Source organism: Myotis lucifugus, unplaced genomic scaffold (genome assembly GCF_000147115.1).
Source record: "Myotis lucifugus unplaced genomic scaffold, Myoluc2.0 scaffold_243, whole genome shotgun sequence".
NCBI lineage: Eukaryota > Metazoa > Chordata > Mammalia > Chiroptera > Vespertilionidae > Myotis > Myotis lucifugus.
Genome location: NW_005871291.1, coordinates 1,104,631 through 1,176,719, shown reverse-complemented (window position 1 = coordinate 1,176,719; position 72,089 = coordinate 1,104,631).

The window sequence follows — 72,089 nt, the reverse complement described above, 5'->3', positions numbered from 1 at the left end:
AGCTGACAGATCAATGCTTCATAACTGACATAATTCCCCTCTTTGGTTATTCTGTGCCACATATACACTTCTGTATTTATACTTTTTCTCAATAATAAGGTGAAGCTATCCTTCATACAAACAAAAATGCTCTCATCATTTGTCCAAAAAAGGAGATACAAGATACCAACAGTCATTATATCCATCTCTAAGCAACAATCACAGTATCCATTTCTGGGTGATGATATTTAATCTTCAACAAAATTACAGTGCCACCTGAATATTTTGTTTCCCCAAACTCAATTATAAACCTATTCATGATGAAAGCACCTTTATATAAAATAGTAAGGGGAGAGGGAAGGAGGTCCAAAGAAAGTATTCAATATATACAAGTATCAATATGTCTAAATATCCATGTGATTTTTATGGATAGATAGAGCTGTATTTTTCCTCATGAAAATAGTAGCAAACAAGGAATAAAATATGCATAGCTTGTATAGTCCCCATTTCTATAATTATTTGCATGACTGTAGTTGATATAAATAACTTTCTTTTGCTATGCTTTTTGTCAGTCAGCATCTCACCTAGTTGATTTGGAGTTTACCTGGCAAAATAACTAAGACTTATAGGATAATCCAGGAAGGTCAATTGCTTCCATTACTAAGAAAGACTTAGAAAGCCTTAGGGTTCTCAAATTCTCAGCATTGTTCAAGTTCACTCAGATGTCACCATACACGGTTCAGCCTCACTCTCCTTCTCAATTAATGTCCTTTCTCATGAGAGTCACGGCTAGTGTAAGATGCTGACTTATAACTCTACAATCTGCATAAATAAAATATGCCTCTACTTTTTATGAGAAGTCAGCCCTCCATCTACAAGAAACAAGGGATTATTTTAAGACTCCCATAAAAGCTCTATTGTTATCTACTACTTGAACTGAGAATGAAAACCCTTGAACTTATACTTTTATGTCTGTACACTCTCCAGATATGTCAAGAGCGGCCATCTCACACAGCTCTTATAGACATCATAAGGACTATAAAAGTTAAGGTTTGAGGGCACTTGATTCTCAGGATATTTCATTGCAATCAACAAGAAGCAATCATTTTAATTACATGTGATGTGACTTCATATTATGAATTACTAATACTTCATTTCCCATTGGAAAGGACATCAGTGTTCATTAAAGGGCATGGGAATGACCAAATAAATCTCAGAATCTTCTGGTATCAAGTACAGTTCAGATAAAGAAAAAGCTACTCTTCTGAGGGGTAGAGAAGAAAAATAACATGATGGGGTTATCACCTTGGGGAAGATTCCCAAGGACATAGGACCCAGACATTCAGGAAGGGGACAATGCCTGGGGCATGATGAGGCTGGTCCTGGGAATGCAAGGAGAAGCTAGAGGCTGAACCACATGCTGCTTGTGGAGCTGAGGGTCTTTACCAGGACAGTCTTTATGCAAGGACAGCCTTGGAATGGAATGGGGAAGTCCCTTCGTTTTCCTTCTGCCTCGCCTTCCTGTAGCGCCTCCTATTCTCAGAACTGAATAGGAGGCATCTTAAAAAGAGAAATAAAAACTGCAGTTTAGCGCCAGTGCGATAAAGTATAGAAGGGTGGATTTGCAACTAAGAGACAGTGGCTCGGACAGGAACACAGATTGTAACCTAAATTATTCTGGTGTCCAGCTTCAGCCCTTTAAAATGCTTCCTTAATGGTTGATGTTGAGGAGATATACACTCTGGTGGGGAAGACATACAGGAGTAGGGAGGCTTGTCAGAAAGCACTTACTGGCTAAATCCCATTTCCATACGTTATCATCAAATGAGTTTATGTCTGTAAATTGCTGAGAACAGTGTCTGGCACATATAAGGTGCCATAGTAAATTATTGTCTACAGTATTAGTGTCATCATCATAGCATCTTACTATATGCTAGTATTAGGTGCTAATATACAATTGGTCAATTTAAGGTTAAAAGCATTCCCTGTCAGTTCTATGAAATATGCGATCGTGAACTTGCTTACAACAAATATTAGCTGGTCCAAAAGTAAAATGAGTGCTATCACACCAAAAATAAAACAAAAGAAAACCACCAATCACTATTGGACATTTGACTGATGTGTGGTGATAGTCACCCAGAGGGCACACTGTCGAAGAGCTTTGCATAAAGCTTGGTTATTTTATTACATGTTAGGATTTAATAATATCCTTACCCTATGATTTCGGCAGTCTGATGCTTTCTGTCCCAGAAAACTCAATGCTGACCATTGTTCAGTCCTCCAGAACCTGAGCTACATTCAGCTTTCTGGCTGCACGTGCTTGTGAGCGTGTGGGTAAATGCTGGGGGAAGTGGAAGATTGACGCAATGATAGCAGAATGTCCCTGTGAATGGGGATTCTTCCAGACTAGAGGCCTCAAGTACAGAGGCAGAAAGATAACAGTCGAATAGACTTTTCCTCCATTTCTAAAATTAATTTGCTTATTTCTCAATTGTATTGCAAGACTACCTCCTTTGTTCAACTTCTACATTTAGTTGTAATTGAACACATTAAAATCTCACAATTCAGTTAATTCTTGGAAATATATATAATTTTGGTGCTCATAGTAACTTATTCATTTTCAATGTCTGATTTTTGCATTATCCAAATGTTAATGGAACAATGCTTTACTTTTATCTGTATGTAGTTTCCTTTTCTAGGGATTTTAATTTTTCAGAAAACTAATAACCTGATGCTTAGCCTAGAATTCCCTCAGCTCCCACCATCATCCATGGCTGTAGAATAGTCAAAAATATACACCAAAATAAAGGTATTGTAGGGCAAGTATTTTACTCATAGCAAAGTCACTCCACCTTCACTCAAAGCCTACGTACTCATATTTTAAACCTAGTTCACACTAATTAATTTGTTTCTCAGCTCCAAGTGAACAAGAGGAGTGAAATGTGAAAAAATAAGGGGGCTTTAGAGTCAGACCAAAAATAGAAATGACAGTGATACGTAAGGGATATAAAAAGCAGCTTCAAAATCATGGGCTCACTGTGCATTGGGCATACCACCCTCATTATAGAAGGAAAGCATGCAGCCCAGGGTCTGATGCCATCCGTGCATCAGAATAGACTCCTGCAATAGATTAGGGGACCCATGGGCAAGTCACTTACTTCTCTGGGCCTCTAGTTCTACATCTTTATAATGGGAATTTGATAAGATGATTTACAAAATCATCAAACAATCTAAATTCCTATTATGTTATAATAATTTTTAAATGTTTTCATGATACAGAATAGTGAGCCCAGAAATAAACCCACATCTCTATGACAAAGGAGGCAAGAACATACAATGGGGTAAAGATGGTCTGTTCAATAAATGGCGTTAGAAGAATTAGAAACTTGCAAAGAAAAAAATAAAATCATACCGCCTACTTACACCATACATAAGAATAAACTCAAAATAGATTAAATATTTAAATGTAAGACTTGAAACCAAAAAAATCATAGGCAAAAACATAGGCAGTAAAATCTCTGACATTTCTCTCAGCAATATTTCTGACATATCTCCTCCAGCAAGAGAAACAAAATAAAAAGTAAACAATGGGACTACAGCAAACTAAAAAGTTTACACAGCAAAGGAAACCATCAACAAAACAAAAAGACAAACTACTAAATGGGAGGAGATATTCCCCAATGACACATCTGACAAGGGGTTAATAGCCAAAATTTATAAAGAACTCAGATAACTCAATGTCATACAAACAATCTACTTAAAAAGTGGAGCCCTGACCAGTTTGGCTCAGTGGATAGAGCGTCAGCCTGCAGACTAGGGGGTCCCGGGTTCGATTCCGGTCAAGGGCGTGTGCCTTGGTTGGGCACATGCCCAGTAGGGAGTGTGCGGGAGGCAGCAGATCGATGTTTCTCTCTCATCGATGTTTCTAACTCTCTATCTCTCTCCCTTCCTCTCTGTAAAAAATCAATAAAATATATATATATAAAAGTGGACAGAGGACCTGAATAGATATTTCTCCAAAGAGGAAATACAGATGTCCAGTAGACTTAGAAAAAGCTGCCCAATATCACTAATTATCAGAGATATGCACATTAAAACCACAATGAGATATCACCTCACATCTGTCAGAATGGCTACCATCAATAAACCAATAAACAACAAGTGCTGGTGAGAATGTGGAGAAAAGGGAACCCTATGAACTGCTGGTGGAAATGCAGATTGGTGCAGCCACTGTGGAAAGCAGTATGGAGTTACCTCAAAAAATAAAAATGGAACTTACATATCTGAAGAAACCCAAAACACTAATTCTAAAGACTATTGCACCCCTATCTTTATTGCCACATTATTTACAATAGTCAAGATATGGAAGTGACCCAAGTATCCATCAATAGACAAGTGGATAAAAAAAAATGGTAGTACATATATATAATGGAGTATTACTCAGCCATAAAACAAATGCAATCTTTACCATTGTGATAGCATGGATGGACCTAGAAGGTATTATGCTAAGCAAAATAAGCCAGACAGAGAAAGACAAATACCATATTAGTTCAGTTTTATGTGGAATCAAAACAACAAAATAAATGAAGAAACAAAATAGAAATAGGCTTTTAAGATAAAGAGAACAGACTGATGGATGCCAGAAGGGAGGGAGATGAGGGGGGTGGGTGAAAAAGGTGAAGGGATTAAAACGTACTAATTGGTAGCTACAAAACATTCACAAGCATGTAAAGTAAACCATAGGCAATTTAGTCATCAATATTGTAATAACTATGTATCATTCTAGTTGTGTACTTGAAATATCGGGAACACTGTAATGTGTATGATTGTCTAACCACTGTGCTGTACACCTGAAGCTAATACAAACAGTATTGAATGCAAACTGTTACTGAAAAATAAAGTTTAAAAGTAAAAAAAAATATCAGAAGAGTTTGACACCTTTCAAAATATTTCTACCAAGAGCAGTTAAAATGAGCAAAATGGTTTGGTCTTAATATTAGTAAACACTTGTTATTTAGCATTACTTAAGCATTTTGATAAGTGTCTACATATATTATTTAATATTTACATCAATTCAGTGAATTAGAGTCTATTTATTCCCATTGTGCAGAAGAAGAAACTGAGGCTCACACAGGTTAATTGCACAGTATCTCATGGTGAGACAAGGTCTGGAATCCATTTTTTTGTCTTCTGCAAAACTTTATACCGCCTCTCCAAGTAGCACAGATAAGCACCATACACTTGTATGGGAGCTTCTGTTTTATTCCTGGGTCACATGCAACCAGCAAGCTTCTGGTTTTCAAAGTTGGACACGTAACTGGTGCTGTTCCAACTACAGCTCATTGACTAGAAGCATGGCCCCTGCCCCTGGCTATATGCGGCCCTAGATTCTTGTGTTGTACCAGGTGGCCCAAGCTTCCACAAGAACCTACAAGTTGATGAAATAGGATTCCCACTGCTGTGCCATCATATGTTTGAAAACTAACTTACCACTGAGGGACTGCTGATACATGAAGAGGTGTGTTGTATTTTTCCCCCCGAATATGGCTAATTACCTATTTATTTTTAAAATTTTGACATTTCTGTGTATCTCACAGCAGAAAACACGGACTGTGAGGGCTGCCTGGTACAGCTAAATACTTTTAAAATACACCATCTTAGGCAAGTTACTTAATGTCATACAACCTTGGTTTTCTCATCTAAAAACTGGCATTAATAACAGTTCTTAGCTTATAAGGCTGTTATAAAGATCAAAGAAGTAAATACATGTAAGTATGCAAAATAGCATCTGGCCTACTGCTAAGTGTTTAAAAAAAGGTTACTATTAGCTGCCTCGGAACTATCCCTTAGGAGCCTCTGATAATTGGAGACACCTGCAGGCTATGTTTGAGATCTATTTCTCTTATTTCCCTCATGTCCATTGCAGTCAGTACCTGCTATTTTATAGATGTTCCACACATTTTTGAATGAATGCCATTTACTTCTCCAAAGTTGTACTTTTTCATCACTAATGGACCAAAAATACTAGCTTTGCCTACCTCAAAGGGTTATTATAGGTCAAATAATATACTAAGTATCATTTGCTTATTTATTAAATTTATAAGTTCTCTTAAGGAAGGTATTAGATGCCTTTCCTACATTTTATAGAGAAAGAACGAGCAGAGTCCATTTGAGTCCAGGCTTTCTTGTGTCTGAACCAGGATGCTTTGTCACTTCTCTCTGCTCGACAATATATCATGAGCTAGTTTACGAGAAAAGGCTTAGAATCCTGTGAAGCACTGTGCCAATCTAAGGCATTTGTTTATGCTAATAAGTTTGTAGCAATGGCTTCTTAACAATCAGTTCTCTTCAGTGAATCATGCCTCTCTTCCCGTGTTTAAAAGTGTATTCTAGATATTATGAGGCAATATTTAGTCTAGAATAAATGGGGGTGGAATGCTCTTGCCATTGCCACACAGAGAATCCAAGTGAGTCAGTTATTCAGTGTGTGCATTATTTTCACCCTTTTATCTTTCTAGTAATTGTCCAACTCTGTCTCTTTGCTCACTCTTAGCAGTAAAAACATATTTAGGTAAAGTCATTATGATCTTCATTAGCATGCTATCTGAAAGTCACTTGGACAAAGAGAGGAACACTGATACATGTGTAGAATTATCTATGAATTTAGTATCATCATTTTCATTTCCATGCTCCAACGTACTCATTTGAAAAATAAGGATTCCAAAATCCCTTCACTATATTCATGAGAATTAAAATTTAAATGTAGAGATCCCACTACAGTGCCTGGTATATTTTTGGAGACCAACATAGCAATTATGTTATAAATAGCAATTGGGAGGAAGGATGTTTGTTTTTTTGTTTGTTTTTTTTAATCCACAGAATAACCAATGACACAGAAAATGTGGCTCATTCTTCATCTATTATGCAAATATGTATTTATATCCAGTGAGGCCAGAAAGCTTAAGAGAGGGCCCACATAGACAGGACCAAATCTGTATACACACATTTAGCAGGCATGGTGACCAGTGACCATGAATTACATGTGTCAAAGTCTCTATTGTACATAGATTGAATTACACTTCAGTATACTCTCTGTTTCCAATTATTAATCTGAAATGTAAACCTCACTCATTCATACTGAGCACTTGTAATGTGCCAGAGCTATACTAAAATAATAATAAAAAGATAATATGTACCCTATGCCCTCACGGAACTCAGTCTACTGAAAAGAGGGCAACATCAACAGATAATTAGAGGCTAGGGAAGGCAGTGCTAATGGAGATATTTATAACACAACATGGCAGTAATGAAGACATGGCTAAGTGAGTGCCATGCTCTGCTAGGGGCATTAAGAATTACGAGAAGAGAAGTCTTTGCCAAATTGGCTCACTCCCCAAATTTGTTCATTTTGTTTCTCAGTGGAAACTGCTGTAATGGAAGATAAGAAATATGGAGGCAAAATAGAAATATCTATAGGTTGATGCCAATGTATTCTTTATCCATGGCCTAGTTCAAGGGAGGAGAAAGAGGAAGATGTCCAAAAAGAGAAACAAAGAGAATTCTTTCTGATAAAAAAAAAATCCATCTCGTAGCTCTTGGACAAAAATAAAGCATCTCTTTAGTCACGTCTATTCCTCCTTCTTTTATTTTCAATATATCAAGTGCTTTGTACCATTGCCTTACTTAACACTCATAGTTCAATGAATTAGAAATTAACAATTCAGTTACAAAACTGCAATAATAATAATAATAATAATAATAATAATAATAATAATGTCTAGGTTTTAGCCAGGTCTACAGAGCTGTTTAATGGTAGTCAGTATTCAAATTCAGATGTTTGTCTCTAAATACTTTCTCTTAAATCCCCCTCCTACATAGCTTCTATATACCGAGAAATGAGAGATAGGAGCACATTATTACAAGAATCAGGACCAATTCTGTAAGTCTATAAATACCAAATTTTTTTAAAAGTTCCTAATTTTATTTCTATCTTGCCTATGATTCACTTGTTCAATAAAAAGTAAGACAAGTGAGACCTAGTTCGATGTATGCTTCATGCACACATTGTGCACACACACAAATGTAACACTATCCATACATTTGTATAAATTTGAGAAAGTTTTAGAGCATTGGGGTTTGAAACAGCTAGTCATGATTCCATTGGCATTTTCAATTTCAATGGATAAATATAGGGTGTCCCCAGAAATGTATACCCACGTTAACAGCTGATAACTCAATTTTACCCACATTAACAGCTGATAACTCAATTTTTACTCCTTTTCAGGTTTAACTAATTTGAAATAATGGCTGAAGCCAGACTAAGTTTTGAACAAAGAAAATTTATACTAAAGTGCCACTAGACTTTTTTATGGGAATATATAAAAAATAAAGTTTACGCTATAAAACCAGCAACAGTCGACAAACTGAAAGCTCACAAATACCAACTGAAATGATTTTTGATGTTCGGGATTCCATTGCTTGGAGTTATCAGCAGTGCCTGGACCAGACGTTCATCATTTTGAAAACAGGCATTGACAAAAAAAAAAAAGTATTCAGTTCTGTAGATTCTTTTAAATTTTGGAAATTAACTGTAAGTTAATAAACACTGACTTTATAATCATTCAAAGTGTGTATACATTTTTGGGGGATACCCTGTACTGTTTGTTATCAGACATGACAACAATATTATCTTGATTTTTCACAACGCATCTAAGACATTTAAATACAGACAAAGCCTTTTATAGTGAAGAGCAGAAAAGTTAAATAACTTGGGCAAGAACATAGTAAAATAATAATAGAGTTGATCTGTTCATGAAGGCTGGTGAATTCAACTTAGTTATTAAATTCTTACTTGGAAAAATTAGGGGAAAAAAAACCTTGAAGTTCACTAGGCTGTGGAACATAATTGCTTTTCTTGAAATAACAAGTTCATGAAATAAATCTGTAAAATGTACTATTTCTGACTACATAAAAAGAACATATGTGGTATTATTGGAACACTTCATCAGACTCTGGTAAAGAGGCAATTAGTGTTAAAAATAAAGCTAGGGAAGTGCTTCTCAAAGTAAAATTAGGCATCTTTATTCATCTAGTAATACTAACTTCTTAACTCCCCTCAAGGGGATATTATTATGATTAATTGGACTGTGACTAGAGAGTAGTGTTTTTTTAAAAAAGGGAAAAAAACCCACCTGAGTACTCAAAATTATTAGCATGATTTCACCACAATTACCTAATTCTTACCCTTTCTTAACTTAAATTTCCACTTCATTGGTTCTTTGAGGAAAACAGAAAAAGTCCTCAATGCTAGAAGCATACTCTCTTTTGAGAGGTCATGGAAAGGATAAAAAGAGGCTAACTGTGCAACTTTACTCCTCAGAACCATCTTGTTCACTATTCTGCAGCTGCAGCTCAAAGGAGTCAGGAACATTTTAGACACGTTATAGAAATGTATGGCAAAGGGAATCATAGAGAACAATTAGTCCAACATCTGTATTTCATGGAAAAATACGAAAGCCAGAATGATTTCACCCATGTGACACTATTGCTTGGGACAGTCTTTAGTTCTTTCCATTTCTTTTCTGTTGCTCAATTGTTTCTCTCTTCAGTCTCTGGGCATTTGGGGTTTGGGCACTGAGAGAAGCGCTAGAATATATCTTCCTTTCCAAATATAAGAGGGCTGGCTCCTGAGACAGTGTTTCTGACATCTAGAAACAAACATCTATTGATTCCTAGTGAGATACCTGCAGCAGGTCCTTAGCCTGAGTGCTTATCTACAGCATGAAGATTGCTCTACTGATAACCCCTGACCAGATTATGTCCATAATTAGAATTACAACAGGAGACTGCCAATCTTGAGTCTACCCATAGTAATGTAAAACTACTCTGGGCTCTGGTAGGAAAGCGAGAGTAGATTTACTTGGTAAAAGTTGTCATTTGGTAAAAGCTACACTATAACTATTGTAGCTTTACCAGCTTATTAAGCTTAACAATTCAGTGACATTGTTTGTTAATGATGTAAGAAACTACTACCCACATTTCTTATTTACTACTAGATGCCCAGTGCACGGGATTTGCGCACTGGTGGGGGCATGGCCTGTGGGGATCAGCCTGCTGTGGGAGTGCACTGACCACCAGGGGACAGCTCCTGCATTGAATGTCTTCCCCCTGGTGGTCAGTGCGTGTCATAGCAACTGGTCGACCAGTCATTCTGGTCGTTCTGCTTTTCGGTCACTGGGCTGTTATTATATAGGATGATGCCTCCTCTAGAAAATAAATGTTTAAACTACATGTAATAGTATCAATCAATGGATGACATTTTTCATTTTTTTTGAGTAGCGAAATTATTTCCTATTTTGTTTAACAAATATTCTAGAATCATGTGAAAAACACTGTAATTGTGTTTCCTGGTTTCCTTTTTAAACCAATCAAGTATTTATCTGCCAGGTCAATTATTCAGAGGATAAGCCCAGAAAGTTAAAATAATTAAAAAATAATTAGTTGTAAAGACTAACATTTTAAGCTAATGGACAGAGCAAAGAAACTTAAATAATGCTGTATAGAACATTTCTTTCAAGCAATCATATCTATAAGCTCATATTTACTTAACTCAATTTATTTGCCTCTATCAGAACAGAAACAAATAATAAGACAAGATTTCCTGCAAGTTCTGTTAAAAGTTTCCTGTTAATTTATTTTACTTTTCTTTCTTCTTTTTTAATCAATGCAATTCTCAGATGACTTGAAAGGAATTTTGGAATGCAACATCAATAATTGCAATAGTGCATTACATACTTATTCATTTTTGCATGATATGTCCACAGTATGTCCTTTAGTGTGTGTGTGTGTGTGTACTCTAGTTTTATTTATTTTTTTACAGTTTTATTGGGGTATGATTTATGTACAAAAACACTGCACATGTTTAATGTGTACAATTTGATGAGCTTGGATATATGCATACATTGGTGATATCATCACCACACTCAAGATTGCAAACATTTTATCACTTCCAAAAGTTTTCTAGTGTCCCTTTCTTCCACCCTACTTGTGGGTTTATTCCGTCTATAAAATGTCACTTATCCTCATCATTTTATGAGTAATATTTTATTGCTTCCCTTATGTTTTAGACATTTCAGACACTTGAAATCTAGGCTCCGAATCTATCCTGTCAGAATCACAATGGAATCCACATGGGCAGGTACCATTATTCTCAGTTTCTGAGTAAGAAAAGAGGGGGCAGTGGTGGTCAAGTGATTCTGAAGTTCTCATTGCTAGTCATTTGCCATGAGATAAACAGAAATGAACTCCTTGTTTCTCAGAGTTCAGTTAACTTATGGCATTCCACCTCATGACATTATAATTAATACCAAACCTAGAAAAAACTCACATAAAAAGAAAATGCATAAAATATGATAATATGGTTCAGGCAAAGACTAAGAGCTTTAAGCAGTATGCTACAGCTCTTTCTTATAGATGTATATGGAGAGGGGGTATTGTTTTTCAAAATCAAACTGAAGATCTAGTCTGACAATCGGTTTTGCATAAATAGGAAGAAAATCTTTGCTGTTATATCTCTGCTTTAGTGACAATGACATGAAACTTGCTGGAAAGTCAAAGGCTTCAGAGAATTCCCTTTATACAGGTACTAGAGGCCCGATGCATGAAATTCGTGCAAGAGTAGGCCTTCCTTCCCCCGGCTGCCAGGGACCTGGGCTTCCCTCACAGCCCCAGCTTCATCTGGAAGGTTGTCCAGAAGGACGTCTGGTCTAATTAGCATATTGTGCTTTTATTATTATAGATTTTTCTTAGCTCTCAAATACTGCAAAATTGTTCAAAGTCCCTTTGAAGAAGGAAAAGGGAACACGTTATTTCCCCATTTCTTTGCATTTACTCCTTTGGAATTTTTCTCCAAAGCTAAAGATACACTGTGATAGTTTTTCAGTAGAAAGAGTACTGTGATTGACTAGTGATGCTTGCCATGGGTGCAGAAAGTGGAAATTATGGTGTCTGTCAGGTGTTTGACATTTGTTATCCAAATAAACTCTCTCATTTTATAAATGGTAAACCAGAAGCCCTTCGAAAGGAAGATATTTATTACTCAAGATCATAATATTGATCAAATTACAGGTCAATTATATTCACATCTACTTCAATGTAGAAAAAGATGTCTGTCTTGAAAAGTCTCACTCATATATTAAACAGACTTTCTGGTGAATTTGCAAATAACATGAGGATCCTTTAAAAATGCAAAATTAAAGAATGAATAAAAATTGTCTCCCTAAGTTGTCCTAATCACGGAATCATTTTCTCTATTCAGAATTCCACATCCTGAGCTAAGTCCACCTGACTCTGAGATCTCACATTTATTTTTAAATCCATAAACTAGCACGTCCAGTCACGAGGCCTCGTTTTCTCTAAATTAAATAACAATCAAGATTCTGTCACTTTCCTAATGAAGACTCGTGCACAGCACCAGGCCTTCTGAAGTGTATTCAGGTGAGGATGTATGATTTAAACAACTAAGGGACTCATTTAATGAAAAAGTATCCTAAAGGAGCTTTTGGGATTCAGCACATGATTAATCAGGGAAAAGCTGGCAGAACTCAAGGTTATCCCTTCTAGGTGAGATCTGCTACTGACTTATTTAACAATGATTGCACAAATTTCCACTGAAGGTGGATGTTTAGGAGCAAGGATGGCTGTTTTGGCACTATGTGGACCACATGGCCCGGAAGGCTTTTCCTCATAGGATTCAGAGCTGATCTTACACATAAGTCTCTAAATATCAATCTCTGTTTGCATCACTTACATGCCGAGGTACCTCCTATTTGTCCTTTAGCTCTTAAATGAATCGTGACATCAGTCAAAAAGTTTTCCTATTTCTCAAACTGATCTTGTGTCTTTCCTAAACATTCACTTAGTGTTCTTTATTCCTTGGGTGACAGCACATATCAGTGTACAGCAGTCTACCCTTAACCAAGGGGCACAGGATCCAAGACTCCCAGTGGATGCCTACAACCTGGGATAGTCCTGAACCTTATCTATACTATGTTTTCTCCTATACAAAAATACCTATGATAAAGTTTAATGTATAAATTAGGCACCGTAAGACATGAACAATGATAACAAATAATAACATAGAATAAATATAACAATATACTGTAATAAAAGTTAGGTGAATGTGATCTCTCTCTCTCACAATCTTATTGTACTGTACTCACCCTTTTTCTTGTGATGTGAGATGACACACTGCCAACTTGATGCGTGAATGACGTAGGCATTGTGATATAGCATTAGGCTATGATAAAGGTGATTTGAACACAAGCACCGCGATATCAGGACAGCAGATGTGATGACCAAGATGGCTACTAAATGACTAACAGCAGGGAGTGACTATAGGGGGAGACACTGGACAAAGAGGTGATTCATGTCCCTGGCAGGACAGAGTGGACCTCAGGAGATTTCATCACACTACTCATAATGGTGTGTTATTTAAAACTTATAAATTATTTATTTCTGGAAGTTTTCATTTAATACTTTCAGACCAAATTTGACTGCAGGTAACTGAAACAAATAAGAGGGAATTACTGTATTTACCTTATCTGTTTACCACAGTACAAGCTCTGTGTGGTCAGACAGCATCTTTTATCTCTATTGAGAATTCTATGCCTACCGTGATGTCTACTGTATAAAAAATGATTACTAAATGAACATAAGTAAAAGAACAAGTGAATGAATTAAAGACTTACCCATTATATTTTTAGTGAGGTGTTGAGAATGTAAATGTCCTAGGTTCATCTTGCCATTGGTTCTAAGTCTGTCATTAATTCACATAAGTCTGATCCGGATGTGGGAGTTGGGAGGACATTACTCCTGAGCAATCACAAAAATAATAAAAAATACTATGAGGGAGATAAACCCTTTCCACACTTACTCACCCTCAAGATCTAAAGAATCACCAATGTGGAAAAAAATGAGGCAATAAAACCTAGCCTCTTCCTCTGATGACCATCAGATCAAAGGGATCTGTATTGATTTTGGGTAAGAACGTTCACAGTTGGAGAAAGTAAAATGATAATTGTCAGTATATAAATTTCATTAACTTGCACATTTTGAAGTTGATAAAAACAAGTAAAACTGGCTTTGCTTCATTTCAGAGTAATTACTATACTCAAAACTTAGAGAGTCAATAAATGCATTTCAATGTATATGATACAACTAGAGGCCTGCTGCATGAAAATTTGTGTACTGGGGGGGAGGTGGAAGGAAGAGGGGAGGGTCCCTCAGCCTGGCCTGCACCCTCTAGCAGTCTGGGACCCCTCAGGGGATGTCCACCTGCCAGCTTAGGCCCGCTCCCCAGGGGATAGGGCCTGAGTAGGCCTAAGCTGGCAGTCAGACATTCCTCTGGCAGCCCTGGAGCTCTCAGGGGATGTCCAACTGTGGCTTAGGTCTTCTCCCCCAGGACATCCTTAGCGTTGCTGAGGAGGCGGGGGGCTCCTGCCACCGCCACTGCTCTCATAGCCATCAGCCTGGCTTGTGGATGAGCAGTGCTTCCCCTGTGGGAGTGCACTGACCACCAGGGGGCAGCTCCTGTGTTGAGCGTCTGCCCCCTGGTGGTCAGTGCATGTCATAGTGACCGGTCATTCCTGGTTGTTCCTCTGTTAGGGTCAATTTGCATATTATTTTTTTATTATATAGGATAATCATGCACTATGGTCCATTTTCAAACAAATCATAATTACTATCTGAATATGACTCAAATCACCAAGGGACTTTCAGAAATGCTAAGTTACTTGCAGTTTGAACATGCTAAAAATGCCATGCCATTTACCATGCAGAACAGATGAATGATGGGCCAAACTTAGAAAATGCAATTCAGTCTAAGTGATGTTACTAAAGTGATTAACAGATGGTAGCTCATTGAGGTTACACAAGGCCTGCTTATTTAAAAAAAAAAATCTCACTTTAGATATTTCCAGGGATTTTTAATTAAAGTCCTTTTAAATAGTACAAACCTCTGTTTGTGGAATATTCACTCAATCCAATCCAAAATCCTTTTTAATTTTTTTCACAAGATGCATAAATCTCTCCTCTGGCCATTTAAGCAATTTGAGTGCTTTAGAGTCTTTCTTTGGTATATGTTTTTTTTGTTTGTTTGTTTGCTTGTTTCATTTAGTTAACATATTCTAATTGAGAGTCTACTAAATGCAGGTCCTGTGCTAGGACTGAGTTAAGAGAGTTTAAAGACTCGATTCCTACTCTGAAGGATTCATGTTCTAGCACAAGAAAACAGACCATTGCTGACTAAAGGATGAAAATATTAGTCTTTTATCTCAATGACTGTAGGAAATGTATACTGGTATAGCCATTATAGAAAACAGTACGGTGGTTTTTCAAAACATTAATAATTGAACTAACATGTGATTCCGCAACCCTAGGACACATATATTGTTAGTACCAGGTTGGTTCCTGGGATGTTTAACCCATGACATCAAAGAAACTTTGGGGCAGAAAATGAGAAATATTTATTGGAAATGAGAAGAGTTGTTATCAGGTTACATCTTCAGAAATCTAGGTGGCAAAGCAATTAACAAAATTTAAGGAAAGTGAGAGGTTGTAGGTAGGAAAAAGGGAGTATCTGATACATCTTCTGTAAGATCAAAAATGACTTCAAGTCCTAGCTCTATACAGCGGTTCTCAACCTGTGGGTCACAACCCCTTTGGGGGTCGAACGACCCTTTCACAGGGGTCCTAAATACATCCTGCATATCACATATTTACATTACTATTCATAACAGTAGCAAAATTACAGTTATGAAGTAGCAACGAAAATAATTTTATGGTTGGGGGTCACCACATGAGGAACTGTATTAAAGGGTCGCAGCATTAGGAAGGTTGAGAACGATTGTTATAAGAATCCTTATAACGACTGGCTGAATTCTATAAAATTATGTTCCTGCATCTACTGAAATTACTATGATTTTCTAATTTTTGTTGTTAATTTTAGGAATTTTGGGTCTATATTTGCAAGTATCATTGGACTGTAATTGTATTCTTCATACTATTCCTGCCTTGCTTTGGCAACAATTATATGCTTGCTTCATAAGATAATTTGGGCATATTTCCAATTTTGATATTCTTCCTAATATTTTCTTTGAGATACAAATTATCTTTTCTTTTGAAGTTTGGAAGACTTTTCTGTAAATCTATCTTTATCTGGCATTAATATCATGGGTTGATTTTCAGCTATGGATTCATATTGTTTACTGGTTACAAGCTTAGTCAGATTTTTTTTCTTCTTTAGTGAGTTTTGATATTTGTTGTCTATTCAAATTATTAAATGTATTATATGTAAAAAATTATGTATCATTTTATGTCTTTTCTTTCCATTGTTTTTTAACACTCTAAAGAAATTATTCATTTTTTATTTTTCTAATGCTTTTACATATTGCTATTTGTTTTTATTGTTCTGAAGTTTCACTACATTGTGTCTTTGTGTGAATCTATTTTTATTAATTCATTTTTTGTTCCTCATAAATTTTGAATATTTATAACTATTATCTTCTTGAATATGGCTTTAGCTTATTATCTCTGTTCTTTCTTTTCAGAAATTCTATTAGAGATATGTTACAATATCTCATTTGTTTTTGCAAAAGTGTTTATTATATTTTGCTCATTATTTTCTTTATTTTGGCTCCTTTATTCACTAATATCTTCAATACCATTGATTGTGGATAAATCTTACTTTTTTAAGGGTATGCACTTATTTGACCATAAATACATACAGGGTCGGCAAAAGTAGGTTTTCAGGTGTGACAACACGAAACACAGAGCTTATTCTTATATCATTATTTATTAATCATTGTATGATTTTCCATACGAACAAGTATAAACCTACTTTTGCCCACTCTATATTAAATATATGTTGTCAGCTAAGTGTTTGTTAGGTACAATGTGATGTAATGGTAAACAAAACTGATACAGGTTCTGCAGTCATGGAAATTGAAGATCTCTAATTCTTGTTGCTAGATCTTTGCACACAACCATGCTGATTTCCTTAAGATACATTCTAGATATAGGTTTCTTGACTGAAAAAAGTGAAACATGCTAACATTTAAATCCTATTGCCAAATTTTCATGCTGAGAGTTTGTACTAATTTATTTACATTTGCCCATTTAAAGGACAAGAACCTTCTTCCAGAGTAATGTATATTTTGTGTGGTCATATACATTGCATATACATGCACATAGTCAGTAAAAGTTTTTTTTTCTGTTTTTTTTCCTCAAGCATTTTCTGAACTTGTTTTTAGAATAAGGAAAAGGAAATCGTATTAAATCAATCATAGTAGCTATTTGCTAGTAGTTAATATGAATTTATTGAGTAAAATGTGGCATAAGATTTCCTGGGGGTTCCATTAATCCATACTATTTTTTAAATTTTTCACTACAGAGGTAATTCATAGTTAATTCTACAACTACAACTTCTTAAATCCTAGGAGCTATTTCACTGATTTACTGGTTTGAGAAAAATCAAGATGACTATCCAGGGTATTTCATTTAAAAAATATTGCCTATCCATTATTTCAATTTAGAATTATTTCATATTAAAATTTTGATGTTTTTCAGTTAGTAAACACAGTCTCACTTTAAAATGGTAAGTGACAGTCCTTAAAAATCTGCCTGAACAACTAGATAAAAATGTTATGTAATGGGAGTATGAGTTGTTTGAACAAGGGCTAAGAAAATTCCTTAATGATCAGACTACACTTCTCTCTCAACACATTTCTAATATTTGGATTAAAGTTCTTTTTTGTTTATTAGCCTGGCCGGTGTGGCTTAGTGGTTGAGCATGGACCTATGAATCAGAAGGTCATGGTTCCATTCCCTGTAAGGGCACATGCCTGGGTTGCACTGGATCGCCGGTAGTGGGTGTGCAGGAGGTAGCTTCAGTTATTCTCTCTCATCATTGATGTTTCTCTCTCTCCCTCTCCCTCCCTCTCTGAAATCAATAAAAACATATTTAAAATACTTTTTTAGTGGTTTTATAAAAGATAAATATCAGGCTAAGCCCATACATTTCATATTAGTGGATTCCTAGTGCGTGAACCACAGTAAGCCAAGACCCCCTGCATGTCTGCAAGGTTGATAAAGTGATATGGAAAGGAAGTGGCATTAGCTTGTTTTGGTCTACTTGAACTGTACCCTAGACCTCCCATAGGTAATTTTATTTAAGACCAACTAAGTAATAAATCCGATAGGAGTACTAATGTCAGAAAATCTTGTGAATGACTGTGGACAGAAAGGAGTTTTTCCTAAAAGGAATGAAACGTTTCATTGTTAAGTATCTTGAGAAGAGGTCAGGCTTTTGGCAGAAAAGTGACAATCCAGGAGGCAGATCTCAGACCATAGTGAGAGAAAGCTGTCTCTTCTCTCTGAGTGAGAGGTTATACTCCGGAGTTATACTCAGGGTGCTGCCTATGGAGGGAGTGGGGTTGAGTGTCTTCTGGGTTTGGGGAGACAGCCCAGGGCAACAGAGAAGAGCTCAGCCAGGCAGGGCTTGGGGAGAAGCTGTAACAGTCTATGTGCTACACTTCCCTCCCGTTATCTCAAGCTTTCAGTCAATTGTCAGGAGAAAGGAGAATCTTGTTTTTTCAGCAATAGGATGAATGGACGGAAAGTAAGATCCTTTTTTTTATGCCTCCGATGGAGTTGAAAGTGGAAAGAGCTCTGAGGGGCAGAGTGGGGTGGTCGCTAAAGGCTGCAGATGCCTGCATCCCGGAGGGTCCTCACAGCAGCCAGACAGGGATAGGATCATGAGGTCATAGTGAATGACCTGCTCCAGAAGACAAGTGAGCCAACCCTGGATCTCTCTGAAATAGTAAATGACACTTAGAGGGGGACTCATTTTAGCCTGAAACCCCCTGGGAGCTCCTGGAGGGAGCTTCTGGTATAACAATGTGGGCTTTAGGAGATTTTTCTGTACTGGACTTTTCCCAATACTGACTTATTTTTGTCTAGAGGAAACCAGGTGTGAGTGAGGGTTTATCAGCTTCATCATTTCCTGAGTTTCTATCTTCTTTACAGAATTTTCACACTGTACCCTCCCAGTCTACACAGCTATTTCCTTTCTGCAGCTCCTAACAGCTCTTCAAGTGTGAGAGGCATCTTAACACACTGCTCAGTGACAGAGAGAGATTCCAAGGTTGGAAATGGAGATGAGGAAAGGAGGGAGGGAAGAAGGGACGAAGGGAGGGTGGAGGTAATCACAGGGATTAGTCTCTGTTACTGAAAAGCAGAGGCTTGAACTTCTGGATCCAAATTTCCAAGTGGAGTGTGCCTCTCCAGAACATCAGATGCTGCAAGAAAAATGACTACCAAATACCAAGGACCTATGGTACGTAGGTCCATTTTCTGTCAAATTCATAGTCCATAGGGAAGGTAATCATCTATCCTAATATGGATAGATAAGGGCTAGTCTCTATTTTCATTTGAAAATCCAGTGCTCACTCTTTTGTGAGAAAGTGCCACAGTTTTGGCCTTTGTCTCTCACTTGCCACTTTCTGAAGAAAATTGCTCTAGTGGTGGGTGTTGTGTTAAATTGTCACATTCTGAAATGTGATGATACGTGAAGTATGTTGGCCTGTAGACTAGGAACAAAATTACACTCTCATGTCACTTGCTGTTGGGGGGATGCCATTCCCTCATCAAGCACTTTGTGCTGAATTTACACACAGATTCTACTTAAAAGTAAATGCAAGAAAGGGGCAAATTCAAAGTGCAAAACGGTAGCCTATGACCATAATTAGGGTTTTTTGTTTCCACATGAACTCAATATTGCTATTCTAAATGAAACTATTATGTTAAAAGTCCCCTCCTTGTTAAAGTAGTGGTCTCTGGTATATCCCACAGTGGAGTTGAAGAAACAAAACCACAGTTTATTGGGAATCTGGACAAATGCATTATTCTCATTAAGTCAATTCTGTACAGAAGAGACCAATGTGACATCTTATACTGATCTCATAAAAGTACATTTTGAAACAGGCTTATAAAAATCTCCAGAAAAATGCTTCACTTTAGGAAATAAGAGGAAAGTGGATTGTGAAATTTATATTTGTCCTGAGTCATGTATACTTTAGAATATTCAAAACAGAGAGCATTCCCAACTGTTTGCTGATCATGGCAACATCTTGCTCCTTTATTTCCCAAGTTCTCTAACTTTGAAACTACAGGGGACAATCTATGTCCCTATCAGGACAATAAAAACTTTGAAGCAAGAGAGACATACACAATTAGAAGGGTATCTCCAACAAATCAGCTACATTAGTGGTTTTCCAACATTTCTCATGGAAATGCACTAAATAAATGCATATTTTGCATACATGTATATGTACCTAAATATTTAACTTTACTATACTGAATGTATTCATTTTTTAAAAATTTTATTCTAGTTTATTTTAAAATTGCTTTTGATATGTTAAGTTTCTATAATGACCATTTACGTTACACTAATCTTTGTTTTTTGAGAATGAAACATCATAAAATCCTTAAATTTTGAAGAAAGTATTCATTACAGGATCATTAGGCTATAATTTTTATGATAGAAATATGAACTTAAATTAATAGATATATTTTTGTGGGACAAAGGTATAGTGTAGAATTATGATTAAAATCCTTACTTTTGAATCAGTTTCATATGGTTTTAAATACCCACTTACTCACTAATTCTGTAATCTTGGGCAAGTTATATAATCACCATAACCCTCAATTCTTTCATCTTTCATTCTCTGATCTATAAAATGGAAACCGGTTTCTATCTCCTAATATAGTTGAGAAAATAAAATAAAAAATATATATATGTACAGTAATTAAAACATGGTAAGCAATAGTTAGTAGCTATGATTAATGTGATTACAAATTTCAATTTACTAATAAGTGTATTGCAAATTTTTAAAAAAGTTGTTTTACTGTTCCAGTAAACAGAGTTTTAAAATTCTCAGGTAATAAAAAAGTCATCAAGTTTTGTGCTACATTAAATTAGGTGGATTACTTTAATAAAGATTTTAATAATTTAGTCAGAAGGCATTGATTAAATGATGTAAAGGGGCCCAGTATTTAAAGGAAATTAGATTTGAAATATTAGGTGCTTTAAGAAATAAAATATTATTTGAAAGTACAAAATTGTAAACTCTGAAATCGTCATGTCAATGGGAACTAGGAATTCATTTATCAATCATAACACACACATTTTTCTGATAGACAATAACTATTTCAGGGTAAGACACCATGAGGGTTTGATTGTGGAGCCTCAGTTTTTATACTTCTAAGTGTGATAATAATATCTAATGTCTTCTCTCTCTCTCTCTCTCTCTCTCTCTCTCTCTGGTTAAATATGAGAGAGAGAGATTGACACAGCAACTAGAACAAGGTTTGGCACATCATTGACAACAATAATGGGTTTGACATAAGGCACTTCACAAACCTGTTTAGCCAATTAAGGCTAAAAAGTTCAGGAGAGTGTCCAGAGGAGACAGTTATAAATACCACAGGAAAACAACCACTGCATTTAGAAACTACCATTTATTATATTAATTCCTCTTCAGGGACTTAGTTTAATTTCAAGCTGATGATAACTGTTTCTCTGCCAGGGTGGGAGTTAGATCTTAGCATGTCCTCAGTTATGTCAACAGAAATGGATTTTAGGGAGTACCGATGCAGAGTTTTCTCTTGCCTTCTTTCCCTTTCTGTTAAAGAATTTTTTTGTGAGAAACTAATAATTATGTAAACTGATGTCATTACAATTTCTTTTCTTGCCAAACATGTGCCAGGCAGCAGGGAGGCGCACTCACAGAAAGCACCATTGTCACTATTTACACAATGTGAGCACTGGGACCAATAAACTAGCATGGGAATGTTTTAAAAGATATTTTGCCATTATGACTATATAATAGAATTTTTTTTGCTTTGGGTCTTCTTAAAGTAGAAACAGACAGAAAACAATGCATGATGAACTGGATGTGCGTAGACTTTGCTTTGCTTTCTGAATGTAAAGAAACACTATGATAGTTAATTTTATGTGTCAACTTGACTGAGCCACAGTATGCCCAGACATCTGGTCAAATGTTATTTTGATGTTTGTCTGTGAGGATTTTCTCTGAAAGAGATTAGCATTTGATTTGGTAGACTGAATAAAGTGTGTTGCTCTCCCCACTGTGGTTGGGCATCATCCAATCTGTTAATGGCCCGACTAGAACAAAAAAGTGAAGGCGCCGGGCCAGCGTGGCTCAGTGGTTGAGCATCGATCTATGAACCAGGAGGTCACAGTTCCATTCCCAGTCAGGGCACATGCCTGGGTTGGGGGCTTGGTCCCCATAGGGGGCATGTAGGAGGCAATGATTCTCTCTCATCACTGATGTTTATCTCTCCCTTCCTCTCTGAAATCAATAATATATATATTTAAAGTGGAGGTAGATTGAGTTTGCTCTCTGACTGCTGAACTGGGACATCCACGTTCACCTTTCCTCGCAGGCTGGTTCTCAGGCCTTCAGGCCTGACCTTGAATCTGCACCATCGGCTCTCTGCTCTCAGGCCCTCCAGGCACCACCAGCTTTCCTGGACTCCCAGCTCTGACAGGGCAGAGCCTGGGGCTTCCCAGCCTCCACAGCCGCAGGAGCTGGCTCCTTGAATCTCCTAGTGGGGTCTGTTTCTCTGGAGACCCCTAACTAATGCAAACAGGAGCTTACTCTATTGCAAGCCTACCACAGCAGGAGCCCGAAGAAAGAACAGCTGAAGGACCACTTCACCTTTTCCCATGCTGAGAAACACATTCCAGAATGTGAATCATTTCTGAAGAGACAAAGTCTCAGTCTGAAATTGCTGGAAATTTACTCAAGTCTGGATTTGCCCCAACAAAAAAGCGTTGACTTTAATTACACTGCACAGCTTATTGCTTTGTCAAAGTAGGACCTCTGACAGGTGGAACCTTAGTGTATATATTAATCTAGTTTGTGGCTTAGAGCAAAGAAAGAAATTTAAAGCAAATCTTTAATAAATGATGACATCCATTACATGCCGGCTGACCTGCTAAGACTTTGACCCAGGACATAGTATAATTGCAATGACACCATTTTCTTTCTTCATTCAACAAAGAAATTACTTATTTTGCTTGCTCCTTGCAACTTTTGATTTTTCTTTATTGTATACATTTAACAACATAAAAAGATCATTTTTTTAGTAAACTCCTTTAGGAAACTGTAAAGGCCATTGAGATCCTTGAAATGATGAAAAGTTTCTTTGCCAAGAAAAGTTTTGCCTGTAAGAAAAGTATGGGCCATCTGGGATCTTGGCAACAATTCTGGTTTTCTACTCTTGGAATAAGAAATTCTGTCATTGTAACCCATGGGCATCGAATGATATAAAATTTGCTGTCAGCAATCCTCAACTAATTCTTGCCCACTGGCGTAAAAGTCCCCAATTAAAGTTCTGTCAAGAGAGAATTTTCTACTATACAGACAATCTATGGCTTAATAGCCAAAAGTCCTAGAGATATTTGGATGAAATTCAGACATAAATTTCACTTTTTTTTGAGGAGAGAAGAAAAATGTTCAACTTGAATAGCTTGGCAATATGGAGTTTATAAATTGCTTGGATTAATTAGTAAATTACTTGACCCATATGAATAAAAGAAATTTCATTATTCAATGTTGTTCATTCAGCCACCTCAGTGTGCTATTAACATGTTTACTAAACCACAATGGAGTATCAACGGCAATGAGTAATTGGACTTACCTGTGCTGGAGGAAATGCTTCTTAGTGGCAAACCCTGTTGACTTCTCTGTAGGTAAAAAGTGGCATTCAGGAGCCGTGTCGAGCTTTGCTGAAGGTTAATTATTCTTAAATGACTTTTCTCTTCCATTACTACATCTCAGCTTATGAATGACCTGAAATTTGACAAAACAATCTTGTGACTAAAGGAAATGCTTCAAGACCAGTTCCCTCAATGAGCCCTGCAGAATCCCATTGATAGGTAATGTGTGAGTATCCATGTCCAACAATGGAAGCTTTTCCAATTTTTATTTCACTTGCTACCTGTGTAAACTAGTGTTTTTATCATGATTTTCATCAAAAAGAGCAATTAAAATCAAATGGATGTAAAAAATAAAACACATGTTGCCAGAAGAAACATCACCCCAAAATTTTAACCTCATCTTTAAAACAAACAGTAACTGAATGGAAGGCTAGTTGTCATTTTGTTTTCCCTAATTAGATTTATTTAAGCCCCATAAAAATGAAAGCAACAGAGAGGAAGCTCTTTGTAGTGATAGCTTTTAAGCCATGTGAAGAACATTAGTTTTTGTTCATTCTTTGCCTAATTCATTATTTTGTCCATTCTTTGCCCAATTCATTATTTATTCAGATTTCAAGTCAATCATTGATTTCTTGGAAAGGTATTTGCTGACTGTTCTTATTCGGGCAAATTTGCCTATTTTATATTCTCATATGACCAAGTCCCACCCCTTCATTGCCCTTATCACAGGTGCAACTTTATAGAGTTGTGCGAATTTTTAAAACTGATATGTTCTTTCCATGACCTCCATTTTCCATGAGAGCCAGGACTGTTTTTCTTTATCATTGTTTTCCTAGCACCTAGAAGACTGACTGCACATGGTGGGAAGTTGCCAAATCTTTATTAAAAAATAATAAAATTTTATCAAGTTGAAAGTTTCTTGAATCTAAGGGAAAGAAAGACATAGCTCTGTGGTATAGAAGACTAACAATACCTTGGGGGACAATGGCTTTCAAGCTTCTAGGCCATTGATGTGCTCAGGTTTTAGAGTTAAGAAGAAAGAGAAAGAGATGCAAATTGAGACACATTGAGAGACAGACACCGGACAACTGCAAGACATTTTAGACTAAATAATTTGGCTGGGCCCTTAAAATTAGATTCATATTTTAATTACAGTTGTGAGTACTGGAAACACAATTTATTCTTGTATTATTATTTATTATGTTATTTATATTTATTATAACTGTAAACCTACTTTCGCCCACATAAATACATATATTTCATAGTTCTATGTAAATGTAAAGATATATTATCTTATTTTTTTCCCATGCCAGTAGTACACACTTATTATTATTTATGAATGGTCAAAAGACTTACAGTAAAGATACATTATCTTCAGTGCATCATTATTTTTTCATGCACCTTATGAATTAAAGTGTTATGCAGTTATCTCAAAGTGATCATGCCATGAGCTCTGTTCTTCCTACATTTCCATTTCAATGACTTTTTATTTATTTTTTAATATATTTTTATTGATTTCAGAGAGGAAGGAAGAGGGTGAGATAGAAACATCAATGATGAGAGAGAATCATTGATCAGCCGCCTTCTGCAAGCCCTACACTGGGGACCGAGCCCACAACCCAGGCATGTGCCTTTGACTGGAATCAAACTTGGGACCCTTCATTCCGCAGGCCAAAGCTCTATCCACTGAGCCAAACCAGCTAGGGCCATTTCAATGTCTTTTAGAGACATGATGGTTTTCCATCTATTTATCAAAGGGGCACCAAAGTTAGAAAACTATCCTTTCAGGCAATAGAAAAATGTTTATTCCCCCCTCCTCCCCGAAATGTGAAGAATAAAAACTTGTTATCCAAGCTGGTTAACATGAACAGATTTTTCTAAGACATACTTTTCTGACAATATAAACAAGGTGTTGTTGTGTTGTTGTTTTTTTGCTTAAACTAAGTACACGAGACCACTAATACCTAAATTGGAAACATCATTAACAACTAATTACTTTGATAATTTGGTAAAAGCATTATTTCTACCATATTACAAACAGCAGGTGATTTTATCAGCTGGGCTTTTTATAGTGTAGATGCTCACTTGTTGGGGGAACGGTAATGAATCAGATGGGCCTGGACACACACCATGGTGTACCATGCACCCTGCACCTCCCAGAAAAGACCACATTAGGCGGCCTGTTTAATCTGCGGGTTAAAGTCACTGCCACCTTCTGAAACACCCACCTCACCCTGATTTGACTTAAACACAGCAGTTATTAAAAGCAACCTCAGATCATTACTGACTCTTGTGGCTGCTTAATCATGCAAGGGCAGTGCTGAGATGGAGAATTCAAGTGACAGACTATAGTCTACTTAATTGCTAATAATAGAAAATACACCTCAAGGAGAAAGCCTGGAGTTATAAGGAGAAATATGCATCACTCTGCTCACAGATCATCCGAGTTGATTCATAGTTACTTTCAATAGTTTCTTGATCGGCACAGAATTCTGGATTTTGGCTTCTAGAATCTAGATGACTGCTCTGGCCATACTGAGCACATAATAGTAAGTCTAGAGGCCTTCAGACCCCAGTGGCTAATGGCAACATTTATCTTATATCAGGCACAGCAAAGGATAGGATGGTTTTGATGAACCTATCCGTGGCAGCCTTAAAAGCTCCTATTTTTAATAAATTTTCCATTCAAAAGTAATTTAAAATGATGCAAGATAACTCAAGATCTTAAAATTTGTTGTGCATGTGCAGATAATACATTTGAGTGCAATTTTTATGTATTTGCTCTATGAAATATCTCCTATGTTGATGTGTATTTTAAATACCTATTATTTATATATGTATTTGCCGCTAAGCATTTAAGAAGGAACTGATGTTTTTTGGCTTGAGAATTCAGTCATGGTGCAAACCTTTTCTTCCAATGTCAGGTCAAGCTATGAAGAGCCTTAAGTATTTTCAATCTTAGTTTCACCCTGCCATAGGGTGGAGCGAAGTTGAGAATGGAAACTTTAGGGGCAATACTCGTGACATAAGCAAAGAAGCTTATGCACTAGGTACAGAATGGCTTGGGATGAAGAAAAGAGGCAATAAGAGAGGCTATGAAAGAGAAAAACAATCAAGAATTAAAGATATCTGTCAGTATAATACTGTGATTGGCTGGTAATGACCTAGAAATGAGGAGAGAGGGCTTTGAAATAACTTTCTCTAAATGTTCAGAAATCTGTAGCTCTTCTTTGACAGGTCAAGGTTTCTGAAAGCCTCAGGTTAGAGAAACTCGTGTAAGAATATGTAACTTTATTTATATTGAGATCATATTACTTCATTATATATTTTTGGAGAAATGTTTTTAGAATAAAATAATAAAGTTTCTAATAAAGCTTGAGCCACTTTAATACCACAAGTCTTCTGAAACTCACAGAAATGAAAACAGGTGAGGGTTAAAGGAGTTGAAGCAGAAAACTGCTATTAAAGTTCACTACGTATAAAGGTTCTAGATTTCTGGATAGGCCTATTCACGTGCTGCTAAAGAGCATGCACAGAACATTTATATCAATGCTTATACTTTTGAAAAAAATCAATTGGGTAATTTTCTTTGTATAAATATTGACAAAATGTAACCAAGTTTTTCTGAGACAAGCAATAAGGCAGACTTATTTCTACAGTTCTCTAAAAGTACTTTTTAATGAAGAAAAATCTATTTTTAATCTGAGAAAAGAAAACGATGTCTCCTAATAAATGAAAATACCACTTGTCATTAAGCCCATCGGTGGCAAGAGTAATTTTTTACTAATACGAGATCCATGACCAGGTCCTTCAGCAACGTGCTCCCTGAGGTCCCATGTGTCTCTGCAAGTGTTATTAAAAGTGTCCCCAGAGTCTAATGAGGATAATGTGTTAATGAATGTTTTGTTTGAATTTTATCCAAAGGCAAAAAAGGACATAATTGATTAGCATCTGAGTGTGAGGAACACAAGAGAGGTTCCTTTTAAAAAATGATGCTCTCATAGTACAAACAAAAGCCATGATTAATGTTTTGTCAAGCCCATAAGAGAAATGGAGAGGGCACTACCTCTCCCCATTAAGGACGGATGTCCAAGGATGGGAACCCGGCCTTGGCAGACCATTTGTGCATTCCCCTCAGATATGGCCCCAGCTCGCTCATTTTAGTCTGAGTTATAAACAACTGAATAGGCTATTAACATTTTAATCAATATTTTGTCCTGCCCTTGCAAGTCTCACATTTGTTTAAATTATTTTTTAGGCTCATGTCATTTGAAATAAAGAGGTAGTGTCATGATGCTTGGTATGAGATCAGATTACTTATATATTTTTTGGAGAAATGTTTTTAGAATAAAATAATAAAATTTCTAAAAGCACAGAGAGGCATAATGTAGAAATTTTCCTTGTGTTTTTTTACTACCCCCTGTGTCACTCTCCATACATACTAAGTTTCCTATCAACTAAAATATGAAGAAATACAAAAAATTAATTATAAGATGACAAAAATATCTTGTATGTAGGAATAACTCTCATATAATTTTATTTATGTAACCTTGAACAGAGGACGAAACTGAGACTTAGAAAGGAAGGTGACAAATGAGACTGCATAGCCAAGGACTGAGGTAGGACTTTGACGCAGATCTTCTGTCTGTAGGAATACCTAGCACACAGACAGACATGCGCAATCTGCAGAGGATACCACTGTGCCGTGGAAGAAGACAAAAACGAAATAGATTCCCCAAATAAGATAAGCTTTAGAAAAGCAATAACATAGTATCAAAATCTATAAATCTCAATTAACATAATGGGAGGAAATGGCCAAATAGGAAAGGGAGGGGTCAAAGGTCCTGCAATATACTGCCAAAGTTTTAAAAAAAGGAACAACCAAACATAAGTTAATATTGGACTTCTGTCCAAAAAATAAGAAATGGTCCTCTGTAATTGCTAATCATAAGATATACCTGAAATTTCTACTTCAGTGTTTCCAAAAGAGACCCGGGAAGGTGCACAGATCTTATAAGATGCTTTAAAAATTATGCTTACACAGATTTGGGTAAAGTGGTACACCATATTCTCTGCCCCACCCCTTCAGAAGTATGAGAATATTGAAGGCACTGTGAATTCCTACAAGGAAGAAGTCTGTTTAATGTTCTTCATGCTAGTTACTCTTAAATTCATTGGACCCTTGGTGCCATTATTGAAGTCACACTATTAACTTTGCTGGGCACTGTTTTCAGAAATGGCATCTTCTTCAATGTAGTCAGGTTAGGACTGGAAGTGTGGCAAGACAGTTAAAGAAATAAAGAATTTTCAGACAAAGGCAAATAAATCTGTGGACACTTTATTGAGACCTCTTACAACTGCTTCACAGACACTAATCTATCCAAGAAAATCTGATTAGGGAAGACAGTTTTAACTTCTATTATTCATGCTGCTGGACTTCCTTCATAGCTAAATGGATATAGTCAATCAATTAGATAATCAATCAGCACACATTTCCTGTTTGCAAAGTCTGTAGGACAGACTTCGAATCTGCCTTAAGGAGCTTGCAATTTAATTGAGGTGGCTGGGCATAGGTACATGATAAATTATATAATTACTAGAGGCCTGGTGCACAGGATTCGTGCACTGGTGGAGGGTGTGGCCTGCAGGGATCGGCCTGCTGTGGGAGCACTGCTCATCTGGGTAAGCTGAGCGGCTGTGAACCCGCCCTCTGAGCGGCTGCTCCTGGTGCGGCATCTTCCATGGAGCCAGAGCACTAGCCTCTCCAGGGGACCTGGTCAGGCTGGGCCTAGGGACAAAAGCACTGAGAGGCAGCAGCCACGAACCAGCCTTCCAGCCTCTGGAGTCAGCTCTGCGATCATGGTGGCAGCACTGCAGGGCCTGTGGGCATCCGGAGGAGGCAGCAGGGAGCAAGGAGGAGGAGCCTGGGTCAAGGAGGCGACAATCACAGCCTGGATTCCTACTCCTCAGCCCAGGGTTCACAGCGGGAGCAGCCGCTCATGCCGTCAGCCAATCGGCACTCCCACTGTGGTAGCACACTGACCACCAGGGGGCAGCTCCTGCATTGAGCATCTGCATGTCATAGCGATTGGTCGACTGGTCATTCTGGTTGTTCCACCGTTGGGTTGCTGGGCTTTTATTACATAGGATAGGTTATGATGGGGAGCATAACACATTTTTGGGGCTAGCAATCTGAATTTGTCCCAGTAACCTGCTTTCTACTGCACACTCTTGCTAGCCGATAATTAACTCCATTTATGAAAGAATGTAGGAGACTAGCAGCCGGACTCCGTACCTAAGTTAATCAATGTCCCTAATGCGCATCCCTGAAGTCACTGCCCCTTCCTTAATTATCTGGTCTTGCAAGAGCTATTTACCTAAGTACTTCCAATTTACAAGGGCCATAAACCAAGGATGTAACAGCTTAACTAGAGGGAGGTCACTGGCGCCATCCAGGATGGACATTAGATACAATCTAAATTAACCATTCTAACTGATTCTCGAGGCGGAGGGGCTGTAAGAGTCCACTACAGAAGCTTGGTAGTCAGGAAACAAAGAAACGCAGAAATATATGAAGAAAAAATCTCTTTGTCTAAGTTGTTCAGGATCTGGCTCTTAGAGTCCTCTGAACCAGCAGCGCTGCTTTGAATAAAGGCTTTTCCTGAAACCTCCGCGTGTCCAGCTGTCTTCTTCGCACCAATTCTGTAACAGTTACATATGCATCACTGAAACTGTCATGAGGCAGGCTTGATGAATTACGGACTGAGTCCCAGGGAGTCACCCGCTGTGGGTGCAGGAGGAGCGAAGTCACAGTTGGTGGTGACTAAGGTGGCGGTGGGGTTCCAGACTCACTTAGGCAGAAGCAGATATTTATGGCTGAGTCAAGGCACCATTTGAAAAATGGCAGAATGTTTAAGAGCCAGCAAGAAAGCACAATAACACATTTGCATTTTTGAATTAGGAAAGACCCTCCCTAGCAAGAAAGAAGGCAAAAGAAAGTTAGAAAAATGGCCACTCTGCAGAGCTTCAAGAAGAGGACTTTGGAGGAAAACAGCAAAACAAATGGAATGAGGGACTAAAACACATGCATGGTTTAACTGAACACGTCGCTTAACGATTGCTCATTATCTTTGCTCACTTCTAAGGAAAAAGGCACACAAATATGTTTCCATTTAACTGGGTCTGAAGGTTGGAATAAGGAGTAGAAGAAATTAACGAATGAGGCAATTCTAAGTTTTGGCTCAGGGATTCCAAATGCAATCAGACAACAGACATTAACACAGAAATATTTCTCTGATTCTATAAATCAGCAATTTAGTTAAAAAATTAGTTTGGAGAGAAATAAACTATACAGCTAGATAGACTAAAACTAATATACAAGATCTAAGAAGTATTTTCTAAGCAGTGCAGGATTTGCTATATTGTTTATATGTAGAAATTAATACATACGTGTAACCTTGCATATGTAGATATTATTTCATATATTTTATGTAGATGTGTACTTTTCAAAAATATGAGTACAGGCTGCACAGATTCCCTTTAGGATTTTAAAGCTTAATGGAAACCTATATTTCACTTTGTTAAATACCTTCATCTTCATGTAACTTATGAGGAGATTAGGCAACAATAAATCCATGTGTACAATGAGGTCCCCTAATTCTGCCCCCTATATTATTTTGACAATATCACACTCCCCAAAAAAATAGGCATGAAGCCCCAGAATGGTGCATCCGAACATATCTCTTATACACAGCACAGGAGATATATATCTGCCTGTTTTATCTATCTCTGTCTCTATATCAATTCTTATATACACACACATATAAGTTCGCTCTAAGAAGCATGCTGAAATGAGGGTTATTATTACTAGAGAACTTAGGGTTATTATTACTAAAGAACTTAATGTGAATTAACTAATCATTGAACCAAACCATCCTCAGAACCGAATCCCAAACTATATCACAGTTTAAAGCATGTTTATAGGACCATTCAAAATGCTAATTCAGTATTCATTTGCCAATGCAAACAGAGTCTAAACAGCTTCAAAATCTCTTCCAAGCCCAACGACCCACTGTGAGTCAGCAGCTCTAATTCCCTGGCTGAGTTCAGATTATGCTGAACCTGTTATTCCCAGTCATCAGAATGAGCCAGACTCAAGGAACCAGCACAGCACTGGAATAAAAGGATTTAAATCAAGCCAGTGGATTGATCTGCTTTTTGTTTCTCTTAAGAAGTTTAATGAGATATCCAATGTGCTCATTTGTTCATTTTCAAAATATGAATTAAACACCAATCAGAAATAATATATGTGTCCCTATGTTTATAACAGCATTATTTACAATAGCCAAGATCAGGAAGCAGCCTAACTGCCTATCAGCAGATAAATGGATAAAAAAAGTTATGGTACATTTATACAATGGAATACTATGCAGCTATAAAAAAGAAGGGTCTCTTACCCTTTGCAACAGCATGGAGGGACCTGGAGAGTATTAAGCTAAGTGAAATAAGCCAGTCAGAGAAAGATAACTATCACATGATCTAACTTATATGTGGAATCTAATGGACAAAATAAACTGATGAGCAAAATGTAACCAGAAGCATGAGTGCATGGAACAGACTGGATAGTGCCAGAGGGAGGGGGTGGCAGTGACTGGACAAAGAAGGTGAAGGACTTAGCTAAAGAACATATATGCATTCCCAATGGACACGGACACTAGTTTGGTGAAGGCCACGGGAGATGGAGGCAGGGGCGAGTGGAAGTGGGCAAAGGGTGAGGAAAAGGAGGACACCTGCAATTATGTCAACATTAACATTTTTAAGTTAATTAATAAATAAAAATATGTATTGAATATCTACTAAATGCTCAGTTCTGAGCAGGACGCTGGGAGATACAAGGGGAGACTTGATAACGATTTTGTCCTTGTGACATTTACTGGAGTAGAAGGAGAAAATGGCACTAAGCAAACACTTTGCCCAAAGTTGTGCAATGCTGCGCTATGTGTGCAGAAGCAGCGAAAGCACTTGTAAGAGTAGATGAGACAGGGCTCCCGGAAGCAAATGCCGCAGTCAGAATGTGGGGGCTGAGCCAAAATGCTCTCCTCTGTTCAACTAAATTTGGCTGGTGAGTGAAATATTTCTGGATGTGTAAGTGATGCAAATTTATGCAGATACTTTATATCCTGACTTTTCACACCCCTTTTTGTATAATTTCCTTACTGGGCTCACTGCAGTTAAAACCATGTTTATACTACAGAGAAAGTCTTATGACTACATGAACTTTGAAAGGATGAGAAAGTTTACAGCCAGGTTCTTGTCTTTGCAACTTTATAAATCTGTCATTTGTCAGATTGTTTTTAAAAGATGAATAAACTTATTCTAGGAAATCTATTATTTTAATCTCATAGAATCTTTGGGTTATACATAAGTTGTCTGATTTAAATAATTTCTCAGTATTTAGTTCATGTCTAGTTTATTTTATTTCTTAGTCTGACTGATGGAGGCAGAAATATTGTTTGGAGAAGAAAATACAAAGGAAAACAATAAGAACAACACAAACCTGAGTGTCATTCTATTTTGGAAAACATAGTAAGTTTCAAATCATCTACCGCCTCCAAGATACTAATTTGAAGATTTAAAATAATGTATAATTTAATATCTTTAAGATGTGTTTTTATGACAGTTTATTTTGCTGATTTATTCTGCATTTGTTCATGTTGCTATTCTTCAAAGCACTTTTTTCTTTGTATTAGTTTCTTGAATTGCAGGCTGTTTTTCATTACACCTTGCTTTGTAAGGTTTACAAAACAACTCCCACACAGCACAAATATAAAAAGGAATGTAATTTGGGAGGTCAGAATGGCATCTTTTTACTGTAATAAAATGAGCAAAGAATAAGTAAAACTGATTTAAAGCAAGCCCATTAGTGAGATATGAAACAATACAAAAAGAGACTCTAAGGATTTAATAGCAAATCTTCAAAGAGTGCTCCTCCGTGTTAGAAATGTTTGACTAAGGCGCAAGCCCCGCAGGGTGTCCTTCAGGTTGCCCTCCAGCCAGCCAGGCGTTCTATCGTCTTTGCAGCTAGATGGGGGAGACCCATGTCTCCCCACATTTATACCTATAAAAGGGGCTTCCTCGTATCTATGTGACTTTAGAAAAGAGATAAAAATCGAGAAGCATTAAATAAAGTCTATTTTCTAAAGAAATTTTTAATCCTGTCAATTACTTCTATTGCGTAGACACTAGCTGCTCTTCATTCTCATCTCCAACTTCCAACGCCTGGGTTCTCTGTCATATGGGGGAGGGGAAGGCAGAAATATGAAGGAAGAAAGAAGGATAGTTCGAATATGGAAGCTGAAGCCAGGTAGTCGGGACTGACACCATCTCTCCATCACTTACATGCTGCATCACTTTAGGTAAGTCACTTCACTTTCCAAACCTCAATTTCCACAGCCGTAAATGGGTATAACATTAGTCCCCACTGCATAAGGTTGTTATAAAGATTTATTGAAATATAGCACGTAGCATGCGCCAAATAGTGCAGCATACAACAAGCTCTCTACTAAGAGTAGAATTAAAACAGAAGAAAGTATATGCTAAATATCAAATAAGGAATAAATGCAGACATACAAATGTTGAAAGGCTGAGAGAAGAAAGGGATGTAAATTTATTGTACTGGTATGTGTGTGTGTGTATGGGGAGGGAGGGTGGTATCCACACATAAATGGAGATGTAACCGTTTTGTGAAATCATAGCCAGGTTTTCCCGAAGCCATGCAATCCAGAGTATGCCTCCACACCCTCCTGAATTTTACATGATGGTCACAGTTCGAGAAATTGCTTTATAGTCAGCTAAAGAGCTTCTTACTGGTTAAAACACTCACATGGCATCCCTAGTCACTACCAGGTGCTGGAAATTCCGAAGGAGGCTTGAAAGCATCCAATTTGGGACTGAGAGTGCCACAGTCTCTTAGCAACTGTTGTCATGTATAATATCCTCCCATGGAGCTTAATATTACAATTGATAACAGGAAGATACAGATACTCTGGTGCTTAAATGTATCTGTTCATGTAATTCGTATGTTCAACATTTTTAGGATAAATATTTCAGTGCCAAACATTTTGACGCATCTGAACAATCCACATGACCTAATCCAGTGCTCTCAGTGAGCTGGGTAAACCGGTAGTGATCAATTGCATGAAAAGGTAAAATAAATTGCTCTGTTCACCCTGAACATAAATGCAGCTGACTCTCCTTAGTGACAGAGTATAAATAGATCATGTTATATAAGGCACACTGAGCAGTGTTTCTTTTTTTTTTAACATTTCAAAAGAATGAACCTTGCACATAGCATTACTATTGAATTTCCTCCACACAGAACATGATGTTTCAAAGCCTACCCCCACTGACCCTCATCAAAACCAAGAGCAAACAAAGACTGAACATTTGTATTTTAAGGAGTCTTGATAGATGAACATAGCTTCGTGTGGCATAGACGCAAATGCCTAAACAATGCTAAGAATGGGCATCTGGTTAAATGAAATTTAACCAAACTGAGTCTAGTGCAAACCTTAGTTAACTGCAACAAAAGACAGAGGGCTATTGTTTGCTGGCTTAGAAAACACAGTAGCACAGGGAACGATCCTTAAATGTTGTAACTGCTTGGAAGGACTTCCGGAAGGATGTTGGGTTCGTGTGGCATAGACGCAAATGCCTAAACAATGCTAAGAATGGGCATCTGGTTAAATGAAATTTCCATTTAACAGAGTCTAGTGCAAACCTTAGTTAACTGCAACAAAAGACAGAGGGCTATTGTTTGCTGGCTTAGAAAACACAGTAGCACAGGGAACGATCCTTAAATGTTGTAACTGCTTGGAAGGACTTCCGGAAGGATGTTGGGCTGTCCAGTCTAATTAGCATATTAGCTCTTATTATATAGGATTCCTATCATCTCCCTGGCCTGGCAGTTGTGCTACTAGGAGAACAAGTGTTGCTTGTGACTACAGAAACATTGTGAACTGAAATGGTTATACTGCCTCACCTGAAGCAATTTTAATACTACTTGCAATTAAATGGATCTATTTTAAATTCATACCTTTTCTGCCAGAAAATAAATTAAATGATGCCAAAAAGGAGGAGGGGAGAGTATAGAGTGAGTTTCTTTTTTTTTTATATAAAATCTGGGCTGACTAGCCACATAATTAGCTAACTAATTAGGAAAAATAATTAGCAGCTTAAGACTTTCACTTCATCATCTGTTCATGGGAGACACTATTTCCCTGGAACTATTTCTCAAGAATTTTTGATTCCTAACAACATGTGTATTAAGCTACATTCAATCATTATAAAATATCACCTTGCAAGAAATCATTAGCACCAATTATGTTTTTAAAGTAAGAATACACAGCCAACAAAGAAGGTAATTACATTATTGTAAACAATTATTAGGATAATTAATAACATATAAAATTATGTATTTGTATAAGAAAAACTAAACTTGTGTTGAACAAGAGCGTAAGTAGCTAAACAGCTGTGTTGATGGGCAAAAGATAACTTTTGTCATTCCCATGACTTACTCTCTCTTTTATTAAACATGTGGAATAAAAGAGTACAAAAAGACAAAAGGGAAAAAACAACAACATTCACTGTATTCTTAGTGCTTAAGAATAAAGTGAATACATTTTTGACCTGACAAAAGAAAACATCATTATTGAGATGAAAACTACATCTCAATAATTTTTCTGTTGTTCTGTAGAAAACTACAAAACAACAGAAAAATAAGTTCATAGGTAAACGTCCCAGTCTTTTGCCGTCTTTATTTTAATGACCGCTGCAAAGCATTCACCTGAGAATGAATGAATCAATGCAATGAACGTTTCTATGTGGTTTTTCTTCCTCCCTCTCCTTCCCGCCTTCAGCTGCAGCCAGGCATAGCAGTTCTGGGATCACTGAAGATAAACACTGTCAACTCATCTGGTCCTTCTAGCCGCCAGCTAGTATTCCAGCTAACCTATCTCATTTGTGAATAGGGTAGAAAGAACACATCAGAGAAGGGCAGAAAATCTTAACACAGATGTCTGGGTTTCTTCTCACAATACAGCTGAGGGAAACCAGGCCCAGGTGGTTCTATGCTTTACCTGAGGCCAGGCACCTAAATGAGCGGCAGAAACAGGAGAGAAACCCAGGACTCCCGACACTGGCTCTCGTCTTCTTTATAATAAACCATGCAGCCAATGCTGAAATATCTGTCTATGAACTTTCTGACGAATTCCATAGTGACTTTGCTGGAAATTAGAAGATGGTAGTGTAGTTTCCTCAGGGAACAATGAAAGAGCATCCTACTGGAAATACCTTTTTTTAATATTTCTATTTTATGTTTGAAATTCCATTATGTATCCATAAAGAAGTAGATGAAATAAAAAGTGGAGGGTTCCTTTCCCTTTTCTCAAACCCGCTTTTTTATTATTGTATACCAGTGATGGCGAACCTATGACACACGTGTCGAGGTGACACGCGAACTCATTTTTTTGGTTGATTTTTCTTTGTTAAATGGCATTTACATATATAAAATAAATATCAAAAATACAAGTCTTTGTTTTACTATGGTTGCAAATATCAAAAAATTTCTATATGTGACACGGCACCAGAGTTAAGTTAGGGTTTTTCAAAATGCTGACATGCTGAGCTCAAAAGGTTCGCCATCACTGTTGTTTACTAATGTGAGTTCTTCTGGTCTTTCTTCAATGAAATGATGTGCTCATACACATCTACACAAACATACAAGACTTTAGGATGATTTTTTTTATATAACTTTTCTTTTTTTAAAAATATATTCTATTGATTTTTTACAGAGAGGATGGGAGAGGGAGAGTTAGAAACATCAATGAGAGAGAAACATCGATCAGCTGCCTCCTGCACATCCCTACTGGGGATGTGCCCGCAACCAAGGTACATGCCCTTGACTGGAATCAAACCCGGGACCCTTCAGTCCACAGGCCGACGCTCTATCCACTGAGCCAAACTGGTCAGGGCTAGGATGATTTTGGATGCAGCAAAAGCTAAACAGCAGTTCCCCCTTATCCACCGGGGAGTCATTGAAAAACCCCCAGTGGATAACACCAAACCCTATGTACAGGGTGTTCCAAAAATGTACACACACTTTAACAGCTGATAGCTCATTTTTAAAATGGAATGTATTTTGATAAACACTGCCTTTACAATTATTCAAAGTGTGTGTGTGTGTGTGCGTGTCTACATTTTTTGGGACACCCTATATATGTATTTTTTGTTTTTTTTTTACCTGTATATATTTTATATTAAATTATATTTATAGATTTTATATTTAAATAAAAAAGAAACTCTATAGTAATATATGCATTTTCACTGAAAGCACTTTGTGGCTTCTTTTTGGCATATACAAATTGCCAGGATCACTATTCTGGGTGCTTTGGGGCCATTATTAAGTGAAATAAGGATGATTTGAACATAAGCAGCATAATACCATGACAATTAAGCTGATAATCAACAGGACTGAGTGACTCACAGGCAGGGAGAGTCTATATAGTGTGACTACACTGGACAAAGCGAGGATTCATGTCCCAGGCAAGATGGAGCGGGATGACACAAGATTTCATCACACTACTCGGAATGGCACACAATTTAAAACTTTTACTTCTAGAATTTTCCATTTAATATTTTCAGCCCACAGTCAAAAGTGGGTAATTGAAAACACAGGAAGCTAACTGCATAAGGGGTGGGGGTGGTTAACGTATTCAAAACATGCTAGCTTAAGCACTGAGACATTTATCAGCTTACCTTACTGAATGTCCAGATCAATGTAGGCTTCCAGGTTGACTTAATTCAGGGCCTCTGGCTATATTTCCTGTGATTCCTTGTTGAACTCGGCCTCTGCATTGAGCTTTTAGTGGGATGGCTTCAGCAGTTCTGGGTCTTACATCCACACATAGCAGCGTCCTAAGAAAGACATAGCTGCTTACAGACACTAAACCAGAAGGGAAAGAATAGCGTTCCTAGAAGGCCCACAGCAAACTTCCCACAGCACAGAGGGCTGTACTGGGTCTCACTCCTGAGCCAATCACTGATAAGGAAGCAGAGTTTGGAGAGTCTTGAGTGGGGGCACCATCGCACGGAGACACATGGGATTCATGGAAGAAGTGTGAACCCCTGAAGATTCCTGCGGATGCTCCTAAGAAGAAGGGAAGGTACAGATGCTAAGTAGACAATTTACAATGTTCACTACAGACATACAAAATAAATAATTCTCTCTCTCTAGATCTAGATGTATCTAAATCTAGCTATAGGTAGAGATAAACATCTGGAACATCTTATTCTTTTTTATTGTTTCATTGCTTCATAATACATAGTACAAATGCATCACAATATTTAAGTAGTGATATGAATCACTTTTAACATTTATTTCCTAAATAAATTTGGCTGAGATCTGAAAGAGAAAATTTTAAATAATCCTTATCATAAACCTAAAACCAAACAAATAAAAAACACAATCCTAGACTTAATTACATTTTAAAACATTCATGTAAAACTACTACAGGGAGCAGCACCCGAGGCCTGGTCCTGTGAGCACTGTATGTAGCATCCAAATGGCAGTTAATAAAGTTTATAGACCACGTGTCTCTTGTTCTCATGATGAGCAAAGTGGGAATTCTTCAGCAGTGATGCAAGGAAAGTAAGAGTGTCCAATACTTTATTCAAAAGTCATAGAGACCCAATCAATTAGACTGGAATTGCTTTTCCGTAATTCAATCCAAAAGAACTGTGTAAACTTAATTATTATTCTTGATTCTTAATAATTCTAATAATTGTTCTTTTTAAAAATATATATTTTTATTGATTTCAGAGAGGAAGGGAGAGGGAGAGATAGAAATATCAATGATGAGGAAGAATCATTGATCAGCTGCCTCCTGCACGCCCCACACTGGGGATCGAGCCTGCAGCCCGGGCATGTGCCCTGACCAGGAATTGAACTGTGACCTTCTGGTTCCTAGGACAACACTTAACCACTGAGCCATACTGGCCGGGCTTACTAATTATTCTTAATTCTAATGTTTGTAGATCCATTGGGGGTATTTTTATTACTATTTTTAAAGAAACCCCCCCAAAATAGTCTTTGAAATATTTAAAGAATACCTAACTTTCCAACTGACTCACTGAGTGATGTTTAGTGTAGCCTTCATTCAGTAGGACACCTAGAATATACTTCCCTGCAATAGGCTATAAGTCCCACATGATTAGAAACAATGTTTGTCTTGTTGATTACTGTGTCCCTAGAGCAGTGATGGCGAACCTATGACATGCATATCAGGGGTGACACGTGAACTCATTTTTTTTGGTTGATTTTTCTTTGTTAAATTGCATTTACATATATAAAATAAATATAAAAGGTGACACGTGAACTCATTTTTTTTGGTTGATTTTTCTTTGTTAAATTGCATTTACATATATAAAATAAATATAAAAAATATAAGTCTTTGTTTTACTATGGTTGCAAATATCAAAAAATTTCTATATGTTACACGGCACCAGAGTTAAGTTAGGGTTTTTCAAAATGCTGACATGCTGAGCTCAAAAGGTTCGCCATCACTGCGAGCCTAGCACAGAGCTGGGAAAAGTAGGCACTAAATAAGTACTTGTTCTATATGATAAAAGGCTAATATGCAAATTGACCAAATAGTGGAATGACTGGTTGCTATGATGTGCACTGACTACCAGGGGGCAGATGCTCAATGCAGGAGCTGTCCCCTGGTGGTCAGTGCACTCCCACAAGGGGAGCGCCGCTCAGCCAGAAGTCAGGCTTATGTCTGTGAGCACGGTGGCAGTGGTGGGAGCTTCTCCTGCCTCTGCAGCAGCGCTAAGGATGTCTGACTGCCAGCTTAGGCCAGCTCCCCCCCCCCCCGCCCCCCCGGGCTCCTGGACTGCGAGAGGGTGCAGGCCAGGTTGAGGGATGTGCATCAGGCCTCTAGTTGAATAAATAAATGGATAAAAAAGAACAGTAAAGAACAGTGAAGAATGGCATGGACCTTGCCCTTTATTGAGGACTAGAGGCCTAATGTACAAAATTTGTGCAAGAGTAGGCCTTCCTTCGCCCAGCTGCCAGCATTGGCTTCCCTCTGGCACCCAGGACCCGGGCCTCCCTCCAGCTGCCAGCAGGCACCCAGGACCCAGGCTTCCCTCACAGCCCTGGCTTTGTCCCGAAGGTCATCCGGAAGGAAGTCCTGGAGGACGTCCAATCTAATTAGTATATTACGCTTTTATTATTATAGATAATGATATAGAATCAGTTGTATTGCAGTCAAATATTCTAATTGCTATAAGGATAGTGGGTCCTGTGCGAGGAGTAAAATTAATAAAAATGAATGAAACCAACAAAAACAAGAATCATTAAATCTTTTAACAACCAGTAGCCCTATATCCTGTGGATATGAACTGGAAAATCCTTGTTTTATGTAGGATTATTTTGGTTGCAAGTAACAGTGACACTAGTGATCTCAAGAAAGAAGGGAGAGGGAACTTATTGTAATGAGATATATATTTCATAGGGAGTGAGGTACCAGAAATCACTATACACCTGGGAGTTTGAGAAACTGAGAAACTATCAGAAACAGACCCAGCAATCTGTCTTTCTCAGGAGCTGAATATTAGTCTTGCCCAGTCAAGTTCTCTCTCAATGCCAAATCATTGCTTCTGCTTCGTTGTGCTCTTAATATATTATAGCTCTAGCCTTCCACCTCCCTGGGTTCCATTGCATCTTTTCTTTATTATAACACTTGTACTTTAGTTCCCAATGCTGACAGATTAACACCTCCGATCTCCTATATTTAAAATGCCAAGTGAAGTATCTTGTTTGCCAAGCTCCTGTTTTCTGTTCAGGAAACAAGTAACTAGCCACCCAGTATATAGGCTAAATCTGGGCAAATTGAGGCTCAGGGTCATGTAGCATGATTACTTTTCAACAGGGGGTTACTGATTTCTGGAAAGATCTAGTTCAAATGTTTACTTATTGGCTGTTTTTTTCAGATTATAAATTTAATATATGACTGAAGATAACTCATGCTTATCTTTATAACACTGAATCATTATATATATTCTAGTATATACTCCTTCAGACTAGTTTCCTGCATATATTTTTGATACTATATACTATATACCGTATGTTTCCATGTATAAGATTCCCCCATGTATAAGATGCCCCCCACTTTTCCAACCCAAAATTAAGGAATCAATATGTTAAACATAAAGCAGAACATATTTTTATTTAGTAACTACCACTGGTAATGTTTACATGCCAGTACTATGATATTATGCAGCATATCACTTTATTCAGTCTCTGTCACATCACTGTTCTGTTCTTCATCACTATTAGTTCCCGACATATCAATTTCTTCAACTTCTATTGTATCACTGCTGTCTTCTGAGTCACTGTCTATATATTTGAGATCATCCTCATAAACTGGTGGCATTTTCTGAGCTAACTTTGTTTGTGTTCTCATGGCCAACCCTTCTCTCTTCATGAAATTGAAGCACCCTTTTGCCTTTCCTGTAAAATCAAAAATGTTCATTTCGCTTGCAAACATTCTTGCCTGACATTGAATAAGCTCAGTTGACACACATAAGCCACTCTGATGCTGCTCCATAATCCAAGTCTTAAGCCTCTGCTCCAAGTTTGCCCATTTTGCTGGTTTTCCTCATAAGGCCTTCTTCTTTTTTAGCATCTTGAGGAGTTGTTCTTCCTGTTTTCTCCACTGTCTGATCATACACTCAGTGGGAGGAGGTCTGAATTGTCTCTCTGCAGCTCTATTTCCATGCTCTTTTGCATAGTTGATTACAGTCCGTTTGAATTTTGCAGAGTAAGACAACTGCTTACCGATATTCAGTATCTTTTTATTTTTTGACATGTTTATAGGCTCAGAACACTCTGGTCCCTGTTGCAGCTGCACACTCTCCACCTCCACCTCCAATTAGGGCATCAGCTGATGTCAGTAACAATAAGGCTCGTAATTGGAGGAAGCCTGATTGACAAGGTATGGGCAGCTACACACCCACAGGGCTCCCTCCTCAGCTGACTTCGTGTATAAGATGCCCCTCGATTTTCAGTCTGACGATGTTAGAAAAAAATAGCGTCTTATACATGGAAAAATACGGTACATTGTTTTTAAGACAGATAAGGGATCTCACTCTGTATTTTTAAAAATATATACATTTTTGTATTGATTTCAGAGAGGAAGGGAGAGGGAGAGAGAGATAGAAACATTAACGATGAGAGAGAATAATTGACTGGCTGCCTCCTGCGTGCCCCCCACTGGGGATCAAGCCTGCAACCTGGGCATGTTCCCTGACCAGTAATCAAACCATGAGCTCCTGGTTCATAGGTCAATGCTCAACCACTGAGCCACACTGGTCAGGCTCACTCTTTATTTTTAAAGATCATATATTTCTGGTTGCTTATTTATATTACTTACTCCCCTTAAAATATTAATTTAAATGACTATATAATATTCTCTCTTGGAAATTAATCATCTTTATTTACTTATCTCCTACCCTATTTCCTGTTATCAGACTTGTAGACACAATAACATTGTGGCAAATATCCTTTTACCTAAATACCTTTACATACTCTGATTGGGTCCTTAAATAGATTCCCAGATATAAAATTACTGGACACATTGCTATGAACTTGTTAAAGGCTCTTGAACTATATTGCCAAGTTCCTTTTATAAAAATTGTGTTTATTTTTACTCTCGGCAATTATATGAGAAGCTATCTATCATTTCATTCCCCTCAATTATCCCTAGCATGGTGCTAATGACCTTTCTAGTAGAATATTTCTATAATATGCTAAGATGGGATTTCTAAATAATGTAAGAGTGGTTCTTTTTAATGCTTGAAGTATTGAAATCTAGAATTAATTGAGAATATATTCCTTATTTTGGAGTTGCTTTCAAATTTATAATACTCTAGATCAACTACATAATCAAAATTCTCTTAATTTTTTAAAATTTATTGAATTTATTGGGGTAACATTGGTTAATAAAATTATATAGGTTTTAGGTGTACAACTCTATAATGCATCATTTGTATATTGTATTGTGTGTGCACTGCTCCAAGTCAAGTCTCTTCCATCACCATTTATCCTCCCTTTTCCCTCTGGTAATCAGCATACTGTTGTCTGAGGTGTGTGTGTGTGTGTGTGTGTGTGTGTGTGTGTGTGTGTGTTATTTTTTGCTTAATTTCTTCACCCTTTTCACGCAGTCCTCCAAACCCTCTCCCCTCTGACACCTGTCATTCTGTTTTCTGTATCTATGAGTCTGTTTATATTTTGTTTATTTTGTTCATTAAACCACAGTTTATCAATACAACTTCCCACATCTTTAAATTAATTAATGTTTCATCTATACTTTTTCATTCTCAATAAGCATTAGACATCTATTATAAGCCAAGGCAGTGGTAGGTACTAGGGACACAAATATGAATAAAATATTTTTCTGCACACTCCCAAATCACAAGGTAATAGACAGGCATGAGAAAAATATATTATGATGCAATATTTTAAGTGATTTGAAAGAATAATGCACACAGAGTTATGGGTTCCAAGAGCAAGAGAAGGCTAACTCTGCAGCAAGAGACCAGCAAGGAAGTCTTCATAGGGAAAATAACATTTCTCTACTATTAGTACGGATGTGCTTAGTACAAAGGACACACAAACTGACTCATCTTGCAGCTGGAAAAGAAAAAAGATAGATCTGGCCAGATAGTGAAGTGTCTCTGCTGTTTCAAATAGTTTGGAATTTATCTTGAAAGCAAAAACTAGCCACTGATGGGCTAGGGCAATTTAGAGGCTGCTGGAATGATCCAGGGAAGATGAAGAGATGCTGATAATGCTGAGGTGCTGGAGAGCAGTGAAGAGTCTTGGTGATATTTAGGAGATAAAATCAATGATGTTTATCAGCCAATTAGATGTGAATTTTGGAAAAATGGGAGCTGACTTTTTTTAGTGGGTTTATTAGTAGGTGGTGAAACTGTGGATATAAGGCAGAGCCAGTTAAGGTCAATTTGGCTTTAAGTAAGTTTAAAGTCATCAAAGGATATAAATTTGTGTTTACAAATTTGGAACTCAATAAAGAAGTGAAAACTGATGATAAAAAGTTGAGACTCAACGAAAGGACTTGTATGCATGCATATAAGCCTAACCAATGGACACAGACATCAGGGGGGTGAGGGCATGAGTGGGGGGTGGGGGGCAATAGGGGGGTAAGGACACATATGTAATACCTTAATCAATACAGAAAAAAAAATACAAAAAAGTAAAAAAAATAGTTGGGAGTCAAAAGCACATAAATAGATCATAAGTTATATTTGAAAATATAAGATGGAGAGAGTATAAGGGGTACAAAGAACACAGGGCATAAAAGGGAGTCCTAAGATTGATGGCTGTTTTAAAAATCTTACAGGAGAAAGGAGCTACTAAAGGAGATGGAAAATCAGTCTTTCTAAAGTCTGTGTCACTGAAAAAAAGAATATATGTCTTAGAAGCTCAAAAACAGAGGGTGTGCTCAAATGTGTCAAGTACAGCAGAGAGATCAAGTAAAATAAGGATTATAATTGCCCAGTACATTTTGTAATTGGGAGTCACTATCCTAAATGTATAGATCATACGATGGTAGACAAACCAAAGAACCATAAGTGAGAAATAGATGGTAGAAATATACACTACTGTCTCAAGAATCTGATGGCTCATGACAGGCTGTGTTATTTGTAATAAATATTATGTAGTTGTTAATAAAATGGTTTTTTGCCTTGTGTAATATTATTCTGCCTGTATCGAATACAAACTCCACAGGTCAGGAATTTATCTGTTTATCTCTGTGTTCCTGTTGTCTGACTCAGTGCCTGAATATAATAGGCAATGCCTGTTGAGAAATGAAATGATAACTGTTGAGAAGTAAACAAAGAAGAACCACTCATAATTAGTATAACTTTAAGTGATTTTGAAGGAAACATATCTAGGATCATAGTGCAGAGAAAAAAAATCCACTTATTCCTCAACTTCCCACACATGTAAGTCTGATTGATGGTCAATACTGTGATAAGAAAGCTAGGAAAGTGAAATTTTCATGACCTGAGTCTTAACTACCTAAAGTTCTTAATGTTCTCAAGTTAATGATCTTTTAATGTTTAATGTTAATTAAAGAACAATTTTAACTTAAAAATATTGGCACCTATCTTTACTAAAAGTTTTGATCAGCCTCTGGACCCTCAATCTGGATGCAAGAAATTGCAATCCACATTATGCTAAGTAAGACAGGAAAATGAATGAACTGAATGTCATTTTCAACAATGAGAGGTGGACTATCGAAAGTACTTATTAGTGAATTTTAATACAGTGGGGCCTTGACTTATGAGTTTAATTCGTTCCGTGACAGAGCTCGTAACTCAAATTACTCGTATGTCAAATCTTAAAGTGAACGAGTGAGACACGTGATGCTGGGCTGATGTTGTGGCGTTCACTGTGAGGTTCGCTGCGCCAACTAGTGGTGGGGTATCTGAAGCTGGCTCGTTAGCTCGCAACTCAAAGCAAAAAATCTGCCGAGAGACACGGCTCATACCTCGAAAAACTTGTTAGTCGGGACACTCGTAAGTCAAGGCCCCACTGTAAATCGTAAATTCACCATTTCTGAAGATCCTATCCCCCCAATAGTTTGTTGTTGTTGCTGTGTTAAAATACACATTACATAAACTTTTATCCCCTAATTTTAAGATTAAATAAGGATATAATATACATGGTAGAGACTACTTAGCTGTTCTCCAAACCTGTTTCTTCTATTTCCTGTACTTACAGCTAAACTTTATTTCCCAGCTGTTACATTAGCTCTGTGTGGCCTTATGCCTGGGGTGTATGTAACTCATCGAATGTGGAGTCTGAACAGAAGCTAATATGTAATATGCTCCCCTTCCACAATTGCTCCCAAAAATACTTCCAGCAAGACTTTCTCCAGGCTCTTTCCTCATCAAGGGTTGAATGGGAGGACTTCAAGACCACAAAGGATAGTAGATTCACAAAATGGAAGGATGCTACTATGCAGAATGGTCCTTTGGACAGTGACCAGACACAGTGGAGCATTAAGAACACTTACCGTGGGGTGGAATTTGAAAATTTGATGCTTCAAAATTATAGAACCAGGCATTACCCCAACAAATACATGTGCATTCCATCGCAGATAAAAATATTGACTGATAGCTTTTCCCCAGGTATTGAACTAGTAAAACATATTGTGGATGCTTTTTCTTTTGTTTGTCTTCCTCATAATTGACCAGTATCTGGAAGTTGATGGCAGCAGTTGAAGAGACTAATAAAATGGCCCTAAATTATCAGTAAGCAGGAAGAGAGACAGAGACAAACTGTACACCCTTTTGGAAATGGCACAAATCTCCATGGAGTGCCTTAGGCAGGCCTGAGTTCACATCAGAATGTCAAGATGGTTGCCATGACAATGAGACATTTATTTCTGCTGAAAATGTCTGAAGCACATGCTGCACCCTTTCCAGATCGAATGCTCTACTTACAAGTAATTTGCACAGACTCCCTACCCTACACAGCTACAATCCCCTGCTGAGCTCCACTCCTTCCTAAGAGCCTCAGCAAGGACTTGCCATGTGACTGGCGGCTCCCTTTTCAGCTCATCAGGAGGATGAGAGGTGAATACAGAAGGATTCTTGTGATTGGGGAGAACTCGAACCATGAAGGTGATAGAGAAAGGGAGGAAGTAACACACTCTGTCCTTTATCCATCATCAGCAGATGGTCACTTAGGCTGTTTTCATATCTGTGTCGTTGTGAATAATGCGGCCATAAATATGCGAGGGCAGATAGCTCCTTGAAATACTGATTTCATTTCCTTTGGATATACATCCAGAACGAAGATTGCTGGATCCTATAGAAATTTAATTTTTATTTTTTTTGAGAAACCTTCATATTGCTTTCCATAGTAGCTGTCCCAATTTACATTCCTAGCAAGAATGTATGCCCTTTCTCCACACCCTCAACAGTTGCTATTTCTTAACTTTTTGATAACTGTCATTCCACCAGGGGTAAGGGGATATCTCACTATGGGTTTGATTTCAATGTCTCTGATTATTAGTGACGTTGAACATCTTTTTATATACCTAATGGCCATCGCTATGTCTTCTTGGGGAAAATGTGTACTCAGGTCCTCTACCCATTTTCATTTGATTATTTGTTTTTTTAGCTATTGAGTTGTATGAGTTTCTTATATATTTTGGATATTGAACAATTATCTGCTAGACAGTTTGCAAATCTTTTCTCCCATACAATAGGCTGCCTTTTCATCGCAGCGATTTATTTCTTTTGTTGTGTATAAGCTTCTTAATTTGATGTAGGCTTACTTTTGATTTTTGCTTTTGTTGCTTGTGTTTTTTGTGTCATATCACTGCTAAGACTAACGTCAAGAGGCATTTTTCCAGTTTTCTTCTAGGAGAGTTATAATTTCAGGTCTCATATTTAAGGCTTTAATACAATTCAAGTTATTCTTGTGGCTTTGATGAAATGTGTAAGACAGGGGTCCAATTTCATTCTTTTGCATGTGATCATCTAGTTTTCCCATCATCATTTATAAAGACACGATCCGTTCCACATGAAGTATTTTTGGCTCCCTTCACAAATGTTGGTTGACTGTATATAAACTTGTTTTGGGGCTCCCTATTCTGCTCCATTGGCTTATGTGTGTATTATGCCAGCATTATGTTATCTTTATTACTGTAGTTTTTTAAAATAAAGTTTGAAATCATAAAGTATAATGCCTTCAGCTTTGTTCTTCTTTCTCAGAATTGCTTTAGCTAGTAGGAAACTTCTGTGGTTCCATATGCATTTTAGAATTGTTTTTGCTATTTCTGTGAAAAATGCCTTGGGACTTTAAGAGGGTTGTATTGAAACTATAGATGGTTTGGAGACTATGGACATTATTACAATATCAATTCTTCTAACCCATGATTATGGGATACCTTTCCACTGATCTGTGTCTTCTTCAATTTCATCAAGCCCCAGAGTTTTCAGTGAACGCATGTTTCATCTGTTTAGAATTATTACCAACCTATTTTATTTTTATGCTATTACAAATGGGTTTTTAAAATGTTTTTTTTCAGATACTTCATTGTCAATATTCAACTGTTTTAAGTTAAATCATTCATAAGCCCTAATGGTTTTATTTTTAAGAGGCTCTATTTGAAAACCTTGGCCCTTGAGATTGGGAAGCTGGAAGAGTCTAGGTGATGGTCAGATAAAAATACATGAATGCTCCTTCATGGCACAAATAACATCAACAACACCTACCAAGTCATGTCTGTTGTTCTTGTTTATGTCCACTCCCTTTGCCAACGAGTGCTTTTTAACTCTCCAGGGATGACAATTGGTGATAATTACAAGGACAAGAAATGGGCACTTTGATTTTCAATTGAAGGCATTTGTAGGTTATTCTTTCCTTGATTTAGCAAAACATTACATTGTAAATGTAGACAAAGAGAATAAGCTGGGTCTAGGTGGATCTTCCTGTGCCTGGCTGAGGCCACAGAGAGAGATCCAGACAGCAAGCTGAGCCTTTATTTTATAGCCAGAGATAAACAAGGTAGTGGTCACCATAGTTACAATGTTCTTGTGAGTTTCACTTGTTTTGGCAGCACTTGCTACATTTCCCTCAGCCCATTAGCTTCCCAGATAAGATCTAGGGAGCAGCATAAGGTCAAGCCTAATTATGCTAAGAGGGCTGTGCCCTCTAAACTGGGACTTGTTTGTGGCTTTGCCAACAGGTCAGTCCCAGGCTTAACCCTATAGCCACGCCCTACAAATATCAGTGATCAAAACCATTTGTGCTGTAAGATACAGTAGTGGTTATAAAGAGCAGAAACAGTTTATGACAACAAATAATAATACTTGAGTTAAACAAAGGAAGTTTAGAGGTGTGATAAGCTTTGGAGTCTAAATTTCAGGCCACATTGTCCCCATTAATACAGATCTCATGCCTTAGAAAAACCAAGGTGATCCCCCCTCCACCCCAGGTATTTTCTGTATCATCCCTTTATCTCCCCAAAGAAAACTTTGAAATCTCTGAAACATTATGCAAGCCTTTGGTGCTCCCCTGTTCTTTGAGACGCTGCCTCTATGTGCTTGGATTGCATTAGTTCTGCGCTGACTGTGGGCATAGTAAATCTGGGCAGGATACCAAAGGGACAAAAGCACATTCCTGAGCCTTCAAAATAAAGCACTCCATTCGTGCAGCCCTGGCACTGGAGGATGAAATATCAATTATTATAAACATATTCTGGGCACTTAGAAGCATTACTCATTCTTCAATGTGGAATGGGAATTTGTGTTTTTAGGAGACGAGAGAGTTGGCAGGTGCAATAAGAAATGTTGCAGTAAAAATTTCCCCTACGAAGAGAGATGTTGCGTGTGGAGAGTGTGTACAAAACCTCCTGCATTGCTTAATCCATTCCCTGTGTGTGGAGAAGCCAGTTTACATTTTCCAGTGAACCTTATCCATGGACGACTGCTTCGATTTCACTGTACAGGAAGCTTAACACAGAGCCAACGGATTTATGTGTTAGTGGAAAGCGCAGCATAAACTTCAGCAGAAAACCTCCTTCTGGAAGAAACTGTGATCAGACTGCCAAATATATTCAAATGTTGCAACAGTGCCCTCTAAATTACCCCTCGGGGACAGGTCCACACACAAGAGCACACACATGCGTCTTGACCTCTGAGAATCTCTAGTTGGTGCCATAAAGGCTGAGGAGAAACTGTTTGATGATAAGATTCTTTTCCTTTGGAGGGGTTTATGCCTTTAAGAAATGTTCCTAGTTAGGGCTTACATGTTGTCCTCTGTGGAGAACAAAAACAAAACAATAATGTGGATAGGACAACATATTTAAACAGATTATGTTCCATAATTGTGAATTTTAAATTGTAAATGATACAACACTAACTGCTTTATTGAGGTGTGATGAATATACAAAAATGTAAATGTCTAATTTATACAACCTGATCTGTTTGGAGATAAATACATACCCAAGAAATCATCATCGGTATCAACTTACCCATCACTTCCCGTTTCCTCTTGCTGCCCTTTTGTTTTTTTATTATTTCCTTTTGTAGTAAAGATCACTTAATATTAGATCTACCATCTTAGGAATATTTAGAGCATTGTGAATCACAGGACCTAGGTTGTGAAGCAGACTTCCAGAACTTACTTATTTTGCAGAACTGAGACTGTATGTACCCTTTGACCAACACTTCTCCTTTTCTCTCCTCCCCAGTCGCCATTGTATTCTCTGCTTCCACATGTTAGACTATTTGAGATTCCATGCATATGTAAGTGAGATCATGCAGTATTTGTCCTTTCTCTGGCTTATTTCATTTAGCATAATGTCATCCAGGTCCATCCATGTGTGTTGAATAACAGGACATTTTTTTTATCCATTTATCCATTGATGCACAATTAGATTGTTTCCATAGCTCGCTATTGAGAATAGTGCCACAATGAACACGGTGTTACAGGTATATCTTTAATGTCCTGATTTCAGTTTCTTTGACTATATACAGAAGTAGAATTGCTGGATCAAAAGGTAGTTCTATTTTTAATTTGTTGAGGAAACTCCATATTATTTTCCATAATGGTTGTACCAATTTACATTCCACCAAAATTGTATAAGGGTTAGCTTTTCTTCACATCCTCACCAACACTTGTCCTTTTTTAAAATAATCGACATCTGACCTAATGGGTGTGAGATGATATCTCATTGGTCTTGATTTGCATTTTCCTGATGGTTAGTGACCTTGAGCATCTCTTCCTACGTCTTTGGCCACCTGTATGTCTTTGGAGGAATGTCTTTTGAAGTCCTCTGCCTGTTTTGTAATAAGATTGTTGTTCTGATATTTAGTTCTATGTGATCTTTACATATTTTGTATATTCACCCTTATCAGATATATCATTTGCAAATATCAAATTTTAAATGTTTTCTATTTTATCTTATGGTTGATCCAAATACCTATTTATAGGTAAATATATATGAGGTGTCTATGTCTTCCCTAGGCAATGCTAGCATCTTCAGCCCCCTTGTCAGGTGTCCCTGATATAATGCATATGGAAGAGCATGAGATCAGGCAAATAATTTTTGTTCCTTTTCTCCAGGGACCAGGCTTATTGTAGAATATGCCCAGGTGATGGAAAATAATAGGTGGGAAAGTCAGCCTGCTTCACAGTTGACTAAGAAACAGCTTCTACCCGCAAACGTCTTTCCAAACTGCTCTCTAGTAACCAAGAAATGTTGGAACTTACCTTGAGCTCTTAACCTCTTGTTAAATGTAAATCCTTAGGCGAGATATTATTTGAAGCCCTTCTTCATCATTTCCTTGTGAATAAATTTTCAGGTAATCAGTTTAGATGCCTGCCTGAGAGAACAGAGCAGGAATGAAATAAGGAAAAAGTGAGAGGGGTGTGTGGTTCAGAGTTAACAAGAAAGGGGTTCCACTGAAGGGTGGCCAGGAGGTCTGAACAGAACAGGTGATCTGGTGATCTCTTTAGGCATGCTTGATAACTCGGATAACTCAGATTACACATAAATGGTTCATTGTTTATACAGGTGTTATAAGGAGAGGAAGCAGAGAGAAGACAGGAGATCTAGCAGAGAAAACTGCTGAGGCAATGAACTGGCTAAGTTAACTGGGCAACACAGACTAAGGGTTTTTCGCTTGCCTGTATTGTATGATAGCATCATAATAATCTGCTTTATTTTTCAAGCAGGGATGCTATCTTTGGAGCAGTATCAAGAAAAAATATGGGGTAAAATATTATTTTGGTGTCTAGTTTCTATGTAGGTTAATGCAGAGATACAATATTTTTGCAGCTGGAGAAAGAGAAAAGTTGAAGCAGCTCAGCCAGGGTGGCTCAGTGGGTGAGCATCAACTCATGAACCAGGAGGTCACGGTTGGATTCCCAGTCAGGGCACATGTCTGGGTTGCAGGCTTGATCCCCAGTATGGAGTGTGCAGGTGGCAGCCAATGGCTGAGTCTCCTCACTGATGTTTCTATTTCTCTCTCCCTTCCTCTCTGAAATAAATAAAAACATATTTTTTAAAAAATGAAGCAAAAAAAAACTTGTTGGTCCTTGATCTCATTTATTAGTACAAGTCTTTGTCGTGAACGTAGGTTCTGTGGGCTTAACTCCAGCTCTGCTTCTTAATTAGTGGTTATAATTAGAAAGTAACTATTCTTTGGTATTCTGACTTAAAATTTGGGGATAGGCACATGCCTACTGATTTTACATGTAAGCACTATTTTAGAATTATAAGAGAAAGATTTTCTTTCTTTTATTTGCAAATACTCTTTAAAGTTACTCATTTCTCACAAGCCAGCCTGGCGTCTTGGAACACAAGGGAGGCACTGTGTATCAGGACTTGGCCCCCGCTGTTCCTGCTGTCTGCAACACTTCCTCCAGCAACTCAAGATGTTGCTCAGAGATCATCTGCTCAGGGAGGTCTTCCATGGTCACACCCCTGAAAATGTCACCTCCATGCATATACTTCCTATCCCCCCTCTCTTCCTTCACTTTTCTCTCTAGTACTTAACACCTGAAAATAAAGTCTAGCATTTTTATATTGTTCATTTGCTCTCCTTCCTCTAGGATAAAAGCTCCACGTTGGCAGAGATTTTCAGCTGCTGTTTTTACTGTTGATAACCAGCTCCTAGAACATTGCCTTACACAAAACAGGAATATATGTCATATGCTGAGTGAAGGCTATCAATACAAGGAAAATTAAACAATAGATAAATATAACTACATACAACTTAGATTTATTTTAGTAAACTACATATAATCAGGGTCTTTTTAAAAAATATATATATATTTTTTTATTTTAGAGAGGAGGTAGAGGGAGAGAGAGAGAGAAACATCAATGATGAGAGAGAATCATTGATTGGCTGCCTCCTGCACACCCCTACTGGGGTCACGCCCACAACCTGAGCATGTGCCCTTGACTGGAATCGAACCTGGGACCCTTCAATCCGCAGGCTGATGCTCTATTCATTGAGCCAAACCAGCTGTGGCCATATAATCAGGGTCTTAATCAGAGCAATAACCAAGAATACTTGTCTAAATTCTTACATTATTATAATTCCATATTTAGACAATCATTTAAAAATTAAACTGACCATTTTATCATTGTTTTGGGCATGAGTTCCTAAAATCTTTCAAACTTTAGTTTTTTAAGATATATTTTAGCTTAGAGAATAAGTTTTTTAAGATATATTTTAGCTTAGAGAATAATGATTTCAAAAGTATGTTCCCATTAAACAAAAGAAAAGAAATCAAAATAGAGTTTACCTGATTTCAATCATTAACTGAAAACACCTAAAACAGGAAATAGAAAGACCAAAAACTAGAAACTTGTTTATATCCTTTAAGTCTACTGTGACAAAAAGAATTAGAGTTGGAAAAGTTTTTCTCAGATGAGTGTAGATTAGAAAGTGTTTGGCATCAATTTGGGTTCCATTTCTGATTTTACCTCTACTTTCCTCCCTACATGGTGGCTCTACTTGGAAAAACATTTTCTATAAATACTATTTACTTAAAATAAAAATACTAATAAAATTAAATGCTATTTAAATAATCTTTTCAATTAAAATAAAAAAATGGTCCGTGTTTGAAAGCCACTGAATCTAGACTTCATGGGCCTATGTCTGCAGGAGGTGACAGTGCTCATATTCAGTAGACATGGGGATTTTATGGTAAAATTTCACCAGCTAATAATGTCCATTGATGCTGCCAGTTTTTCTTTCTAGTCATGATGTAAATTAGAGATCTCATTGACTCATTCAACAATATTCTGAGCACCTATACACTGTGTAAAGGTGTACCTATAGGGCATTCTTTACCTTAGGCCACGTGCGACCTTCCTTCCTTTTCATCTATCTGTCTCTAAATGTAGCTTCAGCTCACTCCTAAACAGTACTCAGTGTCCATGTTGCTAAGATATATTTGTTGTCTCTCTTTTTACCCCCCACACAGAGATATAGTATGGAGTACCGAGCTACATGGTTGGAAATTATGTGAATAATTGCTCTTCTTCTTTAGAGATTATCACTGGCTCCAAGCGAGAACATTCCCATTTCTGATCTCGGATACATATAGGATGCACTGTTGCAATGAAGGGAACAACCAGGTATGTGTTTTTCAGGAACAAGAGTTGAGAACTGTGTTTATATTATGACAAAACATCCAGTAGCACCATTCAAAATTACAGTCATCCAAATGTTTTGAGTACATATCTAATACACTGGACAGATGGGAAGACATGGTAAAGATCGTGGTTGAAGAATAAGAGAAATACTAATGTAACATCCTTCTTAGGGAAAAAAGTAATGGAGAGTCTAATGGGTACCTACATAGTTCATGGCCATCCTCAGAGATTGTCACTTTGTCTGAGATCCTCCTCCATTGAAGAAAACCACATTTCCAACACTCAGGAATTCACCATACGAATTCTGCAAGGAATTAGTCCAAGATTTATGGAGCTTAGTATCAAATACATGGAAGGCATCATAGCATCGTCCCAGAAGCACATGCTCAAGTTCCTTGGTTTAAAAGCCTGGCTATGTCACATAATAGCTCTGTGGCCTTGGACAGTTGATTTTCTTCTCTGTGCCTCAGTCTTCCTAGCTCTTAACTGTAAACATTACCTCATAGTGCCATAGTCCATAAGTACCATAGTACAGTGGTACTTATCGTGTTGACACAAAAATTAAATGTTAATAGTTATAAAGTTCTTAGAACATTGCCTGTATATACTAATTGTTACATGGGGCATGTTAAATAAAATGCATTTGATAAGTGCTTATCCAAGAGCTCCCTCATTTGTGACTTAATGCATGAATATATTAAAAGCTCCAATCATATAACAGCTGTGTTTGGTAATGAACTACAAAATCTCAATAGCTTATAACAACAAACATTAATTTTTCTCTCGTCTTACATATAAACAAGTTGAAATATTGTTTCCTATACTCACCAGTGATGAAACTTTGGGCAAGTTACTTGTCTCTATGTCAGATTCCTCATCTGTAAAATGGGAATAATAATAACACACATGTATCAGGAGATTATGACATTGTAGGCACACTAAATGTTAACTTCATGATTAAAATTCTGTTGCCATCTGACAGATGAGAAAATTACATCTCAAAAAGATGAGGTGATATAAACAAAGGTCACGCAGCCAGCAAATAATGGATTGCAGACACACTAATATTGATTTGAATGTAAGTCCTCCTCCCCCCTTTTTATATTACATGTGTAGGAAATTCAAATTGCAGGAAAAAAACCATGATGCTATTAGAAATGTGGTCAAGAATTTGAAAAGAAATAATTTTTTTCTTTAGTGTATCATATTTTAGTGGACTTAGAACTTGCCACATTTGGATGCACACACAGTGTGAGAGAGGATGAGTTTGCAAGAAATAACAATGCGGGCCAACATCAGTGCACTTTTATCTCTTTCCCAGCCCTCCTTAATCTCAGGGAATACAATGGGAGATGGAAACAGTGGGAAAAGAAACTAGCATTTATGGAATACTGATTAGGCTTCATGCACTGTGCTGCATACCTTACACTTCACTTAATTCCCCAAACTGCAACGCTGTACAATGGTCTCAGTATCTTTAAATTTTAATCCAGGAGCACTCCATTATTGTTTCTGGATTTGCTATTGACATTATCTGTCACTAATTTCCCATTAAATAAAATGTCGTTTCCCAAGAAAGACTTTTCTTGATCAAACTGTGCAAAAGAGGCTCCATCCAAGTCATCACTCCCTGACATTGTAACATATCTATAATCTTTATCCCCCATCATCAGTGGAAGCTTCACAAATGCAAAGGTACTGTCTTCGTCATTGCTTAATACTCAGTGTCTAGAATAGTGCCTGAATGAATGAATGAATGAATGAATCTGTGGATGCAAAATAAAAAGAATGAGGCTAAACTATTTTTAAGGAAGTTATCCAAACATTCAGAGCTTGTAAGTTTTACAACTGGAATTTTAACTATAGATTTCAGTCCAAACCCTGTGGGCACCCCGTTGTGCCAGCTGTTTCTAGTCAGCTTCCAATAGTTAATGTCACCATGGCCACGGACAGCCCATGATGCAACATCCCTTTGAACCATGTGGAACTGCCTTTCTGAGCTCAGTGGCATTTAATCCATAGCATGCGATATAGTGTAGAGGAGCCACTCTGCTAATAGAAAGGACATCTTGTACAGAAGATTCAGTAAGTCCCAAGGCTCATATTTCAGAGAAGAGTGTGGAGTATTCTAGAAACAGACCAAAGGCCCAGATGGTTGAAAATTAGTGAGTGAATGACAAGGTGAGCGTTTAAAATGAGACCTAGTTCTTACAAGGTCCTGTTGGCTACGTAAGGAATCCATATTTTATTGTAAGTGCAGCAGGAAGCTACTGAAGGTCTTCAGTTAGAAGAGTGACATGATCTTCTGTGAGTTTTTCTTTTTAAAGGTAAGATTTCCTTCCTTTAAAAAATGACTTAAGAGAGAGGAAGGGAGAGGGAAAGAGAGAAAGAAACATCAAGGAAGAGAGAGAATAATCAATCAGCTGCCTCCTGCATGCCCCCCGACGGGGGATCGAGCCCACAACCCAGGAATGTGCTCTGACAGGGAACTGAACCGTGACCTCCAGATTCATGGGTTGATGCTCAACCACTGATCCACACCGGCTGGGGTGATGCGAGCTTTTGAATAGTGTGGAGAATAAACGAGGAATGGAAAAAGTATATATACATGCACATACACCTTCACACCCCACACGCTGTCTGTCCCCTCTGGAGGGATGTGTAGGAGGGGGAAGTTTTTTGCATGGCACTGGGCACATGGTGACAGAGAAATCTGTGACAGCATCCTGAGTCTCTGCTCACCAGGTGCCACACTTCCCTCCATCCTGCCCAGCTGCCGGCCCTTGCAGTAGCATGAGTGCTCTCACACAAGGTGGGGGCCTACCCTACCGATGACAGCTCCCTCTGAATGGAATGCTGAGCTAGATGTAATTTCATAAGCAAAATCCTCCAAAGGGGACAGGCAGCACGTGTGGTGTGCATGTCAGCATACATTTTCCATTTTACTTCATTCTCCACATCATCTAAAAGCTCACATCGGATCATGTCACTCTTCTAACTGAAGACCTTCCATGGCTTCCTGCTGCACTTAGAATAAAATCTGAATCCCTTATGTAACCAATGGGACCTTGTAAGATCTAGAGCTTGCCTACTTCTCCAGTCTTGTTTCAGATGCTCACATTGCCAGTCACTCACTAATTTCCAACCTGGTTGGCCTTTGGTCAGTTTCTAGAATATTCCACGCTCTTCCCTGAAATACGGGTCTTTGAACTTACTGATTCTTCTGTACAAGATGTCCTTTCTATTAGCAGAGTGACTCCCTTATATATTCATTTTATAAACAAACTAGAGGCACAAAATGCATGCCCATGGGGGGGTCCCTCAGCCTGGCCTGTGCCCTCTCGCTATCTGGGAGCCCTCAGGGGATGTCTGACTGACAGCTCAGGCCTGGCAGTTGGACATCCTTAGCACTGCTGCGCAGTCAGGAGAGGCTCCTGCCACCACCACTGCACTCACCAGCTGTGAGCCTGGCTTCTGGATGAGCAGATTTCTCCCTGTGGGATCAGGCTGAAACCAGCTCTCTGACATTCCCTGAGGAGTCCCACATTGAGAGAGGGCACAGGCCAGGCTGAGGGACCCCACAGGTGCATGATCAAGGCCAGGAGAGACGCGGGAGGTTGGCTGGGGAGGGACCGCGGAAGGGCTCCAGGGCCTGTCCAGCCCCTCTGGCTCAGTCCTGATGGACCCAAGCAGCAAGCTAACCAAACCATCAGAATGTCTGCCCTCTGGTGGTGAGTGCACATCATAGCAACTGGTTTACTGGTTGACTGTCTGCCCCCTGTTGGTCAGTGCATGTCATAGCGGTGGTTGAGCTGCCTTAGCATATTACTTAGCTTTGATTGGTTGAATGGCCAACCGGTCAACCAGATACTTAGCATATTAGGCTTTTATTATATAGGATGTCACTAAGCTCAGAATGGCAATTTCATATGTAAAAACAATTTATATATTTTTTATTATTAAGATGCATTTTATTCCTGTATACTATTCAATTGTTAACTATGGACTTTTTAAATATTTTTCCATGGCCATGTGATTCTTCCATCTAATGTGTTTTTTTTCCAGTTCCCATTTTCTTTTATTTTGTAAGATAAAATGCAAAGTTCCTCATGTCTGTTCTATGTATCCCTCTCCATTCTAACCTTTATCAACTACCCCCACTCACCCATCACACACTCTAGTGTGCACACACACATACACATGTACATTGTGCCAAGGTAGTAATGAATATATTCATCACATTCCATGGTTTCGCCATGCTTTCATATCTTTAGGGACTTTTATTTTTCATAGTGAGTGGTTGAGCTGCCTTAGCATATTACGCTTTGATTGGTTGAAATTGGTTGAAAGTTTCTCTAAATTTTCTCTACCCCTCAATAATGAATATATTAATAATTTTTTTTATTGAATTGCTATTTTTTTGTTACCAAAATGAGTTTCCTATTGATGATTTACTTTTCATTTTATGTTTCTTGTGTGTAATAGCATTGGCCTTGAGACAGTTTAACCATTCAACAAATATGTTCTAGGTTGAATTGGACTTTTCATATATACAGATGTTCTGAATAACTACTATACTTGTGGAAATAAATTCACATTATGTGGTATGAGTGAAATCAGGATAATTATTATGGTTAGTCACTTGTCAAATTCCAACTGCAAAAAGTATTGCAAGTTGACAAAACAAAAGGAAACAAAACATAGATTCCTTAGTGAGGTAAACATCCTAAGAATTTTAATATTTTTCCTTGTGGTTTTAAAATTCTATATTTATGAAAAATATAATACAAATAAAGGGCACATTAAAATTAATTTTAAAACTTTATTGTTTGGGGGGAAAAACAACTTGGAAAAATGTGTCGATATACTGTGTTAACCACCTTCTTTATTGCTTCAATGTAAGCATTTTAAAAATAATGTTCCCACTACAATTTATAAGGGATTTTGATCTTTCTCTTCCATATGGAATAATGGAATATGAACAATTATAAAGTCTTTACATTTTGTGAAAACCATAACTGTGGTAAGTAGGATATTCGGTTTCATATCATTATCTGTGAGTCTGATTCTTTACAAGGTTATAATTCAGAGGTTTCCCTCCTTTTACTCTGAGGAGTAGAGATGATGAGTATCAGTATTACTATCTCTTTAAGAAACCCTTCTCATGCTTCCATTCTAAAGTGTTTCTTTCTGTTTATAACTTGAAAAAAACATGAGTAAAACTGCTCTTAAAAATTGAATTTGCTTATAGGTCCTTGAGAGGTTATCATTATCTTTATCAAGAAGTGATCTCTTGAATTATCAAAGAACCAATTAGTGTGATTCTGAGAGCAATTTATATTTGAATGGTTTCTAAATATGTACTTTATGAAAGGAAAGTAAAAAAAAATAGCTATTTAATTAATTTAATTGCTAAAGGTGAAACTCCAAAAAAGAGAACTCTTTCCCTTCAGTACACAGGTCCTTATTTTTCCCTAAAGCTAAAATTTTATAATCAAGAGCTCCCAAACATGACCCCTGCTGGGATATAATGGGGTCTTATGAAACTGGGGCACTAAATATTTCTAGATACCTAAGGAAGATTCCTTAATCTTTTAACTGGTGGATCCTCAACTAAATACAATGAAGGCTTTTTTATTATTTGAAATAATTTGTTTTCATGTCTTGTTTCTGTAAGAGAAGTAACTGCACAGTGTTCTACCTAGTTTTAAAAATCTGATTTGAATTATGTCACATTTAGTTTCTAAGCAGAGGAACTTTTAGTCTTTGATCTCTCATTTAAATGTTGTTTCTTCAGGCATTTTTCTTAAAGATTTTTCTAAAAACAAGGCATGAGTCTTTGTAAAGGAAATATAGATGGTGGGCAAAAGCAGCATGGATGACCTTGAGTTCTAATCATACACAGACTGATGTCTCTTAGAAACCTAGTTGGTAGGGTGGAAGTGATGAGTTGTGGTTGGGATATAAATGACAGCAAAAGCCACCATTACAATAATGACTATAATTTATCTCTTCAACATGGATACCCCATAAAAATGTAACCTCAGCTAGAAATCTCATTCAGAAACATTTTCTCACAGCTCTTCCAAAAAGTTTGCAAAGTAAGAGCTGTCCTTCAGAGGTGTGAAGCTCAGAATCTCTTCAGAATTTGGAGTGGTAGGAGCTTGGTACAAGAACTCATGAGGCTGGATATACACTTTTGTTTTGTTTCAATGTTAGAGATGATAGGGGATCCTAAGGTTGTCATTATTTCTTTTTTTTATTTTTTTTATTTTTAGGTTGTCATTATTTCTCAAGGAAATGATGATTTTGTTCGAAATAGAGACTACACACGTTTTCATTGATGCTGTACCTATTGGGTCTTTAGTGTAGATATTTCTTCCAGTGAAAACATCCCTGGCTTCAGTCACAATGCTCCAGGTGGGCAAGCACTGACCACCTCAGCATCTTCTCAATGCCAGGAATGAAAGAATGGGCCCAGAACAATGAGAGCCTCTTTGAGAGATACAGAGATAAGAGGTCTGCACAGTGGCCAAGAAATCACAACTATCTTCAGCATGGAGCAATCAGAAGATGGTTATGATTTTTGTGCTTTTACAAAAAAAATGGAGAATGGTAATATTTTTAAAAAATTTAATTCATGGAATCAGTTTCCTCAAACATGGGCTTTCTATTGGCACAGGAGTCAGCATTCTTTGATTTCCTCTGACTGTTGGTGAGGGTCATGGAATTGACATTGTTCTCCGAATAAACAAACACTAGTGGTCTTTCACTAGTCAAAGAACTTACTACTACAGTGGTTTGCACACTCTTGATATTTGCTCTGGACCATTCCACAACCAGAAATTTGATCTGCATGTCATTGGCTTCTTCAATGAAGTATAGGCTGGGAAATATACTTATGTGTATGCATATATACCTGGTTGTAATATACCTGTTAACATGGTTATATGCCTTTCCCAAATATAAAACTAAACAGGGTCTGTTCCTAAGAAAAAAATATGAATGACTTCTGCCAAAGCCTTTTCAGATTATGAAATACTCATTTCAGAAAACATTAGTATTTCTAGAAACATGCATTCTTTGTAACACAGTTGGGAAAACACTGGTCTAGACAATCTCCTTTAGACTCCCTGCCTCCGCCTCCCCCTCAGGGTAACTCCATGCCATTAGTTGCTAATTACTCAAGCACTGGACTGCCAATCCCCTTGGGCTCGATCTTCTATCTTTCTATTATGTCAAACCTGCCTTATTAGTTCAGGTAACTTTTTGTGTTCCCTTCCCTTTGACTTTGTGCATTTGTGAAGCATATTCTCCAGGATGATAATAATTCCTCCTCGTTAGAGATATTTCCCAGAAAGTCATTATTTTTCTTCCAAAACACCAATGCCCAGCAGCGCCTGGAATAAAACATGGGTCAGCTCTATCCTCCGGCTAGATGATCGATTTGGGCACTTCTGCCCATCTTCTCGTTCGGGCCTGGTGCATCTGTTGTCTGCTGTGGCATCCACAGAAGAGCAAATGGCATGTGCTCTATTTCAGCTGTTGTACAGGCGCAGGCTTTTCAAACAATGCCGATAAAAGGCACCAATCATTTTGTCCCGGGACTGAGCCTCACAATCTCTGTTGGGATACTACAATTCTCTATCATCTGATGACAGAGCCGCCTGCTTTATGAGGGGAAGGACATCTGCAATGGAAGATGCTGTACTAGAACACAGGCTGCATATTCTGCAAAAATCCTGGGTCTGGAGCCAGAGAGTTGCCATGGGTCGAATCCTGGCTCAGGCACATGCTAGGTGAAAATTTCAGGCAAAGAATTTTTCTCTCTGAGCCTGAATTTCCATCTCTGGAAGGAGCATCAAAGCCTTTTGCAGAGTAATTTTGAAGTTCAGAAAAAGTATGTAAAGCATTAAATGTAGTTCTTGGCATAGGAATCTCTCCATAAATTGTTTTCCTTCTAGTTTTCCTCTTCTTCTTCCCCGTCCTCATCCTTTTGCTCATCCTTCTATTGTTACTTTTAGTAGCAGCAGAAGTATTAGTGTTTGAGTAGTAAGAGTAGTAATAGTGGTAGTTAATTGCAAATATACTTATTTTTGTTCTCCAAAGTTCCCAGATAAAGGAATTTTTTTTTCTAGAAATCCATACACCTGAATTCTAGAGTGCAAATGTGTTCCTTATATTTAGAATACTCATAGCAGCAATAAACATTGTATTTCTTAAAAAAATAAATGTAGCAAGTGATCCAATTTAACGTCACAAAGGAAAAGAGACAGCGTTTATCCCAGCTGACTATAGTCTATATTTTCCAATATGATCCGGCCCCTGCTCTAACTGCTAAATTCATCCAGTATCACATTTCCTCTCACTCATTACATTCCAGCAACAATGCTTTTATTCCTCTCGTTCAAGCCTCTGCCTTTTCTCATTCTCTCTCTCCCTCTCCCCTCCTCCTCGCTCCTTCTTTCCCCTCCTCTAGTTCTCACTCTCTCTTTCTCCATCCTCCTGAAATGTTCTTTCCCCAAAACTACATGGCAGACCTCATACCATGTGTCACTCCTTTAGGAAGGCCTTCCCTGACCTCCCCAATTAAAGATGCTTCCTCTAATCACATTATCCTTTTCATTCTGCTTTATAACGTATATAACCATCTGAGATTTTAGAATATATTTATTCACATATTTATATTTGTCTCTGCTCATGAACAGGCATGGAGCCAGAAGGAAGGAACTTGTCTCTCACAGTCAGTACTATATTCCTCGTACCTAGAACAATTCCCTGCCACATGGAAGGTGCTCAGTATATAAATAAAGGAATTAATGCTAAGTAAACCTTTATTAAACATGAAGGAGGAAAACCACAGGCTACTGTTTACTCTTTTACCCCTCTAGAGCTTTTTTATATGCTCTATCTCTTTATTTCTCTATGTTCTGTCAAAATCTATGAAGTACCTAATACTTTACCTTACTTGCAAGCTAAGACTTTATTCTGCTGCAGTTTCATGGATGCTGGTAGACTTAAGACTCCTGGGCCAAAGACAAAATACTTTATTATTCAAGGCATAGCAAGCAGCGTGAGTATTACGTTTGCATCAGTGCTGTGCACGCCGATTTCCACAGGGCCAGATGACACCCACATATGGAGTGGGTGCATCACAGGAGAGGAAGCCTGAACTCAGGGAACCCACATCTCTTATTGTGAGAAGCATGCCCACACTTCACAGCAGAACAAAACGCTATCTCCACCTTCCAAGGCTGTAAGGATACCTGCTCTTTCTCTGAAGACAGATGCTCTCTCTATCTTTTAAGGCTGTTTACTATAGAAATATCCCTAAAAAATAATCTGGAACAAAGCAATCATTGTCTCTGCTGATAAAATGGGCAGGAATGCTAGAAAGCAACAGTGAATCACCCTAGCCGGTTTTGCTCAGTGGATAGAGCATCAGCCTGCAGACTACAGGGTCCCGAGTTTGATTCCAGTCAAGAGCATGTACCTTGGTTGCAGACTCTTCCCTGGACTGGGCCCTGGTCAAGGTGAGTGCAGGCAACTAATTGATATGTTTCTCTCATCAATATTTCTGTCTTTCCCTCTCTCTAAAGATCAATAGAAAAATATCCTTGGGTGAGGATTAACAACCCCCCGCCCCCAAAAAACAACAACAGTGAATTGTCTCCCAATTCCTTCTAACTTACACTTCACCCCAATGTCTATTTTGTTCTTCCAGATTCTGCCTTAGATAAGACTTGTTCAACCCATTTGCTTGAACCGATGCTCCTGGATCTCAGGGAGCTCACAGTCTAATATTAGTGAGTAAGGAAGCCCATGAGTGCAGCCTCCTAAATAGTCGCAGTGATGGCTACTGTCCCTCGGGCTCTCTCTCTAACCAGAGCAGGTAGCAGGTAGTCAAGCAATGCTTTCCAATGAGACTGGGGAGCTGGGTATCCTCTGAAGGACTTGGAAATAGTAAACCCAGCAGGGGAAGTGAAGGCATAATTGCACTGAGAAGAATCCCCTCATGTGAATCACTATTATTGGTATTGGTAATAACCATAATATCCCTGATCAGCATGGCTCTAATACTCTGAAGTTGGAAATGTACCTGTCATAGTTTGGAATGCAACGTCTGCATTCATAGGAGCAAGATTAGGGGAGGAACTTTTTAAATCCAGTAAAAGCTTGCCCTGACCGGTTTGGCTCAGTGGATAGGGCGTCGGCCTGCGGACTCAAGGGTCCCGGGTTCGATTCCAGTCAAGGGCATGTACCTTGGTTGCAGGCACATCCCCAGTGGGAGGTGTGCAGGAGGCAGCTGATAGATGTTTCTCTCTCATCGATGTTTCTAACTCTCTGTCCCTCTCCCTTCCTTTCTGTAAAAAAAATCAGTAAAATATATTTTAAAAAAATAAATAAATCCAGTAAAAGCTTAGGCACCATTACATGAGCTGTCAAGTTCTTGACAATGTTCAGTAAGATCTTTGCCTTATACATAAGGGACATATGGGCTGGCATATAGAGAAATAATTTTCTTGCTGAAGTACTGCAATAAGGAACATAGCCTTTAGTATTCAAAAAGGAGCGGAGAAGGTGACAGAGACATGCACAATTTGAAAAATGCAACATGAGCATTTTTAATCTATGTTTAGACTAGCGGAGCCAAGGAGAAGAAATGGTACGTGCTGGCTGATCTAACATCAGTGCTCCTATCACTTGGGTCTTTCTGAAGCTTTCTGACTGCAGAGTGCAATCTTGAAGGCAGGATCACCTGAAGCTTGCAATGCCTGCTCATGCGTCAGCATCACTTCTTCTAGAGACTTGAATTCATCCATTACATCCTAAACTGTGCAGTGCATACAGAGAGGCCTGAGTTCCAGATGTGTGACATTTACACAGTTATTTTGTGAATTCTCAAGTGACAGTGACACAGTGGTATTCCTTACATAAAAATGTTTTAATACCACTGTCTTAAATAATGGTACCTACAGTGACATTCCTCTTGTATTATTGACTTCAAACCTCACTATGAGAAATATTGATTTCAATCTACAGATTCTACTGGGTCTCAGAAAGCATTTATTATGGTAGTGATAATAATATTAATATGAATAGAAATAATAGCAATAACATTTTTAAAATGTTCATTGAGCGTTTATCATGTGCCAGGCATGGTGCTAAGCATTTTCTCTAATTCAGGTTTCCTAAGAAAAAAAATGGGAAGTAGCTCTTATTCCCAATTTTCAGGTGAATAATCAGAGATATAGAAATTCAAGTAACTTGTGTCAGCTGAACTAGGTCCTGACCCATGTTTCCCTGAAACTTCTCTGCTAGGACATCGATGTCGTCAAGTTTCTTTTGAACAAAACCTCTCTGTCATCTTTATGGTCACCCCAAACTTGACATTTAGACCCTACCTCCAACCTCTCCTCTCACTTTATCTCACTACCCTCCTCTTCACAACCAGCCTGGAGGCTGATGCACGCCACACTTCATATGATTGTCTGCTTAATCTTCACTTACTCTTCTGAAATGCAAACTTATTTAAGGTACATGAGAAATAAGAATGCTAAACTCATCTGCCATAACTCGATAATAAAATGCAATGATCAGAGTTTTTAAATTTAGAAGTGTTTCAACAAAATCCTGCAGATATATTTATCAAAGATTGAGCCTGATCTTTTCATCCTTTAGACTGAAAGCTGTGCTTTTAACTTATGGAAAATAGATGCCCCAATTGAAATGTATATTCAGACGTGGAAAAATTGTTGTCTTTCTTTGTCCAAATGATGCAAATTATACTTTTTTCTTGATCAGGAGGGTTAACTGTGCTTTTTTTAATGCCTCCCTATACAGTGAATGTATGATGGCATATTTTTTAGGGATGAAGACAGGGGAACTTGAGACATTTAAATTTACTCCCCGTTTGTTTGTTTTTAAATCTTCACCCAAGGATATGTTTTTATTGAATAGAGAGAGTGAGAGAAACATTGATTTGAGACAAAAACATTGATCGGTTACCTCTGTATGTGCCCCAACCTGGGATCAAACCCACAACCTGGCTATGTACCCTGATTGGAAATTGAGCCTGAAACCTTTTGGTGGATGGGATGAAGCTCCAGCCAACTGAGCCACTTGGTGAGGGCTTAAATTTACTCCCTGTTTTAAAACTTATTCTCCTAGCTGAGGCCATGTGGAAGGAAACACAAACACAAACACACAGACACCAACCACAAGCTTCCAAATGAGAGAAAAGATCATGCTTGATAGGGTCTTATAGCTGTTTGCTTACACAACTGTTGTGCAAGACTGAAAAACAAAACTTAAGAGCAGATTCACTTAACAATAGGCTATGAGAACTATATGATTGGAGAAGAGTTCCAAAGTCTATGGACAGAGAAGTAGGTGAAAAACTTTGGCCCCCATCAGTGAGGTGCTAACATACTTAAACATATGCTCCCTAGGGTTTTCAGCAAGCACAAAATGAATTCTGCCTGAAAGCATACACACACACACACATAAAAAAAACACACACACACACACACATAAAAAAAGTGGCTGTAAGTCTGCACTCTGGATAATACTGTGAAAATGATCTGGTATTTATAGCATGCACCAGGGAGTCTTTCATACTCAACCATGTCTGCTCAGTTGATTGAAAGCCTCTATTTGTCCATCATTTGGAGCAGTGCCTAAGATTCTGAACTGAGTGTCTCATTTCTGAAGGGAAGTGTTACTCCTGGAGGACTATATAATTAGGAAGATGGGGAAGGTGAGTATGAGCTTCTAGCACTATGCTGCCACTTCCTCCTCGACTTCCGAGAGAAGTGAATGAAATCTCAGCAATTCTGAGACTCCAACTCTTCCTGGGTGATAATTATCACAACAAACCTGGCTCTGTAAACCGAGAGCCAGACTTCTGAGGTTTTAGCTGAACTCCAGTGTCACTGATTCTTTTCTTCTATATCCAGGAATCAAAATAAAATCCTTTGCTTTTTTTCTCTTTGTTACTGTTTTATAAACACTTCTATAAAAGAGGTGCAAACTCACTAAAAATCATATTTTATGGAAAGGATGAAATAGAAAGGTGTGATCTATGTTTAGGGGTGACTGGTTAACAAAATTATATAGGTTTCAAGTATACAATTCTGTATTACATCATCTGTATCTTGTATTGTGTGCCCACTACCCAAAGTCAAATCTTCTTCCATCACCATATATTTGACTTCCATTATCCTTTACTGCCCCAACCCCCAAATAACAAAACATCATTTATGATTTTCATTATATTTCATAAATGAGTGAGATCATGTGATATTTGTCTTTCTCTGACTGGCTTATTTCGCTTAGCATAATGCTCTCCAGACTAACCAATGGACACAGACACCAGGGGGCTGAGGGCATGAGTAGGGGTGGGGGGGCAATGAGGGGATAAGGACATGTAATACCTTAATCAATAAAAAAATGAGAAAAAAAAACAAGAAAAACAAACAAACAAAACCTCACAGACACAGACAATAGTATGGTGGTTACCAGAGAGATCATACTGTTTAGATGTTTGCTTTCTGATTGAGCAATAAATTGCAAGTACCTTCTTGTGTAAATGGATATATTTTTAAAACACTACATACACATAATTATATGTGCAAGTATACCAAAATTTATTCACCTACTCTTCTAGTTTTGAACTTTTAAGATGCTTCTAATTTTAGAGGCATTTACAGATAGTTGATTCTACATTAAAACTTCAACTATATATACCCTTCCCTACTTGCATTAAAATATCTACAGAATGCACTCCTACAAATAGAATTACAAATTGAAATTTTGTATATATTTATCATTTGATATATACTAACAGATTGTTACCAATTTTATTACCAGCAACTGAGATGAACATTAAATAAAATAAACTAACACAATAGAAACAGAGGCATGGATACATGGAACAGATTGACAGTTGTCAGAGATGAAGGAGGATGGGGGACCGGAAGAAAGAAGGTGAAGGGATTAAACAAAAAGACAGAGATAACAGTGTACTGATAGACAGAGGCAAAGAGGTGTGGAGTTAGGTGGAGGTGGGCAAAGGGGGAGAAAATGGGGATGGAAAGAGACTTTGCTTGGGGCCATGGTGCACTGTGCAGAAGATGTTTTATTGAGTTGTACACGTGCAACCTATACATTCAATAAAAAGAAAAGTAAATTCTTTATTTGATTACCATGACATTACATTGTCTTAGTTAGCATTTACTTGATCACAATTAGAGTTTAATGCCTGTTCTCATGTTTCTATTAGCAGAATCTCCTTATAAATGTACCATATCATCCTCTTTACCCATTTTTCTGTGAGCTATTTGTCTTTTAGTATTGAAATAGTTGACATATAGTAGTTTTAAAAGATTTCTTTCTTTACCAGGAATCCATTTTTATTTATATTTGGAAGTTCACATCTAATTTTAAGGGTTTTTATTCATTTGTTTAGTGTTCTTTTAATGTACGACTCATAGTCCTGTTCCATGTATTAAATAAAAGTTACTTCACAATGATTTGGAATTCCACCTTTTCTTGTAAAATTCCTTATATCTGAATGGATCTGTTTCTGGGCTCTTCATTGCTTTTATATCTGTACAGGTATTTCTGGACCAGAACTACTGAGTCTATTTATTATAGTTTCTCCATGTATATTTTTACATCTGGTAGAACAATCCAATTGCCTAGGTTCCCTCACCCCCATTTTTTTATGTCTTTGTTCACAATTCTTCCTTCAAGGGGACACCTGGATTGACTTAACCAGTTCTAAAAAATTAATCTGAGCACATTATTCACCATATTTGTAAAGATTTTATATGAAATAAATTTTTGAAATTCCAAAGCAGAAATATATACAGATATGAATTCTGCAAATGGGCATAGGAAAGTGAAGCCCAAGGCTTGAGCATGGTGTGTCCCTGATAGAGTTAGAGAATCCTGTTAAATGAGAGAATCTCAAATTTGGATTTTGAATTAGAAACTGGACAGAAATAATGATCTGAACAAAGCATGGTTACTGAGGCCTCCTCAAATAACAGTGACAAGAACAAATAACTCCTTAATATTGTCCAAGAGTCATGTCTTTAGATTTCATAAAATTTTTATTTTTCCATGATATTTGATGTGCTCAGCTGTGAAGACTATACTTGACTTTATGTCTTAATCAATGTGTTTCAAAAGGTAAGTGATTTTAGCAACTTTAGCCTAAGAATGATATTTCAAAGTGAAGAATGATAAAAAAATTTGGGACTACAATTTCAAATCTTACACTTTCTCCTACCTGTGCCCATGCATTATAGTTCAGAAGTTACTGTAAGGTTTAAACAAATTTAGTCCTGAAATGTGTTTTTTTCTTCCCTTCTTAGATTTTCCTGGTGCCTCATAAGCTCTTCTATTTTTATTTTTATTTTATTTTGTTCTTATATGTCGCTCTGGGCCAAATTACACATTGATTTTAGGAGATGTGAGGAGAGGAGGCCACATTTTGTAATGGATTTTTTTTTTCATAATTTATGGGGCGTTCCATAAGTATATATATTAGTATAATACTTATATATGAGATAGATGCTGTTCTGTCTGAGAATAGGGCTTGTATTTGTGTCCCCCTTAAGCCAAGGCTTTCTGAACCTTGACTGACCTTCCCCAAACATGTTCTTTTAAAGCCACAGGGCAATTCTCCTGAATTTGCTGACTTGCTTGGGAGCCTGACAAAACTTTCTCCAGGCGCTGAAATCATGATTTAAACATATGGCTGTCAGACTAACTTAGGACAGTTCAATTCCTGAAATAGCTAGTTTTCCTAGAGGTATGGAGTCTCTCAAGGTCACCCAAAAAGTAACTATCGTATTTTAACATGTTTCACAGAGCTAATAATGAAGGATAAGAACAGAACATTAGTATAGTTAAGCTGCTTTTCAGACATTGTTTCTAAATTCTGGCTGTATTCCACTTTGATAGTGTAGAAGAAATGTAAGCACGCTCAAATTGTCTATTAAAGATTCATAAAACAAAACAGAATGTTTTGTATGATTTTCAATTTAATAAGAGCTGACATTTGTGTTTAATTTGCATTTCAGAACATTGGTATGATTCACTTGGTTCATCATGGAATGAACTTCCCTGCTACGGTATTCCCACACGAGTAAATAAAAGAAAAAGCACTGTATAAAAATGGACCTCCACAAGGCTTTTCCCTGATTTGTTCTCTGTCCAGGAAAAGTGGCTTTTCAATTTCAGAATTTGCTGAAACTGTAATAATGGCTTGTCTTTCAATGTTCCTCTTTAGAGTTTCTGAACTGCTTCCTCCTTTAGCAATATCTACTCCAATTGTCAGAAAGGGCTAAGACATAGCAAGAGTTGGTATTTTCCTTAAACTCTTATTTATTCATTAATTTTCATCCCATTTATTTTATATTCCACTTTGTCTGATGTTGTCCCAGCATCAAGAAGGGTTCAGGAATCTGGAGAAGGGGCTGTGCGTAGATTTAATAGGAATCCAGAGACTAATAAAGAATCCGGAGACGGAATATAATTTTGAAAGGCATTGGGGGTGAGAGGAGCTTAGCTATAGGAGCTAAGATCCAAGATCTTAAGTCTAAGGTCTTAGGTTCTCTCTTTGTCCCCAGGACCCCATGCTTTTTATTAACACAACTTGTCCTGAGGCGAGGCAGAGATATACACTTCAAAGGGTCAGGGTTTAGTACAGAGTCCATTGTCAGAATGGGGGAATTAGCCTATGGCTGTTCAGGTGTTTGGCCAGTAGTAGGCAATAACATATAGATTAAGATGCCTTTTAGCTGTCTGGCAGCCACAATCAGTTTCCTATTCAGGTTTGGGGAAATGCCTTTAGCCATTCCCAACAGGTGACTACATGTGTGACTCAACCCTGTTGAGTCCCCAAGTCTCATCAACCTTTTGATGAAACTCTTGAAATTATGACATGCTGGAATTTGTCTATGGCAGTCTGATTTCAATATTAAGCTATCCTATATTTTCATTAAACATACTGT